The following is a 72089-nucleotide window of genomic DNA, read 5'->3' as shown; positions in this document are numbered from 1 at the left end:
TGAACATGATGGAAGAAAACAGATAGAAACTGAATATTATGTAGTCAGTACAAATGTCTAATGCAAAAGAAAATGACAAGGGACCTTAATTCTAGATGCATAGCATGCACTGAAGTGGTTGGTAGCAGGAGCAGCTATAAACTACTCCTCACAAACAAAGCAGTAAAGATTTTTTTCCCCTATAGAGAGTGTATCTAGTAAAAAAAATTATTGGCTGGAATATAAATAATCTGACACATGCATGAAAAAAACCCCTGCTAACTCTGTGAGCAACAAAAGACATTTCTGCACTATATGTGGTGTAAGAAATATGATGGTGTATGCTAGTGAAATATATGTGGTGGATGTGTAATACTTACTGCTACTAAATAGAAATGGACATATGTCCCATTGGATAAATGATATTAACTTGTAAGGAAAACTGATTGCATGAGAGTTGAGAAAGTGACTGGGCATGTCTAACATTAACGAAATATGAGCTGAGAAAATCCACCATGACAATATATACAACTTTTTGTCTTGATATAAATTGTGTCTATATATATATATATATTAAATATATATATATATTGTTGTATTTTGGGGATGGTCATGTTGCCAGTTTAGCCAATGAAAACACACGCACTTTATATTTGGTGTTCACTTGCTTCAGCCTTATTTTATATTAGTTGAATTTCAACCAGAGTTCTTTCATCACACTTCTGTGACTTCATCAGTGGTCCTTTGCTTTCTTCTTTCTTTACTAACGATCTACCATTTTGTATTCCTATTGTATGTGTCTTTATTTGCGCATGCATATATCCCTATGAGTGTTTGTGTTTAGTGGGGGTGGGGGAGAAATGTGCCTGCATTATCATTATCCCCTGTTTATATACTTTATTTTAATTTACTTTTATTTATTTTATTCATTTGTTTATATCTACTTACTTTTCTTTTCTTTCTTTTTTGTATTAATTTAATTTATTTTGTTTATGTATATAGTTATTTAATTCCATTTATTTATCTGTGTATTGTATTATATTCATATTATCAGTTTACGGGGATCTTATTCTGTCATAGGTTGTGGTGTGTTGGGGGTGTGTGCTAGTGTTCCATTCTAGCTTTCTATTCAGGCTAGGTTTATCTTCTATTATGTGTGTAGCTTCTGTAACTTGTCTAAGCGTTGCATCTGTTCTATGTGTGGACAAGATTTTAACTTCTCTGTTGTTGAGTGAACCCTCGTGTACCTCCTTGGCATGCTGGTACAGAACTGATGGGCTCTTCTCTTCCTTAAGTTCCCTCCCATGCTCATTTACCCGCTCTCTTATGCTCTGTGCTGTCTCCCCTACATACGTCATTGTCTGGTTACTGCACTGTCCCTCTGTACATCTTATACTATAGACTACCTTCCTAGCTTTACAGTTTGTTTGTGGGCTAAATCTACATACAATACAGTTCCTATCAGTACAGGGGATTCTACTAAAAGGATAGGTTCTACCAATTAGGGATTTGATAGGGTTACCTGGCCTTTCTACAACCTTAATTCTTAGCTTAAGTTTGTCTAGGGCCCTTCTCAAGCAGTATGCCAGTTCACCTCTAGGTGTCAACGAACATGACACTCTGATATTTGTAGCTCTCATACCATGAGTTGGCCTTCCCTATTTTCTTCTTATTCCTTTCAATGGTGTTCCATGACTTGCTCCTATAGAGTGATAGTTTCAAATTTCCTCATGGTTCCTTTATATACTCTGATCCTTTCTCTATGGTTGTATCCTGAGAACTGCATGTGGTGAACGAAATGTTGTATGTGTCTCTTTAACTCTGTAGGGTCACACATGTGGGACACATTTCTCATTACTCTGCACAGAATAAATATATGTTTTTTATCTGATAAAATATTTACATAGTCAACTGGTTTTGCTTTTGCTAATCATGAATAAGTAATTAGTGAAAATATTACAATTTTATGGTATCTTAGTCATGATTAGTAAAAACGGAACTGGTTTATATATATGTATATATATATATATATATATATATATATATATATATATATATATATATATATATACCATATATATATATATATATATATATATATATATATATATAGATACCATATATATATATATATATATATATATATATATATATATATATATATATATATATATATATATATATATATATATATATATATATATATATATATATATATATATATATATATATATATATATATATATATATATATATATATATATATATATATATATATATATATATATATATATATATATATATATATATATATATATATATATATGTATATATATTTATCATTATTATTATTTTGTTAGGGCAGTGGATTGGCAGAATTATCAAAGCTAGAAAAAATGCTTTGCAGTATTTGTTGTAGCTCTTGGCCTTATAAGTTCAAATCCCATTGTCAACTTTCATTCTTCTGGGGCCAATAAAAGAAAGCAGCAGTCAAGTGCTAAGGATGATGCCTGAAATTACTAGCTTTGAGTCAAAGCTTGAAACAAGAACTATTATTATTATTATTATTATTACTATTATTATTATTATTATTATTATTATTATTATTATTATTTAGACAGTGAGCTGGCAGAATCATTAGAACGCCAAGCTAAAAGATTAGCAGTATTTCGTCTGTCTTCATGTTCTGTGTTAAAATTCCACTGTGGTCAGCTTTGCCTTTCATTCTTTCAGGATCGATAAAATAAGTACCAGTTGAGTACTGGGGGTCAATGTAATCAACTTATCTCCTCCCCCAAATTTCAGGCCTTGAGGATTATTGTTATTATTTTTATTTTTATTTTTATAGCAGATACCACAGGAAATATGCATTCAGATCTGTAAGATGTATATAATAAAAATGTAAGGAAAATTTTAAGTTCATAAAATATAAATTTAAAATATATAGATCTATAAAGATAGATAAAAATATAAATTCACAAAATTTTAAACAGTAATTTAAGATATAAATTATTAAATATAAATTAAAATATAAATTTATAAAATATAAGTTTATAAAGATATATAGAAATATGAATTTGTAAAATTTTAAGATAAAAATTTATAAAATATTACTTAAACTATAAATTTAGAAAATAGAAATTTATAAAGATATATAGAAATATAAATTCATAAAATTTTCAAAGGAATAAAAATTGGTTTTTGAAACGGATTGGAAATGAAATGGACTGAAAAGTGAAGATAATATAAAACAAAATTGATTAAAAATGAATTTAAAATGACCTAAGATGAAGCAAAGTGAATCTGAAGAATGTAAAAGGAATTAACATTACTAGATCATTGATTTGGTAGTCAAAACTGTATGAAGTAAGCAAAAAGAATATTGCTTGAATGGATGTACAGAGCAACCCAAGTGACAACAGTTCATCAGAACAGAGTTTATAGATGCCCGCATAAACATGTGGAGTGTTGTTAAGAAGTTCATTTTGCAACCAGTGTTTCCAGGTTCAGTTCCACAGCAAAACAATTGAGCAAGTGTCTTCTTCTGTCGCCTTAGCCACGTGTGAGGAAATTGGTGAGCTCAAACTGTGTAGAATCCAAACATGAATGTACATGTGTGCCTGTATGTATGTGTGTGTATCTTTGCGTGTGTTTATATCTATGTGTGTGTGTGTATCTATGCGCGTGTGTGTATATATATATATGTTTATATATATATATATATGTATATATATATATATATTATATATATATGTGTGTATATATATATGTATATATATTTATATATATGTTTGTATAATGTGTGTGTATGTATGTGTGAGTATGTATGTGTGAGTATGTATGTGTGTATGTATATGTGTATGTCTTATTTACGTATGCATGCACAGATGTGTGCATCTATGTATGTACATATATATATGATCGAATGCCACGCATCCTTTTCCAAGTAAGTTTTATCTTAATAATTACGATGCGCACCCTTCTTCTATCTCTACTATCTCTTTTCTGTCTATATCTCTCCCTCTCTTGTTCTTCATCCTTTCTGTTTTTCTCTCCCATCCTTTCCCTATTCTTCTCCTCTCCCCTTCACTGTTCCCTCTCTCTCTCACTCTTCCTCCTTGGCTCTCTCGTCGCTGACATGTGACGAAAGGGGATCTATCTTTCTGTCTATTTCTTTCCTAAAGACAAGACGTGCCTTTGCCTGTCTCCTCTCATGGCTCATCCTCCTTGCGTTCATAATAATTATTCTATCATCTTGGCTCAACAGCCCTCACTGTTTGTTTTTACTGTCTTGTTCTCACTGTCCTGTTCTTGTTACCACTTTCACCCTCCGCAAAAAATCCCAAATTTTATTTAATTTGCTTTGCGGGAAGGACTGTTTCAACGAAGTCGCATATTGTCCTTACCTTCGAAACGCGAAGTAGATGGAACAGGGACAACTGATGAAGGGGTATATTCTTTATGTTGCATGTCTCATTTTTCTGTTTGTTTTTTTCATTGTTCGAAAAATGTTCATTTTCTATCTTTTCGTTTTTATGTTTTCATTTCTCATTGTGTTTAACATTTTTTTGCTGTCCTGTATATACATATATATGTATATATACATATATATAGATATGTAGATATGTACATATATGTATGTATGTATATATGCATATATTTATATATTATTTATATCATATATATATATATATATATATAGATATATATACATAGATACACACACACACACACACACACACACACACACACACATATATATATAGAAGAAAGGGAAATAAAAAGAAGAAAAATGCACAGAATGTATACATTTTTCATGAGATGAAATATATACATATATAAAACCAGTTCCGTTTTTACTAATCATGACTAAGATACCATAAAATTGTAATATTTTCACTATAATTTCTTATTCATGATTAGCAAAAGCAAAACCAGTTGACTGTAAATATTTTATCGGATCAAAAATATATATTTATTGTGTGCATTTCCCTTCTTTTCATTTCAGCTTTTTCTCCAACTTACATGTGGGAAAAAATCTCTCCAATGAAGCTTTTCACTAAATATTTAGTAAAAAGCTTGAAAAGATTTTTCCCCAATGTGGTTCAATAGTATATATATATATATATATATATATATATTCAATGCTCAAAATGAGGAGTTGATAGACAGCCAACAGCTGATAAAGGGTCATTCTTTGTATTACTTGTCCTGTTTCCCATTTGTTTCTCTCATTGTTTGCATATTGAAGTCATTTGTTTTCGTATTTCATGTTTACTGTTGGTGGCATCCTGTACCCATATATGCATATGTGTATGTGTGTGCATGCATGCATGTGTGTGTGTACATACAGGGTGCAGTGAATAAGCTGTCATCAAAATTATGCAAAAATTAAAATATCTCTGATATCACATTTTAACAGATATATTTACCAAAATTACATAAAAATATCTTGAAATACTAAAGAGTAAATTTATTCAATAAAATCGCCATCAAAATCGCCATCAGCTTCAACCACAGCCTCCAGACAACTTCAGAATCTTTTGCAACTCTTCCAGATGGTCTCCTTATTTATTTAAGTTGGTGAATGCTGCTATAATCCTTGCCTCCAGTTCATCTTTGGTGTTACAAGGAGTTTTGTTGGTCTCTCACTCAACTGCACCCCACACATAATAATCAAGGTTGGGTGCAGTCTAGGGAGTTAGGTGGCTAGATGTTAGGGGTGATGTAGTCGCAGAAATTGTCTGACAGCCATGACTGGGTTCTTCTGCTTGTGTGGCATGGTGCAGAGTCCTGTTGCCAGACATAGGGTCTTCCAGCAGCCCCCCTCTTGACCCAGAGCAGCACTACCTCCTCCAGGCACTTGATGAAGGCCTCCATGTGGAGTCTCGGGCCATGTGGGAAGATGAATGGAGGCATAACATCAACATCATGGTGATGACTGGGTGTTTGAATTTTATCACTCTCGGTACATGTCCTCAGATTGACACCCAAACACTCTGAAATGTTCTTATTGGAACTTCCAGAGCGAAAGCCAAGCAGTACAGCATGTTGTTTCAAAATTTCTGGTAGAGTGAAATGTGTCATGGTGCTGTTTTTCTCACAGAGAGTGCCCAGTGACCCTACTATACTATATAGTCAACAAAATCAAAAAACAAACAATGCACATACGTGAAATTAAAAATATAAAATGGCATCAATTTATCCATCTCAACCTCTGTGTGTGTGTGTCAGCCCACTTATGCGTACCTCTCCTTCATTGGACACTAAACTCTGTTTGCGAAGACCTGTTGTGGCAAATGAAATCGATCCAAATTCGACAACTGGCACCCATACCAACCTCTCCTTCATTGGACACTAAACTTGGCTTGCGTTGACCTGTTGGGGCAATTGAAATCGAAATCGTGATTGAACCAAATTTGATGACTGGCACCTGTGCCAGTGGAGTGCTAAGAGCACCGTTTGAGCATGAACATTGCCAGAGCAGCTGTCTGGCTTCCATGCCAGTGGCACGTAAATAGCACCATTTGAGCGTGATTGTTGCCAGTGCCGCTGGACTGGCTCCTGTGCAGGTGGCACATAAAATACACCATTTTGAGTGTGGTTGCTGCCAGTACCGCCTGACTGGCCCTCGTGCCAGTGGCATGTAAAAGCACCCACTACACTCTCAAAGTGGTTGGTTTTAGGAAGGGCATCCAGCTGTAGAAACTCTGCCAGATCAGATTGGAGCCTGGTGCAGCCTTCTGGTTCACCAGTCCTCAGTCAAATCGTACAACCCATGCTAGCATGGAAGGCAGACGTTAAACGATGATGATGATTATGATATATATAATATATACATATTATAAATATGTAATGTGTGTATATATATATATATATATATATATATATATATATAGTTTCATATACATATTTTTCTATCCTGCATGAGCACACATGAAATGACTGGTGTATTTATTGAAGCAATTGTTAATTTACATTTGGATAGCCTTCATACTGTTGACCACCCAACCATGACATAAGAGTAGAAACTTTATTTTGTCTGCTTTTTATCCAAGCAGTGTAGAAGAAAAGAAAATTAGAGTTCAAAGAAACTAGTAGCAGTTAAAAAGTTAAAAAGAGTTCTACACCCTCCTCTAAGAAATGCCATATCTAAAGCGTTATACATAAGTGTTTTTGTATTGTATATATCTGTGTGTGTGTGTGTGTGTGTGTGTGTGTGTGTGTGTGTGTGTGTCTGTCTGTCTGTCTGTCTGTCTGTGTGTGTGTATAGGTACAGTGTGGACAAATGATCAAAAGTTCGCTTCACAGCCATCAGGTATCAGATTTAATCTCACTGCATGAGGTCTTGGTCAAAGGTTATTTTCTATAGCCTCAGATCAACCCATGTCTTATGAGGGAAATTTATTAGACAGAAAGTGCAGAGAAAACCCTTCAAGTGGATTGTACCAGATGGAATTCAAAGGCACAGCCTTGTGTGTCACACTGTCACACTAATTATGCTAAGATTACATCTGACAGTGGAATACTCACCTACCTACACACTGACTTAATTTTCAGAAAATTCAAACAACTGAATTCTTATTGATGACACCTCTGTAGAACCATACTTCCATCAATCTATTTATCTATGTATATATATAGTGATATATAGATATGTGTGTGTATGTGTGTTATTTCTTTACTACCTACAAGGGGCTACACACAGAGGGGACAAACAAGGACAGACAAACGGATTAAGTCGATTATATAGGCCCCAGTGCATAACTATTACTTATTTAATTGACCCCGAAAGGGTGAAAGACTAAGTCGACCTCGACGGAATTTGAACTCAGAATGTAGCGGCAGACGAAATACCGCTAAGCATTTCGCCCGGCATGCTAACGTTTCTGCTAGCTCGCCACCTTGAGTGTGTATGTGTGTGTGTGTGTTATTTAATGAACAGTATTCGTGGTCTGATCAGTAAGTATCCGGACTGTTGCCATAGGAACAAAGCTAAAGCATGCTGCAAAAAGCTGCTTGACACAGACTGATCTTGAACTCTGCTGTGCATATGCACTAAGTTTTAACGTTCTAGCTCACTTTCACTCTTTACAGCAATGATTGGAAGGAACATGTGTAGTGTGTGATGGTTACATTGACCATGACAGAGAAAGTTGAGCAGAGAATCTGCATCAAATTTTGCTAAAAGCTTGGCGATACCTGTTCAGAGGCCTATGCAAAGTTTTCAAAGAGTTTTCATTGTTCTCAACACAATCAAGGAGATCTTGTCCAAGTGTCTTTTTGGTCAGCTAAAAGAAGTTTTGGCACAAACTTGGCAGACATGCATCTCATACCCAAATCTTCAGTTATAATGGACTGAACCTGAACTGGTCCATAACTAGTCTGCACATCCTCTGATAGCCCACAGATGGTAATTCAACAATTTCCTCTCACAGCTGCACACTCATCTGTGATGTTTTTCTCAATTCTGCTGGTTGTAGGTCTCCCAGGACGTTTGTCAATATCGACATATTTTCAGCCATCTTGGAAACGTCTGAACCACTCGTAAACTTGTGTGCGACTCATACACTCCTCTCCATACACTTTCTGCAACTTTGCATTAGCCTCTGAGCAGGTATCACCATGACAATTTTCTCTGTCATTTCTCTGCGTGTAGCATGTGATCATAACATTGATCATGTAGAAGCAATAATATTTGAACTGATGGCCATATACAATAAATGTATGTAGAAGCCTGGCAGGTAAGTAAGTTATTTTTTTATATTACAATACATACATTCACATATTATTCTTTTACTCTTTTACTTGTTTCAGTCATTTGACTGTGGCCATGCTAGAGCACCACCTTTAGTCGAACAAATCAACCCCAGGACTTATTCTTTGGAAGCCTAGTACTTATTCTATCGGTCTCTTTTGCCGAACCGCTAAGTTATGGGGACGTAAACACACCACCATCGGTTGTCAAGCGATGGTGGGGGGGACAAACACAAACACACAAACATACACACACACACACACACACACATATATATGTATGTATGTATATATATATATATATATATATATATATATGACAGGCTTCTTTCAGTTTCCGTCTACCAAATTCACTCACAAGGCTTTGGTCGGCCCGAGGTTATAGTAGAAGACACTTGCCCAAGATGCCACGCAGTGGGAATGAACCCCGAACCATGTGGTTGGTAAGCAAGCTACTGCATTTCATAAATATTTGCCATAAAGGCATTACAAAGAGGGGACGAACAAGGACAGACAAACATAAAAGGGGTGAAGTAGCTGTATCGATTAAATATTTACAATTTTAAATATACAATAAAAATTGGATTATATTTACAATGTTCAATTAAAGCATTGCTCATTACAGATGCAATTTGTAATGGCATTCCTGAAGGATAGGCATCTGACCACCAGGGTAGACCCCTTGCCTTTTCTTTCCCTTGTTTTTGGCTCCCACTTACCTGGTGCCAAACACTCCCAGCTTCCTCGCCACAGGCTTCCATCTTCTCATGAATCTGTCTTGTGACAGATACCTCTTCTCCAGCCTGATCTTACTACTGAGGTGGTAACAAAAAAAGTTAACTAACCCCTGGCCAGATACAAAGGTATCTGTCACTATGCTTCTTACATGTGTCTTCCATACTGTTTCTTTCAGTATGGCTACTAAGCAGGAAAAGCAAGCCTGCCTGTTACACATATGTCATATACATTACATATAATATTATAAATTATGTATATTCACAGTCATCAAATATATAAAGAATGTTGCTGGGTAAATTAGGAATGTTCTTATCTTATCTCAACTTTAAACTTTAATATATTCTACTTGGCACTCCATTGTCTTGGCCACCTACAGTGATTTAGTCTCTTTACAAGAATTTTTAATACATACATACACACACACATATATGTATATTATATATTATATATTTACATGTATGTATATACACACACACACACACACATATGCATACACACACTCATAAATAGAACAGAAGATTATTTTGTTAGTAAATCTTTTCTCATCTCACTGATGACATTGATTTAATAGATGCCTTCTAAGGTTTGAGAACAAGTAATTTATTGTGTATGTATATGTATGCATTCGTGATGTATGTATGTATGTATGTATGTATGTATGTATGTATGTATGTACGTATGTATGAGTGTATAGATAGATACACATTACACATTCACCTACAGGTCAAGTTTTCTTCTTGTCCCATCCCTAATACTACTATTCCATTTACTCCCTACTCACATTCTTTACATACCTAAGTAATTCATAATGCTACATGGATTACTGACCATGATAGACAACTCCTACAATTAACCACCACCCAACTTCTTCCAAATCCTTCCTTATCACAGTCATACATGCACACAGGTATCTTTTACATCTTTTACTTGTTTCAGTCATTAGACTGTGGCCATGATGGGGCACTGCCTATATAAATATATATACATATAAACCCTACACTTCCCTTATTGCAATGCTCTTAGATGAATTCTAAGAAGAATAAAACATGACCAATCTTGTTAGAGCCATTGTCTTGGTGTGGTTGAGTCTTCCTCTCAACAAGGTTTTGTCATTAGCCATGGTCCTTTGTGGTTCTTCATAAGGTTCAAACTCTTGAGATCAATCTTCACCACTTCATCCCATCTTTTTCTCAGTCTCTCTTGTCACAGTTTCTATCCAGCTGGAATGATTGTTACTTCCTTACACAACTAATAACCTCTAACTGTATCAAATGATCATACGAGCAGTCTTCACTCTTACATATTGCTACTATGCTTTCAGAACATCTGCCTTCCCTGTTGAGTCAATCATTTTGGCAACAAAAGCTTTCAACTACTTCAAAGTAGATGTCTGAATATTTGAAAGAATCTATTTCGTGTTTCTTCTTACAACTAACTGTTCCACTTCATCTACCATATATAAAGTCTACTTTTAATATCAGCCTACCTTTGATCCCATAACACCTCTTGCATATCCATATTTACACTTACATGTTATGAAAATCCTGATATTTCCTTTCCTGCATATTGAGCATGGCCACTACCCCTTCCAATTTTGTAATTTCTCCAGTAAATATTTGACAGCTTCAACTGTGAGAACTTGGTCTTCAACATATAGGAGTTACTACAAACAGCTGGTCTTAAATTCCTTTTATGGCTTGGAGAATTATAGTAAACACAAGGGAGCAAAGAGCTAAGTTTTGATGGATGCCAACCTGTCTTCAACATTTGTTGCAGAACTCATTTGCTAACTCACACCTTGTTGAAGATACTTCTGTACATGGCTTGCACGCCTTCACAAGTCATTCATCTCTTATTTTCATTTGCAACCACCAGGCTACAGAGCATAGAACCCTATCAAAGACCTTCTCCAGTTCAAAAAATGCTATTTAGAGTGGATTACATCTAGCTAATTACTTTTGCAGTTGTTACTCCAGGAACAAGGCACCATAGTACTTTTTCCTAGCACAAAGCCAACTATATCAAGTAGCTAGAAGAAGTGTTAGGCACAGACGTGACTGTGTGGTAAGAAGCTTGCTTTCCAACCATATGGTTCTGGGTTCAGTCCCACTGTGTGGCACTTTGGGCAAGTGTCTTCTACTATAGCCTCAGGCCAAACAAAGCTTTGAGTGAATTTGGTAGGAGGAAATGGAAAGAAGCCTGTAATGTGTGTGTGTGTGTGTGTGTGTGTGTATTTCTATATATTTATCTATGTGTGCATGTCTGTGTTTGTCCTCCACCTGACAAAATCTGAAAGTAAGAGATTTACTAATGTGATGAGAAGATCAGAGGTCAATTATTTTCCTAATCAGTTATGTTATATAACTCTTAGAGTAACTTTCATAATCTGGTCCATCGACTTGATGTCTCTGGAACTTCTTCTTTCTGGTGCATCTCCTTTCCTGTTGTAGTTGATGATAATCTGTTAGGCCAGTTACAGGACAAGATGCCTGTACTACTTATGAGACTGACCAGCATGTATTTTCAACCTCTCAGTTGCTATACCTAAGGTTCAGTTCCCTTCCCTGCTTTTATATCTCTAATTGTACCTTCAACCATACAACTGTCAACTTCACTAACAGGCTCCTTTGTTGAAGTATTTTATCTCCCAGGCATTCTCCTCATTCAACACCCTCAAGTAGTAACATTTCCATGCTTCTTTCTTTTCAGCATCAGTGAAGGCAAGTGTGTCATTCTCATTCCAAATACTCTTTTCTCTGAATGATGTTTTGTTTCACAACGACCCACTGCTTTACCATCCAGAACACCTTACTCCTCTGATCTTCTCATCACATTAGTAAATCTCTTACTTTCAGCTTTTGTCAAGCAGTGGTGGAGGACAAACACAGACATGCACACACAGAGATAAGTATATAGCAATATACACACACACATTACAGGCTTCTTTCCATTTCCTCCTATCAATTTCACTCATAAAGCTTTTGTTGGCCTGAGGCTATAGTAGAAAACACTTTCCCAAAGTGCCACACAATGGGACTGAACCCAGAACCATACAATTGGAAAGCAAGCTTCTTACCACACTGTCACGTCTGTGCCTAACACTTCTTCGAGCTACTTGATACTGTTCCTTTTCTTATCCATCTTCGAATCTCTCCAGCCATTACTACACCTTATCACTTTCCAAATATCTGCAACCTTGCACCAACTACAGATCTGGTCTGTCGTTCAAAATAGGCTGTCTCACAGAAATTCCCAGTTGCCCCTCAGTGTTATCAATCCCCACCTTCTTTCTTTTGTCATATACATCAGCTAGTACTTCTCTAAACCTGTCTGGTTGAAGGGGTCTTGCAGCTTCCATATCTGTCTTCTCCAGATTATCATGTCATTCACTCTGCCTAGCTCTTAAGTCACTTGATCAATAACCTATATTTGATAGTATTTTCTTCACTGAGGAAAGCCCCTCATTGTCCACAAACTTGTTTTGCTTCCTGGTCAGTATGTAATCTAGTTGCTATGCAAGTCAACTTCATTCATAGATAATCAGGTGACTGACCAGTTTCCTGTAGTACTGCAAATAGTCATTTACATCTCAGAATGCCAAGAACCTGATACCTACTCATTCTTCACACTATGTCTGTAGTTTCCAGAGTAACTATCATGGTGTTGCTTAACATATCCATTAAAGTTACTAGCCAAGATAATTAAATTATAGTAATTTGTTATTGAGATAACAATGAAAGGTTTCATAAAAAAACTGTCTCTTCATTCATCTGTCAGTTCAGTTTGTGACAATCGTTCAGAGATCACTGTTGCTGTCATATTGCCTAATTACTTTCTTTATTCTTTTCTATGCCAATGATATGTCTAGTATTTCACGGCATTGCTGCTACTCACCCAGAAAGATTCATACCTGTGTTCAAACACAAGCATGACTGTGTAGTTAAGAAGTTTGCTTCCCAGCCACATGGTTTCAGGTTCAGTCTCATTGCATGGCATCTTGGCCAAGTGACTTCTTCTATAACCCCTAGCTGACCAAAGCCTTGTAAGTAGACAGAAATTATAAAGAAATCCATCACATATATATATATATATATATATATATATATATATATAATGAGGGTGGAGTGCGAGCGTTTGTGTCTCCTTTGATGTCATATGATTTCTATAAATGGAAGTCATTTATAAAACATGTTTAGCCATGGGGAAATATGACCTTCCTTAAAAACAGGTGAGGGTTGAAAGCAGGAAGGGCATCCAGCTGTAGAAAATCTGCTCCAATGCTTTGTTTATTTCCTGCATCTGAAAGGAAGAGTTCATACATTTTTTCATTTAAATTTTGGAATAGAAAATGTGAAGCTTTTCAGTGAGGCAGAAGTTGCAGTATTTTTAACAATTCTTCAATGCCTATGCATCATCTGGTTTTTGTACGTGTATGCTTATAACCACATTTTGTTGGCACTTTTGTCAGTAAACCCTGTTTGCCAACCTTGTACTACCACTTTACAACACTTGTATCACCATCATCATCATCATCATTTAATGTCTGTTTTCCATACTGGCAAGGCTTAATTAGTTTGACAGGATCCAGTGAGCCACAAGACTGCATTGAGATCCACTGTCAGCTTTAGAATGGCTTCAACAGGTGGGTATCCTTCCTAATGCCAACCACTTTACTGTGTATACTAGATGCTTGAATCATGCCACAGGTAGAGAGGTTGTCAAGTAACTTGCAAGACAAGGAATAAAAAGGAAATATTCCCTCAAATAAATGGGGGCAGGTATTCGTGAGAGGGAGAGGTAGCTTTAAGCCAGGTGTTGAAGGACTAAAGTTAGGACAGAGGTTCAAGCACAGGTGTATAGCTATAGAGAGAATACACAGCCACCCATCATTATATAAGGGTAGATGGAAGTAGCTCAACAGAAAATAAATATGTTGGCTCAACAGAAAATAAATAAGATGGCGAGCTGGCAGAAACATTAATGCGACGTGCAAAATGCTTAGTGGTATTTCGTCTGCCACTACGTTCTGAGTTCGAATTCAGCCGAGGTCAACTTTGCCTTTCATCCTTTCGGGGTCGATTAAATAAGTGCCAGTTACGCACTGGAGTTGATATAATCGACTTAATCCATTTGATTGTCCTTGTTTGTCTCCTTGTGGGCAGTAAAGAAATAAGAAAATAAATATGTTGGAGATGGAGTGCCAGAGTGACCCCTCAAGGTTCAATAAGATAATAATGAGAGAATATAGACAATGTATTAAGGGAGCAAAAAGAGCCAGTAATTTCATAAGAGTCTAGGAGGAGAGTAACAGATTGTTAAAAATGAGCAAAGAGGTGAATGTAGTGAGTGATGAACAAGGGTGAAGGTGTGGCTGAGAGAAAATATCAGTATGGAGGGAGGTTAAGGTAAGAGAGATAAAAGTGGCCTGAGAAAGAGGAGGTGACAAGTGGAAACCTGCAGATAGATCAGAAAGGAGGCGGATGAGGTGCAGGGAGTAAGAAGAATGGGGGAGGGGGAGATATCCAGTGAAAGAGATGGTGGTCAGAGGATCATGAGAGTGATTAGAGCAACAATAGTAGGGGATATCGATGGTGGATGTGGGAAGACATTGAGAATGATAGCAAATACGAAAGTTGTTAAAGATGAGGTACGGCAGACGAAAGTTGTTAAAGATGTAACTCAGAAAGGGAGAATCAATTCTGCCCACAAGTGATAACACCAGCCATGTAGTGCAATAGAAGAGTGATGGCGAGACAGATGTCCAGAAGATGAGAGATGAGATGTGATTGATGGAACAGACTGGATGCAGGGGCAGGGCCCAGCATGTATAGGCTTTTAGGACCTCGTTTTCACAGTGACAGATGTGTTTTCTCAAGCACAGCTAATTACCAATCATCTTGAGCATTTGTCATCTCCTCTTCATGAAGCTCAACATCTTGAGATCAGCCTTCATCCCATGTCTTCCTCGATCTCCTTCTTCTCTTTCCTTGCATAAAAAAGCTAAATATTTTCAACAAATTGAACAATGTAAAAAACTATCACTTTATTCAAGTAATATGTACATATGTCAAGTAAAAAACATTGTTAGAAAGTATGGATGGTCTCATTAGAAATTCTAAAAACAACGACTTATTACAGATTCTCTGTAATAACAGCAATACCTTGTCCTCCACCAATGCATGCTGAACCAAGGGCCAGTTTTCCACCTGTACGTCTGAAATAGAAAATGTATTAAATAATTCAATCACAAATTTTAGTTAATTGAAGAGCAATAATTTCAACCTAATAAAGAGTTAAACAACTTGGCCTCTTTCAACAGCAATACTTACTTAGATCTGTCTTGAACCATAGGACATATAAGGTCAGAGCTTAACTCAGATACTATGGAATATAAGAGACTGAGATTACAACTCCAGCAAACCCCTACAACAGGATGTCAGTCATTGCAGAGTTAACTTCACAGCTATTGCTGAAATTTATTTACAGCTGAGTGGACAGAGGCAACATGAAATGAAGTGTTTTGCTAGATAGAGAACCAAAATCACAAGCTGATGATCATGAGTGCAACACTAACTACTGGGCCATAATAGATACATATATCAAAGAAGTAAGTTTGTACCTCATCTCTCTTTATAAACATTAAACAACTAAAACCTTTAAAGTTACAACAAATGCTAAGTTTCACAACCTCTGATTGTGACATTACATTTATAACATGGCAAAACTTTATAGCAAAGACTGATTCTTCTTTAGGAACAAAAGATACTTCAGCTCTGATCCCTTGTTAAGGTCCTTTAACTATGTTAAGCAATTTGTTCATTACTGAATCACAAGGATACATGGGACTGACTGTTGTACATCCAGTTTCCTATAGTGTTAAGCAGATGGGAGTTATATCGCCCCTGGATTAGGCTCTAAATTCAAAATTATCACTGAAGTAAACTGGCCAAGTGAAGCCAACTGACCAACTATTTGCAACAGTGAACTATGCAATAGACTACAACTTAGTAGATCAAATATGTCTTGACTAGGCTGGCTGTTGATCAAATATAGCTCAATTAGTCTGGCTGTCAGTCAAATATGGCTCGACTAGTCTGGCTGTCAGTCAAATATGACTCAACTAGTCTGGCTGTCAGTCAAATATGGCTCGACTAGTCCGGCTGTCAGTCAAATATGGCTCGACTAGTCTGGCTGTCGGTCAAATATAGCTCAACTAGTCTGGCTGTCGGTCAAATATGGCTCGACTAGTCTGATTGTCGATCAAATATGACTCGACTAGTCTGGCTTGACTAGTTTGAATGCTGATAAAATATGGCTCAACTAGTTTGAGTGCTGATAAAATATGCCTCGACTAGTTCAAATGCTGATCAAATGTGGCTCAACTAGTTCGAATGCTGATCAAATTTCTCTCGACTAGCAAGGCTGTTGATCAAATCTCTCTCAACTAGTGCGTCTGTTGATTAAATCTCTCTCAACTAGTCTGGTTGTTGGTCAAATCTCTCTTAACTAGTGTGGCTGTTGATCAAATCACTCAACTAGTCTGGTTGTTGACCAAATCTCTCTCAACTAGTCTGGTTAGTGATCAAATCTGTCTAGTTAATGATCAAATCTGTCAGATTGTTGATCAAATCTGTCTCTATTAGTCCAGCTGTTGATCAAATCTGACTTAACTAACCTGGTATCTGACATTCAGTCAAGACAACACCAGTATTGAAGAGGGTAACCTTGCTGATTAATAGTTTAGCTTCATTAGCCTAAACTTATAAACACATCAAAGCAAACAAGCCAAAAGCTTGTACAAAGAGACCCAGGAGATTACTCTCTTCTTCATAAAGAACCCAAAAGGTTCAACTAGAGCATGAATTTGATGCCTGGGAAAAAATAGAAACATATCAACAAAGGAGCTTCTACATAATTGCTTCACCTGCTAGTAATAGTAACCAAAATTCACTTAAGTCATACATTAGTGCCTTAAAAGAGGAAGAATACATTGGATAATGTTATCCAGCAGACATACTGCTAGAAAAAAAAGAAAGAGGGAATGGCCACAGCTTGAGTAATTTGTCATGATCCAGCTACATGAGGATTGACCTAGGGCTAAACAGCAACATTTGTAATGTCATCCCATGATGCAGAAGAAAACCTAATCCCACTCCCCATCTCAGCATTCCCCACCATCACCTCCATCCAGTATTGCACTTGAATGGGAACAAATGGGAAACTTATAATCAATGAAATCACCTTCACCCCATCTGGTTTCCATCCACTGACAGCCAAAGTGGTATGAAAAGGAAAGATGACCCACAAGTCATAAATAGGAAGAAGCAAATTAGATTCTATAAAACATTTTGTACAGCATTCTATCATCTGCACCAATTCACCACCTATAAAAATCAAATGAGCATAATATGAGTATAGGGGTGTGTCTACATTAACACCACTACCATTATTTCATATCTACTTTCCATTTAGATGTGGGTGTGTGTTTGCAGCTTCATATATATATATATATATATATATATATATATATATATATATATATATATATATATATATACACACATACATGTAATTTCTTCAAAGCAACCTTCCCAAGTTATTATTTGTCCTAAAATACTTGGGTTTTTTTTTTACTTGTCCAGACTTCAGTCCTATCTACCTTTATATCTGCTTCCTTTTATTCTCTGCTTTATTGATAACTATTGTCTTTGTTTATTTTTTATATTTTTCATATTCATATTTAGGCCTTTTGTGTCACTTAGCTCTTTTACAAAATCAACAATTTCTTGCAATTTTTCATTGCTGCCTACCAATAACTATCTATCACCAGCATATCGTATATTGTGTATATATTAGTGACAGAGGCACTATTAATACCAAGGGGTAATATTTGTCCCCACTTAAATATGGATGTTCTGTAAGAACAAAATACATTGTGGTAGTAAATACCACGAGAGAAACTTTTATATTGGCTTTTAGTGCAAAATGCTATATTGTTTATATTGTTATCAGAGAGATATTATGTTCATGCCATTGATTGTAAGTTCTTTGACCTCATTTGATTCTTTGGATGCATAACACGGTTAATGCCAGTGCTGCCTGACTGGTCCCATGCTGGTGGCATGTAAAAAGCCCCGTTCAAGCGTGGTCATTGTCAATACCGCCTGACTGGCTTCCGTGCTGGTGGCACATAAAAAGCACCATTCAAGTGTGGTCGATGCCAGTGCCGCCTAACTGGCCCTAATGCTGGTGGCATGTAGAAAGCACTACACTCTCGGAGTGGTTGGCACAAGTGCCAGTAAGGCGACGCTGGTAACAATCACGCTCAAATGGTGCTATTTATGTGCCACTGGCACGGAAGCCACACAGCTGCTCTGCCAATGATCATGCTCGGATGGTGCTATTAGCACTCTACTGGCATGGGTGCCAGTCATCGAATTTGGTTCAATCACGATTTCGATTTCACTTGCCCCAACAGGTCTACACAAGCCGAGTTTAGTGTCCAATGAAGGATATATATATATATATATATATATATATATATATATATAAAAGAATAATAATAAATGGAGTAAAATGCATATAATCAATAAGTTCCTTTAATTCCTACACATGTTACAAAAATTATATGCACTCTACTCCAAGGGGATGAGAGATGCTAGTTTATACATATAATTTTATCATCAGGGAACCATTTTACAAATGCAAGACTTATGCTGAATGCTAAGATTACGTACAAGGAGTGTTATTCCTCGTACATAATCTTAGCATTTAGCACAAGTCTTGCATTTGTAAAATGGTTCCCTGATGATAAAATTATATGTATAAACTAGCATCTCTCATTCCTTTGGAGTAGAGTGCATATAATTTTTGTAACATGTGTAGGAATTAAAGGAACTTATTGATTATATATGTTTTGCTCCATTTATTATTATTCTTTTATATCAACTCAAAATACATCACTTTAACATGGAATTTCTACCCCTTAACCAGGTATAATATCCCAGTTTTCTGTGAGATTTTTGCTAGCCTGGTAACTATTAACATATTTGCATTATCGAAGTTTTTCAACCAAGATAATATTAATATATACATAAATATATACATAAATATATACATAAATATATATATATATATATATATATATATCTTTTGTAGAAAACATAAATCCGACAAAGAAGCACACTCTAAGATGTAGAGCAGTATAATTTTTTTTTTTGGGGGGGGGGGGGGGAACCTGTTTATGGGATTACCCTAGGTTTTCCTGTCCATAAATTGTTTAACTTTATGGCATATCGTCAGACCCCAAAACCTGTTAACCTAAGACCTCTTCAAATTATGGAGGCGGAAAGACATTGTTACAAATGTAAACAAGAGGATTATCTCCCTTTACTATTGGCCATCGATTATCGACTCCTAAATGACTCACTCGAGCCAGGGAGTATCCATTACCTTTATAACGGAGATCTTCGGGATAGGTTTGCATTTAAGGAAATTTCTGTTAGTGACTTGGAATTCACAAGATGGCGGCACAGCCGGAAGTTGATAGCCAGTGGTAAAGGGAGATAACCCCCTATTGTATACCTTAGTAGCTTTTTAAGAAACACAAGATGACAGCACAGCCATGAGTCGGCAGTCGATGGTCAATGGCAAAGGGACATAATCCACTTGTTTACATTCGTAACAAGGTCTTTCCTTCCCCAAAATTTTGAAGAGGTCTTAGACCAACAGGTTTTGGGGTCTGACGATATGCTATAAAGTTAAACCCTTTCAGGGTAATCCCATAAACCGGTCTTCCCAAGCAGTGACGGGGGCAAACACAAATGCACACACACACACACATATGTCATCACGATATATATTTGTGTATATGTGTCTGCGTCTGTCCCCCACCACTGCTTGTCAACTGATGTTGGTGTGTTTGCGTCTCCATAATTTGGCAGTTCGGCAAAGAAAACCAATAGAATAAGTTCCAGCCTTAAAAAATTGGTGCTGGGGTCAATTAATTCGACTAAAAATTGAAGGCAGTGCCCCAACATGGCCACTGTCTAATGACTGAAACAAGTAAAAGATAAAAGATTATATATATATAATCTTTTACCTGTATCAGTCAGATTATGGCCATGCTGGAGTATTGCCTTGAAGAAATTTTAGTTGAATGAATTGACCCCAGTACTTTTTTTTAAAGCCTGGTACAAATTCTATCAGTCCTCTATGCTGAACTGCTAAGTTATGGGGAGGTAAACACACTAGCACTGGTTGTCAGTAGTAGTGGAGGACAAACACACACACACATGTACATGCACACATAAATATATATTGTGAATATAGTGTTCTAGGTATGATTGTCCCAAAGAAACAGAGAACCCAGCACATTTGTAGAGTAGCAATTATACTGTGAGTGTTTGAAAGATCAGTGCCTCACAACAATGGTTAATGGTTTTATCCCAGGTGGTAATCTTATGACTAAGAATTTTAGTCACTGGGAAGTCTATAATTTTCCAATGCTTATAACAGAATATCCTATCCTTTCCTCCCTGCTCATGTCTTTGCTGCAAGTGTTGACTGGGACTAGTTCAAGAGGAAATTTAACTGCATCAATTCACTAATTTTGCAAAAGCTATGGGCACTGCCCCTTCCACCACTAATTAATAGAAGAGGGGAAAAGATTCACTATACATTGGAAAGTGTCTAGACAGATTGCAGTGTTGATTTCAACACTTCTTCCTTCATCAGAAGAAGGGTAAGGTATGTAACCAGCAAACTACCATTAAAAACACATAATAGTTAAGTTACAGCTAACACATTTAATGAAGTGAACATCAAAAATCTAATTAGAAATAATTATCTGATGAGCATAAGACATCAGCTCAATAACTTATATTTTTAAATCATCAAGTAAGGAAGACAACTCCACACGTGTCAGTCATATCAGCCCTTTTCAGCAAAAACAGACAACATTATAATTAGCATATTTTAAATTAGCATAATAAAAAAATGATTCATTGAAATTTATTTACTGAGATACTAAAAATATAAAAAACATTAATTTGTCATATTTAATAGGGAAAAAAACACCCGGAGTTATTTTCCATACTTGCCAAAATGATTAAAATTTGTTAATCAATGAGTTGTCATTTCCTCATCACATAAACATTTCTAATTGTATTTTTAGTCTTCACTTTATTATGTTAACAGTAATGCTAACATGTTAACACTAATAAATTAGAAGTGTGTGTACTGTGAGGTGTTTAGTGAGAGAAAAGAAGAATGAAGAAACTAGTACATCTAATCTAACAATATTTTGTATTCTTCACTCACTTTCTCTTTGGCCATTATAATATTAGATATTAACCTTTTAAGTGAGACACTAACAGTCCTTAATGACTATTTGAATATCCTTCTTGTGAAAGATATTCAAGAAGTCATTCTTCCCATCTTTGTTCTGCTTCTCCCCATCTGTGATCTGCATTTCACCAGAAGCTTCCATACTAAATTTTATATGTAGTCTTTCCAGTCCAGAAACTTCTTAACTGAAGAAACCCCTTCCTTGAAGAGCTCCATCTATGTCACCCAACAAAACATTTACCTGAACTCCTCAAAGTCCATATCAATCCTGATGCCAATTACACATAGCGATGACCCCACCTTCTAAATATCTAAGCAGGGTCCTTAACTCTTGCCACCAACTTGCTTGAGACTACTTCAGGTTCTATAGTACAAAATTCATATTTTAAAATGATGTAAGTTAAAAAGTTCCATTAAAATTTTGTTGGTAATTTCTTCCAAGTACCAGCTTAACACTGACAAAATTATTTTACTAAATTCTTCATTATTTTTTAGAAATAAATGAAATCAAGTCAAAAATATGACGACAAAAAAATGAAAGAATAGGAACAACAGTTGTCTTTCTCAGGCACAGCAACATAATACAGAAATTAAAAAATAGGAAAAGAAATCATTGGTTTTGTTGAGGAACTTACTTAATTTCATGGACAAGATGTCCAGTTATTCTAGCTCCAGAAGCAGCCAGTGGATGTCCAAGAGCAATAGCACCACCATTTGTGTTTGTCTTGGCAGGGTCAAGTCCAAGTTCTTTTTCCACAGCTAAATATTGAGCTCCAAAAGCTTCGTTAACCTAAAATCAAATTTAATATCATTATACCAAACATTGCTGTAGTTGTTACTATTATTGTTGATATTCCCAGTTATGTTGTATTTAGGGTAAATTCTGTAGCATTGATATTACATTATAGGTGAAACTTTTTAAGTTACAGAGTACTCAAACATCTCATGGTAGATTCAAACATAAATATAATTTACAGAAAAGCAATGAAGTTACCACAAAGTTTCCATTTCTCTGGAAGAATGTAAGCTCATACGTTACTTTTCTCACAACTTATCTCACTGAATTTGGTTTTATGCAGCTAATCCAATATGAAAAGATTAAGAAGCTACAGTGATATTTCAACAAAAGATGATTGTTTTTCACTAACAATGCTACAATTGGAATAACTGGTGTGTTTCCATTGCCACAAGTCTCATTGATACAGAATAAAGTGCCAATCATAAGAATATTTTTTGTTACAATATATTTTGTTTCTATGGGTATTTTTTTAATGAAGTACATATTTTTTAAAGTTAATTTTCAGCAATTTTCATAGCTTCTACTTCTTTTGTATCACCTTGTAAATTTATATATATATATATATATATATATATATATATATATATATATATATATATATCATCATCATCATCATCATCGTTTAACGTCCGCTTTCCATGCTAGCATGGGTTGGACGATTTGACTGAGGACTGGTGAAACCGGATGGCAACACCAGGCTCCAATCTAATTTGGCAGAGTTTCTACAGCTGGATGCCCTTCCTAACGCCAACCACTCAGAGTGTAGTGGGTGCTTTTACGTGTCACCCGCACGAAAACGGCCACGCTCGAAATGGTGTCTTTTATGTGCCACCCGCACAAGCCAGTCCAGGGGCACTGGCAACGATCTCACTCGAAAATCTTACGGGAGCCAGTCAGGCGGTACTGGCAACGGCCACGCTCAAAATGGTGCATCTCATGTGCCACCCGCACAAGAGCCAGTCCAGGGGCACTGGCAACGATCTTACTTGGCATATATATATATGAAACTTTCTTCATAAATACACAATTTAATCTGCATAGAAATGGCTGCTTTTTAAGTTATGATAAACAGTTCAGTTTTACTTCATGGTAAAATAGTGTAAGAATTTTATAACTAATAACATCTATGAAGGGACCAGAAAGGGAAGTTAGGTTCAAAAGTGGTACATAAACAACAAAAAATGGTGAGAACCACTGACCAAAAATATACTTACTTCTATAAGGTCCATATCTTGCATATTTTTCCCAGCAACTTTCAGTGCAGCTTGTGCAGCAGGAGCTGGACCTATACCCATTATTGATGGATCACAACCTGGAAGAGATTTCTGAATGTCAACTACAAATGAACCTAGAAGTTCTGAGTTCAATCCTAGTCAAGACACTAAGGTGAATCACAAGACACCTAAAGAAGGCTGGAGCATAGACACCAGTCTGACTTAAGTAAACAGTCTACATAATATAATTCCTCATCTCAGAAATATAGAATTGTATTATCTAATCAATACAGAGCCAACATAAGACATCAATGGGAGTTTATAAGCCTTAAAAATTCACTCTGTCACTACCTATCTTATAGTGTTGTGGGTAAAGGCGTTGGTTAAAGTGCAGTCACTTAGAGGTCCTGAGTTCAATCTCAGGCAAGGCACTAAGGTGAAGAAGGTTGGAGCATACAACAGCTGAAGCATAGTGAAAGCAACAATCAAGATGAGGAAACAGTGTACACAAAATATATTCATCTCGGAAATATAGAATTGTATTACAATTGAAAAGTATGTAACTTTACATTATAGCTGTATCAATAAAGTAGAACCTAAAGCTATGGGCAAAAGTGAGTTCCTGATCCAGATATGATTGGGTTTGTAGCTATTTCACATACACACAGGAAAGATATGAAATGCCACAACAATCATTCTTTCATCAGTAAATGGTAAATGGACCAGGATTGCTTTCACCAATGAATATTCAATCATTTGATCAACCATACTATTTAAAAGTATGACAGAGTGTGACAAAGAAGACCTATTGAATTAATGGTGTAGTCCAACTGACAAGCTTCCCATAGTTTCCATCAGCCCAATTTTACTTCTAAGACACATACAGGACATCATCACTAAAGGGAGAAAGAGATTCAAAATGGAGATGGACTTGTTTATGAATGTTTCTATTGACTAAAAATTGTTTAAAGGTGATAATGATACACAAATATATAGCATTGTCACAGAGATTTCTTTGTCTTGGAAATGGGACACAGTTCTGTGAAACCTATCTTGGAGAGTAATTACTCACATATAGAGAGGTAATTTTGAAAACTTACCAGCAATACCATAGGAGACTACTCGAGCCAATGGGGTAAGGTTGTGCTTCTTTACAGCTTTCTCACTGGCCAAAATCAAACAACTGGCACCATCACAAATTCCCTTTAGTTTTTTTTTGTTTGAAAGAAAAAAGTATTATATAAAAAATCCAAAAATCATATGACTTTGAAAAAAAAGAACAAAATAACTGCATTCATATACTTTTAAGGGCAACACAAAAGACATTGTTTTAAACCCATTGATGAGTTTGAGGACATTGTTAGGTTTATAGGCACAAGCATGACTGAAAAATATGTCCACTTCCCAGCTTAGTGGTTTCGGGTTCAGTCACACAACATGGCACCTAGGGCATGTGTCATCTTCTATAGCTTTTTGTATGGGACAATCAATCTTGGGATAGGATTTGGTAGGTGGAAACTGAAAGACCACCATCATTTAATGTCTATTTTTCCTCCCAGCATGCATTGTACAGTTTGACAGAGGACTACATTGGTCTCCAATGCTCATTTTGGCGTGATTTCTGTGGCTGGATGCCCTTCTTAACACCCACCATATGTAAGAGAGAGAGAGAGAGAGAGAGAGAGAGAGAGAGAGAAAGAGAGAGAGAGAGACAGTGAGTGTGTGCGTGTGTGTGTGTGTGAACAAATCCTCTCACTTTTACCAAAGTTGTCATGTACAAGTTATGATGCTGTCATTTTTCCTGTCAACAAATCATCCATTTGCTTTGTGCTTTTGAAGACATGTGAAATAAGAGATCCTTTGAAATCCAAGAAAGGGTTAACAAGAACAAGGGCATCCAGCTATGAAACAATGCCTCAGCATCATATTCATCTAACCCATGCAAACATAGGAAAACAAATGCATAAAACTAGCTCTCAATTTTTTTTTAAACAAAAGTTTATTTTACTCCATATCTTTGAAGGCACAAAACCAATAGATGATTTTTTGACAGGAAGAACGATAACATCACTGCTTATAGCTCAACAATTTTCAGAGAAACACAAATGTGCACACACACACACACACACACACACAGACAAAATGGTCTTCTTTCAATTTCCTCTACCATATCCACTCAAAAGGTGTTGGTAGGCCTGGGACTAGAATAGAAAACACTTGCCCAAGATGAGGTGCAGTGGGACTGAATCTGACATCATGTAGTTGGGAAATAAACTTCTAAACTACAGGGACATGTAATTCTAAAGCTAAAATCGAGTAGACCACAGTTCAATAAAGAAAGAGACCAACAGTTGTGAAGAGGATGAAGGAGAAATAACAATAAAGTAACAGTAATGACTGAGTCTTTGCTTAAGAACAGTTGAGAGTATTATGCATGTTTTACCATGTGGGTTAGACAAATATGATGTTGAGGCACTGTTTTACAATTGGATGCCCTTGTTCTTATTAACCCTAACTTGGTTTTCAAGGGATCTCTTATTTCACATGTCTTCAAAGGTACAAAGTAAATGGATGATTTGTTGACAGGAAAAATTACATCACGACTTTGATAAAAGTGAGTGCAGATGTAAACAAAGACAGGCACGCATGTGCAAACACACACACACACACACACACACACACACACACACACACATATACACACTTACATTTGGTGGATATTAAGAAAGCATCCAGCCCTTCTCTCTGCAGAACCAGAAATTACTAACCCGACTACAAAGTTTCTGTGAGATTAACAATGGAAAAGTGTTTCCAAATCATGGATGGTGCTGCTATTTCACATACAGTGAGCCTAAACCAAATATCAAATTTGAAGAAAGGCCACATGACTGACTGGTGCAAAGTGCCTAATCAACATATTCCAACATCAGATTCACAGACATACTGTCTCCTCTCTCTACCTATTTTGCTACTTCTCTTTCACAATTAAGCTTCTCAACATCTGCTACAAAGCCACCTTCCTCAATATTGTGCTTCTTCTCTTTCAATGGGTTTTGTCTTGTGAGTTACTTGATGACTTCACTAATGCTGGTACCATGATAAAGGAACCCAGTACACTTTATAAAGTGGTTAGCATTAGGAAGGGAATCCAGCAATAGAAACCATGCTAAAGCTGATATCAGAAACCAATGCAGCCCTTACACCAGCTGAATCTTGTTGAATCATCCAACTCATGCCAACTTTGAATACAGATATTAAATGATGATGATGACTACAGTGACCCCTACTCTTCATAACTGGCTAATCTTGTCCTACTTCCATTTCAGCACTCCTGACTAACATTTTTCTCCTCTTCCCACCACCTATATTTTCTCCCCACCACCACCACCATGTTCTTCACTAACCATGACACCCAGTTCTTCTTCCCCAGAATGTGAATCCTCTTAAATTTCCTTCTTACACATGGCTGTCCTGCAGCTATCAACGTGAAATTGTGTAAAAAATATGTTAACAGCTTGGATTTCACTGATTTTGGAGGGTGTGTGAAGGCATTGGGCTGCAGAATCTTTTCCTGCAGACCCTAATAAATATTTTAAAATAAAGCAATTTAAACAAGAAAAACCTAAGCTGAAACCAGAGTTACAAAATGTCATACTAATACTTTGGCAAAAATGTCCCTAAAATTTATAAGTAAAGAGTAATTAATAATTACTGAAGCATTTCCTGCAGTAACAACACCATTTTTCTTAAAAACAGGTGCTAATTTGGCCAAAGATTCTTTGGTAGTAGGTCTTGGATGTTCATCAACTTCAAAAGTTTCGGCACCTGTAATAAAAGAATTAAAACAAAACATCAGCTCTGAAATATCTTACTGCATCAAAGATGATGATAAAATAGTTGTTACCCTATTGTCTAAAAATATTTATTGCTTAATGTTTATAACGCAGTACAAGATAAACTTGGCATGAAAATATTTGAGAGATGGTCATGGTTAGGTTGGCTTTGATCCTATAAATCTGCTCAATCGGCATCAACTAGAGGCTAAACAACACAACAATGACTACACTATCACTGCTGGATAGTGATGCTCATGTAGATGTGCAGAGTTATATGCTCATCCACATGGAGTAGAGAGAGCTGACATAATGAGTGCATAAGGTAATATTAAGGTTGTAGTAACGCCGTGCGCATGCGTAGTCTCACGCATGCATGGAATTAAACAAGCAAGCGTTCCCGCTTAAATCTTTCTCTTTTTTACGGTCGGCCGACCATGAGCACGGATGTGTCAAGAGTGTCTCTAATACTCCAACCCGGAGACAGCCTCTTTACGGGTTAAGCTGTCTCTCTACATCTTTCGGACTTACACTCGACAGCTCGCTTACAACTACAGAACAACGTCTCAACAACTATGCTCATACACAACAGAAGCTGTAACAACAAGAATTAAAGGTGTATATATTTACCACCTGAATAAAGTGTTGTTTAAGTTGATAGTCTGGAGTTCAGCGTTCCGTTATATTCTAAGTTTATAGTAGGAAAGTCAGGTATACGTCTAAAGATGTATAACCCACTTTCAACTAAAAGGTTTAAGCATGCCACTTACTGCATTCTATGGTGAATAAATATTCCAACATCTAACCACCACAGCCACTGAGCTTCATTTCAGTTATTTTAAGATTTGTTCATAAACTAGTTGCTTTTTTTATTTGGCTCAGTCAATTAGGGAGCAAATATTTAAGAAAAAGTGGAAGTGGATTGGTAGCACAATTAGAAAAGACACCAAATGTAGCGAAAATGCTTTACAGTGGAATCCAGATGGATATAGAAAGAGGGGTAGGCCTAAGAACTCGTAGCGTAGATCAACACAAAGGGAACTAGAGAAAGGGGGACATTCATGGCAGAGTATAAGTACAGAAGCGAAAAATTATGCAACATGTAATTCAATTATAAGTGGCCTATACTCCGCGTTGGAAGGTTAAAGGCAAGAAAGAAGAAGAAAGACAAAGGAAGAAGGGTGGTATTTGCACCTCTTCATAGAGTTTCTAAGAACTGACAAAAGGAAGAGATGAACCCTCAAATAACAAACGGGACCCAAATGCTTGCAACAGAGTAGTTCCACTAAATGCACACAAGGTCCAAGTGGTCATGTTAAAGTCAGCAATAGATTAACACCCAAGGAACAATTACAATTCATCCAACAGACTTCCATTTACCAAATTTCACTCACAAGGTTTGCATTGACCAGAACCTACAATATACCGTATAGGGCACTTACCTATAATGTTGCACCATGAGACAACTCAGAATTACACGACTACAAAGGGAACTACTTAACCACAAAATATATAAATATCAGTGTTGTCTTTTGTACAACACATTTTGTTTTTATTAAAAACATTGACACCTCATCACGACCAGCTTTATCTCACTTTTCAGATACTATCAACCACCCTTATATAATGCAAGGTAGCCATGTATCTCCTCTACAGCAAAACACTTATGCATATTCTTCTATAATTCTTTAGCTTCTTAACACCTGGCACAAAAAAAAAAATTTGCCCTCTCCCATCCACCGGAGTCCCACTCACTTGGGGTTTATTTTCTTGCAAGTTACTTGGCAACCTCACTAGTGTTGATGACACTAAAAAGCACCCAGTTCACTCTGTAATGTGGCCAAAGTAGATACTGGAGCTAAACTGAGTCCTCTAACCTATCAGACCCTGTTGAACAGTACAGGGAAAACAAATGTTAAATGCATTTCTTTTTGTCACATATCACATGCACCTTCCCATATATATATATATATATATATATATATATATATATATATATATATTGGCTAAACTGGCAATATGACCATCCCCAAGTACAACAACATATATATATATATATATATATATATATATATATATATATTTGTGGCACTCCGTCGGTTATGATGATGAGGGTTCCAGCTGATCTGATCAACAGAACAGCCTGCTCATGAAATTAATTAATTTGCAAGTGGCTGAGCACTCCACAGACATGCAGACCCTTAATGTAGATCTCAGGGAGATTCAGTGTGACAGAATGTGACAAGGTTGGCCCTTTGAAATACAGGTACCACTCATTTTTGCCAGCTGAGTGGACTGAAGCAATGTGAAATAAAGTTTCTTGATCAAGGAGAACATGCTGCCGGTAATCAAATTACCAACATTACAATTGAGAGCTAAATACCCATAACCATTAAGCCACATGCCTTCACTACATATCATCATCATCATCATCATCATCATTTAACGTCCATTTTCTATGCTGACATGAGCTGCATAGGTTGACAGAAGTTGGCCAGCCAGGGAGCTGTCTAGACTTTAATTGTCTGTTTTGGCTTAGTGAATAGGGCTGGATGCTCTTCCTAACACCAACCATTTTACAGACTGTGCCAGATGCTTTTTACATGCAACTGGCACATAAAATATTTATATATTTATGCACACATGACACACCATCTTGTAAACTGCCCTCAAATTGATAAAATGGAAATTGATCTCTATTTAGTTATTATAAAATTTCTTAAGTAATTTGTTGTTACACCAGCACCACCACCACTACTACTACCAACGCCACCATCACTACACACTGACAGATTTCCCTTCACAATGATCTACTTCAAAACATATCACTTGTCTGCCTAGAATGATAAGCAAAATTTGTAAAACAAGATTAGTTTATGTGTCATGAATAACAAAAGGTGAAATATTAGAACACTTCACATGACACATTAACTTATCTAGTTTTATTAAATGATTACTACTACAGGCATGAGTTGTCATTTCTTTCCCTGAACTTTACTGCTTTACCATGGACTGCTCTAAAGTTCCAGTTAATAATAATTAATGTAATGAATTCAAGGTTCATTAAAAAGATAATTATGAGGAAAGAAAAAGAGTAAACAAGATTTCAATCAATGGTGAATATTTTCATTTCTCTGGTCAAGCAAAGGAAGACAATACAGGACATGTTTCAACCATCTTATTGCCTCATCAGTGAAACATACACTTCACCATATTTCTGAAGTACCAATGAAAACAAAACATTAAATAAATGTACAATACTGTCTGTTACAACAGTACAATATTATACATTTATTATTGTTGTCATAAAATATAACTGTTTAGTGACTAAAAAATTTCAAAAAGCCATCAGGATGAAAAACAGTAGCTTGTGCCAACATATTTAATGTAGGGAGCATCAAAAAGTTAAATAGAAATAATTACAAGGTGAGGAGAATACACAATTAACAATTAAGAGTTTAATCTGTTAGAAAAATTAAGCAAAAGAAAAAAACGTGAAAGCAAATTGTAAAAATTAATCACCTTTTTTGCCTTTTACAGTTAAAGGAGCAATTTCTGCCTTGAAATGTCCACCATCTTGTGCTGGAAAACAAAACAATTTGTTGAAGAAAAATTTATTTTGTTGTTTCAGACACACAATCATCATTATTATTATTATCATCATCATCATCATTATGATTACCACTTTTACATACTTGCATGAGGTAGACAGAGTTCATTGAGGTACATTTCCAGATGCTCTTCCTGTTACCAACCCTGTTTCCAAGCAAAGTGATATTTCCCTATGACCAAACATGTTTTTTCAAAAAATTGAAAATGAATGACACTGCTTGTACAACAGTGAAACTCTTCTACAGTTTTCATGTGATGTCAATGAGACACAAACATATACACATTCACCCACACATACATCTATATATATGATGGTCTTCTTTCAGGTTCCATCCACCAGATTCCAGATTCACATACAAGGTTCTGGTCAACCCAAGGCTATAGTAAGAGAAACTTGCCCAAGCAGTGAGATGGAACTCAAAACCATGTAGGTGGGAAAGAAATTGTCAACCACCTAGCCACACATGTACCTATATTATGGCTATTTTTTCATTTTTGTTATCTACTGACATCATTAAAATTTAAATAATAAACTGGTTTTTCATAGAATATTATATTTCTTCTTCATTCTTTTTTGTGTGAGAGATACTTGTATTAGAGATATTTTCTTCATTCACTTAGAATTTAGCGAATTCTGGATTGCCTTCATAATGCTGTGTTAGCATATATTTTTTAATATATCAATTTGACTGGTATTTTATGTAATTTTCTGTATCTAAATATGCTGGCACAACAGAAATGATCGTCAGTAATGTATAATGTAATGACCAATAAAAGATGTGATTTTCTCCATTCTTATTCTTGATTTACATCCATGTATATATATATATATATATATATATATATATATACACACACACATACATATATATATATGAATATATATATATGCAGATATACATATATATACAGAACGTTAGAACCTTTTAAATGTCAGTGAGTAACTTCAGTTTCATAGTTATAAAGCAAATGGGAGTTAATTATTCTTTATTCCCCTGCAAAGGATGTCAGTCTATCACATGTGACATTAGTAAATGATCTGCTGTTTAATACTATTGACAGCTCTGGTGGACTGTGACAATGAATAATAAAATATTGTGCCTAAAAACAATGAAATTTATTGAGCTGTTCACTAGATAGAGCACAATCTGTGCAAGTTCATGAGATAAACTCCAGTCTGACCATGTCCACTACAGAGGCTCATCTGCACATAGCCACTAAACAGACCACTGTTCACATATGTTCACTAGACAGACTATCATCTGCACATGTTCAGTAGAGAGACCATCATCTACACATGTTCAGTAGACAGACCTCTGTTCCCACATGTTCACCAGACAGGCCACTGTCCCCACATGTTCACCAGACAGATCACCATCTGCACATATTCACTAGAAAGACCATAGTCTGCACATGTACCAAATGCGGTCAATCAAGGGAACATGTTCATTAGCTGGGCCACCATCTGTACACGTCCACAAGCTAGACCATTGTCAGTAAATGTTGACTAGATACACCACAATCACTACATTTTGACTAGATAAACCACTATGTGCACCTGTTAACTACATACAGCACCTCAACCCCAGCCAGTTGACTAATCAGCCTCTAAGTGTCAATTCAATAAAACTTAATCTGTTGACATTATCATATAACATCGATGTTAGTGAAACAAAACACAGAATAAAAGATGTCAGTTAATTAAACTGACACAATAACACATTAACAAAGTAATTACCAGCTCTCCATCTAGTCTGTGACCTTAGAGCAATTTCATCAACCTCCTCACGGCTGATACCATATTTCACAGCTAAGTTCTCTGCAGTAATTGCCATTGGTAGCTTGACATGAAGGTCAGTCAAACCAGCCATCAAAGTGTCTTCCATCTATTAAATAAAAAACATACATACATTATATATATATATATATATATATATATATATATATATATATATATCTCATCATCATCATTTAACATCTGTTTTCCATGCTGACATGGGTTAGACAATTTAACCAGAGCTGGTAAACCAGAGAACTGCACCAGGCTCTAGTCATGTTTTGGCTTGGTTTCTACAGCAGGATACCCTTCCTAATGCCAATGCCAACCATTTTACAAAGTGTATTGGATGTCTTTCATGTGTCACTGGCACAGGTGCCTTTTTATATATATATAACGCACACATATATTATCTAATAAATTAGGGGTAAATCGGGGGGGGGGGGGCTTTCAATCTTCTTATTTTAATATGAGTGAAGTAGTATTGCTGAACTACAAACTACTTAGTCATTAGTTCAAATCATACAACTATAGTAATTGTTAAGCCCTTAACCAAGGTACACACACACACACACACACACAACATAATTTTCCAGTTTCTGTCAAACGAATCCTCTCACAAAGCTTGGTGTTATAGTAGAAACCCTATCCCCAAACTGCCATTTAGAAGGACTGAACCTGAAACCATACATTTGAAAAGCACACTTCTTAGCCACACAGCCAAGCAAGCCTGTACCGAACCATGCATAAATATAAATTTTGTGTCTTAGTCAGGAGGGGAAGGACAGTGCTCATAATTGATTTCAGTGCTTCTAAGAATCTAGTGGGTCAAAGGTATGAAACCATCTTGTTTTAATGTCCACTTTTCATACTTGCATAACTCAAACAGAATTCATTGATGCAAACTCTTTTATGGTTGGATGCCCTTCCTGTTGCCAACCTTCTTCACCTGTTTCCAAGCAAGATAATACTCCTTCATGAGTTGACGTTTTTCACAGGAGATTGGAAACTAACGACATCACTTGTATGAGGGTGATGCTTGTTAGCAACCATCATATGATGTCAAGACAAGGACACACACACACACACACACACAATAGGCTTCATTCAGTTTTCTTCAACCAAATCCACACTTGCACACAGTGGAAATGAACCAGAAACCATGTGGTTTGGAAGCAAGCATCTTAGCCACACAGCCAAGCCTGTGTCTAAAATTTCAATAAATTGTTAAAGTAACAGTAACTTGCTAATCAGACAAGTTATGTAAATGTGTTATATGTGTAAAATTGGGCTATTATCCAATTTACTTAAGCCCTTAATAATGATGGCTTTATAAGCAGTGTCTCGAACAGTTGAAGAAGGTACTCAGTCACTAATGGAATTTCAACATAGGGTTGAAACCAGCCTGGTTGATCCCTTTTTTTTCGTTCATGAAGATATTGTGTATACAATGTGTTTAGATCAGTCTATTGCATAGTCATCATCGTCATTATTTAACACCAGGCTTCCATGCATAGGCCTCTGGCATAGGTTGAACAGTCTGGCAAAGTCTGATGAGTTAGGGGACAGCATCATGTGCTGATGTCTACTTTAGCATGGTTTCTTCAGCAGGATGTCCTTACTAACACCAACCACTTCACAGATTGTAGAAGATGCTTTTATTGTGGTACTAGTATTAGTGATGATAACCTCGTAACTTGAATGGCTAAGGCCCTAAAGTGGTCTCTATAACTGAGGAAAAGCAAAAGAGAGCATGGACAATGATTCTAGGTGGGATGAAAGGATGCTAAGTAAGAGGGGAAGCTGGGGGAATATGGCATGGAACAGGAAAGGGTTTGATAGCAGGGCTGAAGACCTGTCCATAGTCTTTGGTATAGTTTAGCATTTCAGGATTTGGAAAAAGAGTGTCTTAAAGCAGAAGAGATGAATCAAATTTACCTTTAGGTCAATACCTAATGTTGTTCCAAACCTGATATTCCGTACAGAGTAAGGTGTCAGACTCATGTTGTCTGCACCACCACATAGGACAATGTCACTGTCTCCCAACATAATTTCCTACAAAGAAAAGAACAGTTATGTATCAACATCAGCATCATTATTCTCTTCATCATCGTCATTTTCATTATTGTTATCATTACCATGACCATCACTCAGACTGTCTTCCTTATTTTCATCATCACTATTTTCATCAACACCATCATCATCATTTCTAAGCCATCATTTGGACCATCTTCATTTTTTTAGTCATTCCTTTTCTCACCATCATCACCACCACCACCACCACCACAACCATCATCATCATACTTATTCCCATCATTATTTTTATCATTATCCTCTTTGTTATCATTGCTTTTATTCTTATCATCACCATCATTTTTGTTATCACAACCATTATCATCATCTCTACAATCATCATCATCACCAATATGATCACCATCAACAACATCATCACCATCTTCTACTCCACATTCATAGAGTGTAGCATAAAACGTTAGATATTTCTCCACATTTTAAACATATCAGTTCCTCTCTGTAATAAACCGTTTCTAATAATAAAACTGTAAAACCCTTCTTACACTAGATATTTCACCACAACCTCACAAACATATCTGTCCAATCACTCTCTATAATAAAATTGTAAAGCCTTTCTTACCTGACTGGCATTCACAATAGCTTGAAAACCTGAACCACACAACCTGTTCACTGTGTATGAAGGAACAGGAATAGGGACACCAACACGCAGCCCAACGTGACGGGCAATGTAAATGGAGTCGGCGGCACTCTGAAAGGAAATCAGACCAGAAATTTAGAGAACAATGTATTTGGTTTTTAATTCTTATTTCTTAGATTAATCACAAGAAGAGGGATTTGTAAAAACAGCAGGATGTTTCAGTTTTGGGCAGCCTCAATATATATGTTTGTACTTTGTCGTGATTTTATTACTGTTGGCAGATTAGCAAACACTCACTCCCCAACATATTATATATGTCTTGCCTTGGGCCCTTTAAACTGTCATACTATATGGTGTGTTTTTTTGGTGTTTTTAGATCTGGTGGAGACCATCTTTTTCTCCAGGTCTGACTAAACTGATTTCTTCTAGAAGAGAGCAAGACAAATAGACATAAAGAAAGAGTGAGTGAAAGTGAAGAATTTACTCCAGTATAGAACTGGTATTTTATTTATTAACCTCAAAAGGATGAAAAGCTAAAAGACAAAACTGACCTCAGCAGGATTTGAACTCAGAGCACAGAGATCTGGAACAATTACCACACAGTAATTTATCTTTATTTTCTAACAACTTTACCAACTGAGCCATAGAATATTGCCCCAAGAGTATTGTAATTTGCTTGAAGCACTGCAACATGTAAACAATTTGAATATATTTTATGAAGACTTTTAAGCAATGCAAGGGAGAAGTTAGATAAAATATGTAAGGTGATGTCAATAAAGACAAAGACAAGTTATTGTATTACTTTACATAGATTGCTTAATGCAAATAAGAGTACTCTTTTATTCCAATGTCTTGACCAGGTTAAATTTACAAATACTACTAGAAAATTATTCAGTCTTTTGGAGAAACATGCCAAAATCAGTCGCCAAATGAATTTCCTCTGCAGCTTATAACACACCACATGGTTTGTTGCTACTGATACTATCTAACTTATAGTTCAGCTTTTGTCCAACGACCTTTCCCACTAGCCCTTTGCACACCCACAATAACTACTTGCTAGGACATCTACAACTGCTGCTTATGACACCATGTCACCTGCTATTACTGATACTATCCATCTTCACCAGTCATAACTATCAATACAGTAATCCATCAATGCTTTCCATCACAACAAACTAGAATGGCCTGTCAGTAATAATAATTTTTCTCCAAACTCCTGGATTATTTTCTAACTTATATCTGATAAAGGGAAGTTTTCTCAAAAGATAATAAAAGCATTAAACAACCAACATAAAGTGATACTTTATCCTTGTCTTTAATGGCATCACCTAACATGTTTTACTCAATTTCTCACTTGTTGACAAACCAGCCACCCCCACCAAACTTTCTCAGTGAGGCAGGTGATTTTGGACACCCTACAGGATGAAAACCAGGAGCTGCCAAAGGGTAGAGGAATCCAAGAAGTCAACAGCCACTCAATGTAGTCAAAGGTAGATGGGGCTCACCAGTTGTAGTGAAGACAATCGACTTAGAAGGAAATCTCTGAAATATAAATCATTCTGTGATGACATGCAACTAGCTAATATGTGTGTGCATGTGTGTAACTACCTTCTTTCAGTTTCTGGCAACCATATTCAGCCACAGGGCTTTGGCTGACAATGAGAAATAGTAAGAAAAGACTTGCCCAACTTGTCCAAGGTGCTGCACAATAAGAATGTTGGTATAGCTGTCATATGTGACTGAGAAGTAAACTGCTTAACCACACAACCATTCCTGTACCTCAGTTCTATATTTAAGAGATGAGGAATTATGTACATTATTTACATTTGATGGATATTTGTCCTCATCTTGTTTGTTGTTAACACAACGTTTCAGCTGATATACCCTCCAGCCTTCATCAGGTGTCTTGGGGAAATTTCAAACCTGGATTCTCATTCCTAAGGTATTTTTCTATGTTATTATTATTATTATTATTATTAAGCAACAACTACCCCGCAAAAAATATTATCTACTTCAATTATGAAGAAAAGAAAGGATGAAACCAATAAACTGTCTACAGTCTGTCTACCCTATGTGAAAGGCCTCTCCAAAAAGATACAAAAAATATGCAGCCCATATGACATCAGGAGAGTATTCAAGAGTAATACAGCACATTGCAAATATCTCCTTTCGGTAAAACCAACAATAGGTTAACTTTGCTGCCACTGTCAGAAACATTGCTGGTGCTGTTGCTGGTATTGCTGCTAGTCTGTGATCCTGGTGCTGCAGTTGCCACCAGCAAGGTTAACTTTGCTGCCACTGTCGGAAACATTGCTGTTGTTGCTCTTGTAGCTGCTGGTATTGCCATTGTAGCTGCCACTGCTACTTGGCATGCTGCTAGTGTGACTGCCACTGTTGCCACCATTGCAAGTGCTATCGCTCAAACAAACTGACCCAGTTTGGCTTCTTTAATGTCATTGCTACCCAAAAAGAACTGACAGGAACCTCTTCACTAAGTGTCTAGTATCTACAATCCTATGAAGTCACAGACATCTACATTATCAAAGGCTCCCATCACCACATCAGAGAGGTATGCTGGCAAGTGAGTCTTTAATAATTAGTCAGATAGCAAAAGGTTTTAGTGTGTTGGTCAGTTTGTCAGCCAGAATAAGTCATTAGAAATATATTTTTTCCTTACATACTCACAAAAAAGATATAGAGTTAAAATAAAAAAGACAATTTACCTGGATAACATTTCCAATTATGACAGAATTAATCATTTCAGGTTTCACGTTAGCCGATGCTAAAGCTGCTTTGGCAGCAACTTCAGCCAGGTCAGTTGGAGACTTCATTTTCAGCTTACCTCCAAAAGTACCAAAAGCTGTTCTCTTGGCAGCAATAATGAAGACATCTTTTACAGCTGAAAATGAACAAATCATAAATAATAAATGAATAAATTGGTTAATTAATAATAATAATAATAATAATAATGATAATAATAATAATAATAATAATAATAATAATAATGGTTTCAAATTTTGGTACAATACAGGAAGACCATATGACTTTAGGACATCGAATGTCTCCCCCACCATCACTACTACCACCACATCTAGATGTGCCCAAGTCTGTGTAGCAGCCCCCACTCCCTTGTACAAGTTTTAATATGGAGAAGTTTTGGTTCTAAGTCAGAAGATGAAGCCATTGGGATGGGAGGACCAATGAAGAGAGAGAAGGTATCTATGACATGTTGAATGCTGAAATATACTAATATATTTATTATATACAGTGAAACCAGGAAGTTGGATGGGGGAGAAAAAGTGTGTAAGGTTAATTCCACTACTCATAAAAGCAGAAAATAAAAACATAATGGGGAAAAATGTAAGGTAGTTGTTTATCAAGAATTTTCATTTGGCAGCTAATTTGCTATCACCACTAATTTGTTAACTGATTATTCCACCTTTTGTCCATATTTTCCTCACTATTTTGCCCAAATTTAAGTGGACAGTTCTCCCACCCCTACTGCCCTGGTTCATATGCTTCTCCGCCCATGCTTGCATGTGTGTATGTGTTATAGATTCCACATATAAATTTTGAAGTGTTCAACACACACTTTTTGCCAAATGTTAAGATAGAAACTTATGTGTATAAATAGGCAAATATACTTTTAACAGTTGTCACCTATTTTTGTATCAGACTGAAATAGACAAGATTTACAATTCTTGTAGCAGCCATAAACAGAAACTAAGTAAATTTTGTTGTTCTTTTGTCAAGTAGAACCAGTTACAAAGTTTTACCTTCATTTCAGTCAGATATGAAAATAGGAAACAACCACATACCTCACTCATGGTTCCAACCATCAACAACACACAACTAAACTTACAATCACTTCAAATGCAAGGCTACACTATCACTGGACATAACAGCTACTGTATCCAAGTCCTATAGTTTCCTTTTAAAAATAAATTTTGTTTGTATTATACACATTCCTGTTAAATATTATGAGGGCAAACGTTTAATTTGCTAGAAATAGCAGTCAAATCCCCTTCAAATCACGCCCTGCAGTGTGTTTTAGAAATGAATGACACATTAGAGAATGTAATCCCAAACACATTATCAGAGAGAGAGAGAGAGAGAGAGTGAGAGGCAGGACAAAGTCCAAATCTATCCAGAATGTAGGGCTTCAGAAAAGCCATACTAATGCTTGTCAGGTCTTAAAAAACGTGCTGTTCATAATTTCGTCATACACAGATAGGGGTTAATTAAACAAAATAAGCAAAAATTTTCTGCATGTTTTTCTCAGAATTTTGAGCTTTAGAACGTTGTTATTGTTTTTAACTTTCCATAAGAATTGTGCCAATAGTGTGTGTGTGTGTGTGTGTGTGTGTAAGAAGTCACAATGAATAGGAAACACTGGCCAACTCTCAAGAGAGTTCGACTTTGACAGTTTGATTTGGCCAAATCATATTAACTGAAGCTAAAATTTTCGCTTGGTGTCCTGTAGCTTGAGTGATAGCAAAATTTACTCAAGTACAAATTCACTAACTTGTGACTGTGTATGGATGTGTCATTCCTCTCCTTATGATATAAATTTCTAACATAGGCATAGCAAGATGGATTTAACCTGTTTGATCGATCCAGTACATTAAATGACACTTATTTTATCGATTCCAAGAAGATGAAAGACACAGTTGACCTCGATGAGATATTAAATTCACAGCGTAAAGGCCACTACTATAATATTAATTTCATTTTTGTGATCCTGTGACAATGACCAAACATTTTACGTGTATGTTGGTGACTGGGGTTGACGGACGTATCAAATACGCAATCCATCGCTTTCCGTTTCGCCTGCTAGCGACTACCAACTAAACCAACTCTAAAATACGATTCTTTTGAGGTTACTTCTTCCAGGGGACTTTGGCTCTGGATTCGTTTATATTTAGGCTACATTTAAACAAACATTTAAATAAACGTAGATAAAAAAGGATGAGAAAAATAAAAGGTTTCCTGCCTACTAAGGAGAACATGATTAATAGTCGTTAAAGTAATTTTAACTATAATTTTCATCATTGGTTTCCAACGAATGTAAAGGTGTTTTAAATATAAAACGTTCTATCAAGTATGTAAAAGAAAAACTTACTCCGGGCAATGACCATGATGAACGGGTTTAGCTGAAGCTTACGCGAAAAGTAGTTTTGTGCGATTGCTGTCAAGTGCTCTACTAACGTGTAAACAAAATTAAGACCAAGAAATGAGAGTTATCTCCCCCTTAATGAACTTTATCCTTTGAATGAGTTGTATAAGATTATTGTATTATAAAACATTAAGAAACTTTCTTCGGTTGAAATAAGGTCCTTAGATATTCTTTTCGTGGATTTTTATAGCATTTAGACATTCCTTAAAAAGAATATCATTTTCGTTTTATACTCCATGTTTTACAATTTGTTAGGACGTGACGTCCTACTTTTTAACCTTGATTACATTCTTTACTTAACGCAGCGAGGGAGATTAAAGAAACTATGCAAAATATTGCTGTAATCGACGTCAAAGTTCAACTCGGTTTATGAGTGTACCAGATAAAAAAACATATTATCGCTGCTGTTGTAAATGCTTATATTCTTGTTGTTTAGCCCCTGGTGAACCCTGATGAAATCGACCTATGATTGAAGGCTTCTCTAGCCTTGCAAATCCCTTTGTAGTACAAATAGGACTACATTACAAAGCATTTCACCCTTTTTATATAACGGCTTGGTGTTATCTATGCATTTTTTTTTATTTGTGGCGTAAGCAGTAAGTCATTGGGTCATTACCTTCTACATGCACATGCGCTCAAACGCTTTCTTTAATAATTCTCAAACACTACATCAGTGTCCTTAATGTACTATAAAATTAATGGTAACCTCCAGTCATACGCAGTGCCATCTTAAGCTATAATCATACTAGGTAGTTTCCCGGTATCCCTACGGTTCTTGGGACTAATGCTAATCTATGCATGCTAAGCTTTACTGTTAGAAAATAAATATAGGGCTCTGTTGTATTGCTTTGCCCGTGGCTCTATAATATGCTAAGACGTCCCTGATCACACATAAACACACAGATGGAATGGATAATGTTGTTGCTTAGCCTTAAGTCAGCCTTGAACACAAAGATATGATGAAGGGCTTCCAAGCTAAGACAATCACCTTTTGAATTACTAAAACTACATTATCCTATAGAAATATTAATATTTTTAAGTCTCTCTAAAGGAGACTACGGCAGCGGTACTGGATATTAATAGTTATCGCCAAGCCAACATGGCAGTTCAAAAAATAGGACGAATGCTGCCGTTGATTAGCTCCAAGAGGCCATCGCCTCTAGCTAGCTGTATGACACACGAACCCGTGTCCATAATAACCTTCGAACAAGGGAGGTCAGCCGCTTCCCCTTGCTGGTCTGGCATCTACAGACTAGTTTCAGGGTATTTGCCCCTTATCAACGTAGAACAGCTGAACCCAACAGCCGTCGCTACTGATCGTCTGTACGAAGGATTATTTACCTAAATTCAGTGGAATACATCCACTGATTTTCAAAATTAGAAATATCCTATATTTTTCTTTTTCTCCCTTTCTTTTAAGGGAGGTAGGGTAGAGTTAGAGTGAGACTAAGCTGTCTATTTCTTGAAAGATGAGAATCTTTCATTGGCTTGTGTGGATACTGTTAGTGTACCAGAAAAAGAAGTAAAAGATTCCTAAGTAGTGAAGTGTTTTATGAAAAGAAAGGAGAAAGTCATGATGAAAGATTTCAAATGTAAATAATGAGAGGAAGGTCAGGATTACAAGAGAAGGAAACGGGAATATTTGTGTGACTAAGTGTTTTGAGACTTTATTCTTTTTTATTTTTTTACTTTTTGAGTCATTGGATTGTGGCCATACTGGGGCACCACCTTGACGGGTTTAATCAATCAATTCGCCTCCAGTACTCGTTTTTTTAAAATTTGATACTTGACCTTTTATGTTCAACGCAATAAGTCCAGTTTTATCGAAAATCTCAAAACTACATATTTTATCCCTTACTAGTTTCAGTAACTGGATTGCGGTAATGCTGGTGTACCGCCTGTCCAACGAATCGAACCGGAGTACTTTTTTTAAGCCTGGTATTTATTCTATCTCTTTGCCGAACCGCTAATTTAAAAGGGCGTAAGCAAACCAACACCGGTTGTCAAAAGGTGGTGAAGGACATACACAAACACTTAGATATATACATAATTCGTACGACGGGCTTTTTTTTTTTTTCTTTCTATTTCCGTTTACCAAATCCATTAACAAGGTTTTGATAAACCTTGACTATAGTAGAAGACACTTGTCTCGAGTGCCATGCTGTGGTACTGGACCGAAACCATGGGATTGGGAAGCAAACGACAGCACCTATGTAGAAATCTTTAATGAAATAGGACACTGTACGATGTACGTGTGTGCCTGCATGGTGTATGCTTATCATTGTGTATCTGAATATGTAAGTTAATCTCTATATCTAAACCTTTGTGTGTACATGTCCGCATTTTATAAGTGTCTGAATGCATACTTGTGACTTTAGTGTCCAAAGTTTCCGATCATTTTAGAATTATCACCCCTGCATGTTTTCTTCTATTTTTAAAAATTTTTTTACAAACACCAATAGGTGGAGATTTTATATACTAACTGTTTATATCGTTTTTGTTTCTGTGTATCTATTGGAAAGTCTGTGTTAACGTATTCGCTGGAACTGCTTGATATACGTTGTATTCATGTGTATTTGTATGAATGTATCTGTGAGCCTTACTAAGCTGTGTAGGTATGGCCATTTTTATGTCTGTTAGGACAATATAGTGGTGCTTACAATGTGAATTTATTTAGGAAAAGTTTGCTTTGTAAGTTTAAAACTCGCTGTATTATATCTGTAAAGCTTCATAGATTGTGTATTTATTACGCAAAACGCTCCCCAAAGGTAATTTTCCCTGGTCATACAACAGCATTTCTCACAACGGATGGGACAGTTCCCCTCCCTGAAAGGGGCAGTGAGGATTGAAGGAGGGACAGATAACTTGCCAGGTTTTAATAAAATTAAGATAGTTTTTTAAACTTTCCTATAATTGTTTGACAATATATATATATATATATATATATATATATATATATATATATATATACATAAATATATATACAAACTTGTATATATATATACATAGCGAAACTAATAGAAATGAAACGATTAGTGACACCATCTTGGAAATCTCCAGCACGCATGCACTGGGTTGGAGTCTTCCGGAAGACCTGCCGGAAGTTCCCTCATGCGCATGCGCAGAAAACTGGCAGAGGCGAAATTCTCTTGTATATCCCCTTTTGACGCAGGGAGCTGAACGATACGGACGTGTCTCCAGCAGCTACCTCGTGGCGCATCCCCGCTATGCATGAACGGGCAGAATTGATTCACTCCACTCGACTACTGCTGATAAGCTCCTCGGTTGCCGATTCGCCCAGAGGAAGGAACTGTTTTATATTGCGAATCAAAGAATAAATATTTATACTGTTGAAGTTAACGAAAAATCTTGACTCTTTCTACAGTTAATATTTAATGTGAAGGATGCGAGCAGCACCCATCCAGTGCGGGAATCTCTCATCCTGTTACACCCTTCAAGGTGGTGCCCCAGCATGGCCGCACTCCAGTAATGGAAACCCAGCTTCGTCATATCACTAGCGTTCAATATCCCATCGCGTTTGGCCCTACGGCTTTTCAATGTTATTTTCACTGTCTAATTTTTCCTATCTTGGTTTGTGTTTGCTACCTTGGAATCCTCTATTTAGTGGGTTAATCCACTACTCAGGAAGAAACTATTCTAAGAGTGCGTCCTGCCTTATCCTCGATACGCCTAGTTTTAGAATAGAGGCAGCTGATGAAGGAATAATTCCATAAGTGGCTTGTTTGTTTTCCTATGTATTCGTTCTGTTGTCTGTAAACAAAGTCCGTTTTTTTATGTTCTCGTTCATTTTTCTAACGTCCTGTACCCGAATATGCATCTATATATACATGCAGATGTAGGTATGTACATATATGTATGTATACATGCATATGCTTATATATCATTTGTATTATCTATATATATATATATATATATATATATACAGGGTATTTCAAAAATTCTGATATCATTTGAGATGTAAATATCACAGAAACTACATAGTTAAAGCAAATGAAACTAAAACAGGCTTAATGTTGAGTATAAGATTTATTCCTCCAAATCTGAATGAGAAATTCAAAGGTATGTGGATTCCATGAATGATTTCACAAATGTTCAATATGCGCACCACCTGAGACACAGCACACGTCAAGTCGGTAGTCTAGCTCCTCCCAAACACGCTGCAGCATGTCATGGTAATGGTCTCCAGTGCGGTAGTGATTCTCTGCTCAAGTTCCTCTTGGTTTGCAGGAAGAAGTGGGGACATAGACCAGGCCCTTCACATAGCCCCATGTTGGGGCTTTTGTTTGTCATCTGCCGTTATGGCTTGAACGAGCTGCAGCTTGTTGGGTTTTATTAACAAGTATTTCCTCAGGACGCTGTCAAACTGTTGCTGGAAGAATCTGGGTTTCCAGATTTGTTCTTCTGGACTTCTTGGGGCTTCGCAAGAGTTTTTGGTAAACTCACTCGACTGTCTCTTCTGATGTTAGTGGTCATCCAAATCCTTTTGCCCTACACAAACAGCCTTTCTCTTTGAATTTTTTGTGCCATGTCCAAATCTGCATTGCCATTGGTGACTTTTTGGAGAACTCTCTCACAAATGCACGCTGCACAGTCTTGTTCGACTGTGTTCGAGCATACTCCAACACACAAAACGCCTTTTCTCTTCCAATAAATGCCATTTCTATACCTGAAAAGATAAACATATCAAACATTAAAGATAAAATTTTGACCTGTTTCTTCACATGCTGTTAAAATTTAAAGTCATTTGAACAAGAACTGGCAAAGTTATTAGAATGCAAAATGATATCAAATTTTTTTAAAACACCTCCCATGAATGTGTGTGTGTGCGTGCGTAGACAAAAGAATGAAGATAATGGTACTACATTCTGTAATCAATCAAGATGATGGTTATACATACAAATTATTTTTCTGTCCTTTACAAAGTTAATAAATTATTCCTAAGCCGAGTTAAATTAACCAACTGGTGAGAAACAACGTCTGTTGATTCTCATAAGTTGCCTATTGAAGGCAATATTTACTCAATCTGCATCGTTATTTCCCCAAATTTTGGATTAGTTGATATTTCCCTTGGTTTACATTTTGAATACTCCAACCACTTAAAGTGTTTGAAATTTTCACCAGATCGAAGTTCTCAACTATAACTATATTACATACGAAACACAGCGCTAACTACAAGACTTAATTTCATAATATTCGAAGTATACCGCCATAATTATCTCCCTTGTCTTACACCGTTCTTTTGCCTCGCGGATAAATCAAATTTGTGTTTTGCTGGTTTGTGGTGTCCGTTTGTTGGATCTCAACATGAAAATTGACACGTACAAGAAAATCGTTGCAAAATTGAAAAATGTTCGACGCCGGGATGAATTACCAGAATTATGTAGTGAATTTCCAAATGTGAGTATTGCTACTATGGGTAGTATATATTCACAAGAGAACCAGAAGAAACTACGGCGTACTCACCACTATCATTACAGTCCCAAACAGACAGCAGTATACTACAAGAAGTTTCTGGCTGCTCGTGATAAACAGGAAAAACATATCTTATATCGAATGTCAGAAGAAGCAGATTTTTCACCATCGCAATTAGCTAGAATTGTTTTGGAAGAGCATCTCATGGTAACTCTTGACAAGGACCATATTCCAAAAGTAACTCTTTCTAAATATTTGAAATCTCCTTTGACAATTGATGATCACGTATTGTCAGCTGAAGTATTGGAATGTATAGCCGTCGACGATCACTACGGTCCCTTTACTGATTGTATCAAACATGCTATTGGCTACGAATACGAATTCGAGTTGAAAAAAACCTTAGAATCACTCGCTCTACCTTACATCGGCGAGGAGGTGATGAGAGAGAAAGGTTATGATAAAACACCTGACATTAAGTTAGAGATACCTATTGCAGTGGACGGATATATTGTTAACTGGATCGAAAGTAAAGCATCATTTGGTGATGAGTTTAACCATGAGATATATCTACGAGAACAGTACTGGAGCTACTGGAACCGATTTGGAGCTGGTATGGTTATTTATTGGTTTGGTTTTATTGACGAACTTGATGTAAATAAGGAAAAGGGAATCATTCTTAAAGATAGCTTCCCACAAAATATTGTTTTCTTCGATCCCACTGGTGACTAACGAAGTACAATGCTAAAACAAATGAAGTTTGTGTACAAAACAAGGGCATGCAGTGTACAAAGTCTGCTGCATGTTGAACTATTCATGTACAGTATATTGTCTAGCTCCCTCTACACTTTGAGATCAATCCCCTGCGCAGATAGCTTTACCTCCCATCCCATTTCAATAAGTTCCGTCTATTTTATAATTAGCCTTGCATATATGCAAGAAACCATACCGTGCGTGTATGTACATATATATATAGGCGGACAATCCCCGTGAAAACGGAGAAATTCTAACTTGGTGCTTCCTAAGTCCGACGTCCACCCATATACATATATATGTGTATGAGTGTACATTGTACAGTGGGGAGGTCGGTACTTTTTCGTCTTTAAGGCCCCTAAAAGTGAAACAGTTTTATCACCTTCATTAGCTGGCTTATAAAATGAAAGTTTTCTGAACTGGAGGATCACTTGAATTAATTTATTCTCTCCTCTTTCCTGTCAGTTTTATTATCCACAGTTTTACTTTCAATACACATTTATGCGTGTCCTGCTAGAGACCTACAGCAAAATAAAAAAAATGTTTTTCTCACTTTGAAAAAACAACCGGACCTACGACTAAATGATTGTTCTCTCTTAACGATAAAGCGATCTCACGGGAAAAGAAAAATAATAAATGAAACTATCTGAGACAAGTACTTAGTAAAATAGCAAACAGGATCTCTGATTGGACCTGCACGACTGAATGAATGATGAAAACATACTGTGGATAAAACAGGCAAGTAAATGAGGAATTAATTATTTCATAATAAAGGTTTCCTACATTTGCACAAAATTACAAAATTGTAGGAGAAAATGAACCACCCAAGTATATTAAAATGAGAGATTGACAGCATACAGGGATAATTACTTTTTTTTTTTTTTTTTTTTATAATTGTTTCATTTTCAGGAAATCCTGGAAACGAAATAGCCCTTCCTATTCTATGAATTAAAAAACTTTTTTCAGAAAACAGAACAATATAATCTCCCGACAATCTCTGTATGAAGAAAGAAAAAATTGTAGAAAAAGCAAAACTTGATATTTAAAAAAAAAAATAACATTATTAAAACATATTTAAACAAAAATTGCTGTGGTATTTTTTAAATTTACCATTTAACTATTTGCTAACAATCAAATAGTTTGTTGCGTCGTCTACAATCAAAGGTATTCCAGCGGTAATCTCCTTGATTTCTTTAGGGGGTGGGGGAGGGGGTTCTTTTCAGATGTGGTGTGTTTAGAACATCAGTTAATGTGGCCTTTTAAGAAAAAAAAAAGATAGTAGTATGATTTGAATGAGATTTGTCTGATATTTCTAACAAGTCGAATGACCACGTAAAACCCTCCTCGTTGGTTACTTTAAATATTGCTTGATCCAGGAATGATTAAAAACATTCCTGCCAGACAGCCTCTCTCCTTTTCTGGTACACCCAGTATCACATCTAAAATGCCCTCTTTTTTTAAAGGTTTGTGGGAGATGTAGCTGCTAATTCTAGTTGGTCTACCTACCACATACCGTTTCATCCTTCCATAGCGTGTTCCAGTGTCTTGTTATTGTTTAGTCTCAAATCGACACTAATTAAGCAGACCTGTGATCAAAAGCATTACAACTGAGATCATTCAATCTTATGGTACACCTCCACTGTTAGCGTCCAGAGAAAAAATCGAGGGGAAGTAATCACGGTTAAACATTTTTTCAAAGCTATCGGAATCAGATATTTTCTTCACTCATCTCTAAGCTTGGAAACAATAGAAGAAAAAAATAGTTTACATACATAAATCATAAATGTTTATTCAATTCTATTGGATACCAATTAAAAAATATAGTTACATAAATTGATTCTAGCATCATGTTTCTGTCCACCTCACATAAATTTATCTGACTTGATAAAGTATTGTTCACACATCTAGTTATCAATCAAGTCTGTTTTATTCAAGCATAAACCAATGTCTCACTCACGTCTATTCATCCCGTTGACCACACAAGGTCTGGACTGATTAAGAACAAATCCAAAGAATTCCACAGTTCAATTGCACTGATTCCACTAGTAATATGCCCCAAGTAATCAGAAAAATCTGCTCAGCTTAATGATTTTGTCATGTTATTTACACCCACATCATCTAGTCAATCTCTTTCACCATCATTGCATTCTGGAGGAGATAGCTTTGCACGTCTTTAATTCCTCTTCATCTACAGCACTTACAGGTAGAAATAAGGTTCATGACCCCTGCTAATCTCCAATCTGTATCAACTGTCACCTTATTCACTTTTTGTTATTCTCCACCTGACTTTTTTTTCAACTGAGTTTGTATCCTCCTCAGCCTCTATGAATGTTAATTCACTGCTTCATTGTGGCCTCTGTAGTGGAGGCCCAGTGGTTAGGGCAGTGGACTCGCGGTTTCGATTCCCAGACTGGGCGTTGTGAGTGTTTATTGAGCGAAAACACCTAAAGCTCCACGAGGTTCCGGCAGCGGGTCGTGGTGAGCCCTGCTGTACTCTTTCACCACAACTTTCTCTCACTCTTACTTCTTGTTTCTGTTGTGCCTGTAATTCAAAGGGTCAGCCTTGTCACGCTGAATATCCCTGAGAACTATGTTAAGGGTACACGTGTCTGTGGAGTGCTCAGCCACTTGCACGTTAATTTCATGAGCAGGCTGTTCCGTTGATCGGATCAACTGGAACCCTCGACGGAGTGCCAACAACAACAACATGTGGCCTCTGTACTTATACAAACAGCATTTGAAGTAAGTAAAATGCCACTTGCATCACAGGAACTGTGATTTTGCCTGCACAAAAGAACTATCATTAATCACTAATTATATAAAAATAATTGGAAAAAAAACCCAAAGTTCTACAAAGATAATTAATATAAAAAATGAAATAATTAAAAAATAGGAAAAATATACCCACTTAGAAAAACAAGCTATTAAAAAAATATTAAATTGTCAGTTACCAAACAGATCGCAAGTTTTGGTCAAATTATACTCTCTCTGTCTATCTGATTCATAAAGATTGTTCTTTTCTTGCTTGTCTCTTTTCACATATATGACAATGAAGCTAGTACACTCATGTTTACTAAGAAACAACAATTTGAATTAGTCAAAACATAACCAACAATTTTCAAGTCTAGGGCAAACCTGCAAGAAATCAATGAATGCCAAATTCAGTGAATATGACATAACAAACAGATGCAGTCTGTCTTCTCTCTACTTTTGTCCTGTGTCGTGTTGAGTCCTCCAATCAGAAAGGTAATCACTTTCTTTCCAGTGGAGTCTGGTCCTGGAAGTGATGGTCTTTACTCCCAACATCTTAAAGATGGCATCTCCCTTATCCACTGGTGACTGGACTTCAACGTTTGGAATGTAACATGCAGTTCATGAACAAATTTGCTCCTGAGAGTTATCTCCCCTATATACATACCCCTGTTATGGTTCATAGCCACGTGTTCTTGAAATAGATGTTTCTGCTTTTAAAAAACGAAATATTCCCAGCTACATTAAACAGATTCTCTTGAACAAACTACATTATGAGGAAAACTGGGTCACATTACATTGTTGATTGGCAAATATTTGAGTTATAAGCCAACGGTTAAATAGGGTAAAATTCTGAAAACAAGGAAACTGGTGATTCACATGAACAGTAATGAGTCTATATGAGAGTTTGGTCAAAATTTCATTGATTGTGAGGAGGAGATAATCTAAATAATGGACCCTTGTTTTTGTTAACAACAGTTAAATGGTTAGTGCATCCCAAAATTTCATTGATTGTGAGGAGGGGATAATCTAAATAATGGACCCTTGTTTTTGTTAACAACAGTTAAATGGTTAGTGCATCCAGATTTTTATAACCAACAACAAATTAGTACTCTCTCTTACTCTTTTACTTGTTTCAGTCATTTGACTGCGGCCATGCTGGAGCACCGCCTTGTAGTCGAGCAAATCGACCCCAGGACTTATTCTTTGGAAGCTTAGTACTTATTCTATCCATCTCTTTTGCCGAACTGCTAAGTTACGGGGACGTAAACACATCACCATTGGTTGTCAAGCAATGCTGGGGGGACAAACACAGACACACAAACATACACACACATATATATATACATATACACGACGGGCTTCTTTCAGTTTCCATCTACCAAATCCACTCACAAGGCTTTGGTCGCCCAAGGCTATAGTAGAAGACACTTGCCCAAGGTGCCACGCAGTGGGAATGAACACGGAACCATGTGGTTGGTAAGCAAGCTACTTACCACACAGCCACTCCTGTGCCTAGTAATATATTTTAATTGTAAACCAATGATAATGTGGTGTATAAAGGTCATAACTTTGTTAATGATATATTCTGTCAAATTCTGCCGAGGTCGACTCTGTCTTTTATTCTTTCGGGGTCGATAAATTAAGTACCAGTTGCATATTAGGGTCGATCTAATCGACTGCCCCCTCCCTCCCCAAAAATTTCGGGTTTTGAGCCTAGAGTAGAAAAGGATATATTCTAACTGTAAACCAAAGATGATACAGAGAGCTTGTTTAGTAAATAGAAAAACACATTGACTCATATAAGAACTCAACAATAAATTTATTGGCCTCTTCTGAAAGACATTTTCTTTCAAAGTTGCTTTTCAACATACATGAAAGAAAACCCCAACATTTTTAGTTCTTTACTTGAGGAACCAAGAGAGTAGCATCGCAGAACAGTGACATATTTGAAGTTATTCTCAATAAAGTTTGAATTGGTAGAAACAATTTTAAAAATTTCAATACAAACATTTACATTAACTTATAATGAATTTTGTCTACACAGAAGACCTATCGTTATCACTAATTACATAAAAATAACAGAAAAAAAAACAGTTCTAAAAATATGATTAGTTATCATAAAAAGTACCCCACTTAAAAAAAAAACTTTAAAAAATGAAATTGCCAGTTACCAAACTGATCACAAGTTTAGGTCAAATTGTATTCCATAAAGAACAACATATTTGGAAATTTCCAGTTCTTTTATGAACCAGTTTTGTCCCCTTTACAGGTATTGATGTAACAATAACAACAAAAATACCTTTGTATTTCATCTTGTAGTTTTTTACCCTCAGATAAAAAAAAAATGATTTAGTTTATTATTGTTTTTAAATAACCAAATTATAGTTTGTTTTTTTAAGAAAATAAATATTTTTTTAGTTAATAAACAGACTGAGATTGTGAGTGTGAAGAGAGAAAGATAAACCAAAAATGTGCCTTGTTTTCTGAGATTTTTTTTTTTTTTTTCTTTCTCACTTAATACATTGCCATAAAATTATCTCCAGAATACAATACTGTCACAACCATTGTGACACCCCTGTTTTGTGAAAAAAAAAAAGTGATGCTTTGCAAAGTTGCAAAACTCTATTCCACCATTTGATAGCAAATGAACTCCCTTAAAGTTAAGGATTGAAAATGTAAAAAAAAACAAAACAAATAAATGAGAATTTCCTTCTTTCCTTAACTTATTTGATTTATTCCTTATTAATAAAACACCCCTCAGATTGATACCAGTCATACCCTGGGTATAATCAATCTACAACGTACTTTTATATATTTCCTTCAGAATGGTAGTATTCTTCCCAGACAACTTTATTGTGGAGACTTGACTGGAAGAGGGGGTAGAGCAAGACAAAAAGGAGTGAAATTTCAAGAAGCTGGCTTAGGGGTTAGTGCTGACGAAGATGATGATGGATTTGGGTTTGTCATGGCTATTCTCGCCTCTTCACAAAGTGCTGACAGTTGAGTGAATCCATGCAGTGTTTTACTATCAAAACCAAACGATTCCACCTGAAATGAAAATGTTTGGAATATCTTATTGTAATATGTGGTTAGGAAAAGTGTGACAGTAATATGGTTAGTAATGTGGTTAGAAAATTGTGTTACAGTAATATGATGGTTAGAATATCATGTAAGTGTAGCATGTAGTCTAGAAAAATGTGACAGTGAGATCATCATCATCATCATCGTTTAACGTCCGCTTCCCATGCTAGCATGGGTTGGACGATTTGACTGAGGGCTGGCAAGCCAGAAAGCTGCACCAGGCTCCAATCTGATCTGGCAGAGTTTCTACAGCTGCTGGATGCCCTTCCTCACGCCAACCACTCCGAAGGATAATTGTATTACAAAGTAAAACGTTGAAGCCTATCTGAAGTGTTTTGGTATCAACACTACAATAGCAGTGAGTCTTACACAATATGGTACAATGGCATCACAGGGCGTTCTGCCTTAACATGTTAAAGGAGCTAAATGAGGTCATTTGACCTGCTAAAAACAACAGCCAATGACTAATGATGACAGAGTGGTGGTGCTGCTGTTGCAGTTGATGTAGTAATTTCATACTGGAATTTGTACAGATGAGAGATATAGTAAACTGAATCAATCTCAGTATATTATTGGTATTTTATCAATGGCACAAGGATAAAAAACAAAATCAACACTATTAAGATTTGAACTCAAAACAAACACCACTAAATATCTGAAAAGGCTCTCAGTCCACCACTTTACTGCTATGATTCCCACAAGCTCAGAGTAATCACTCCAACTGAAGTAAAAACTGCTATTTGACTGGGTTAATATTAATGGTGTAATAAGGGGAGGCTTCACCCTACCATGATGCAATCATGAAAGGCTCCAAATGCAAAAACAGAAACTAAAGCCATTTGCATACTGTACCAGAAATACAGGTAAGTACAAACCATAAGTATTATTTTTATTAGTCTGGAGGGAAAGCATTACCCATGATTTTTTACAAGGTCTCGAAGATTGGTGGGAAGAAGAGAGGAATGTATCCTCAAACCTGACATCTGACCAAAATGCTCACAATAAGGCAGACTTTGTTAAAGGCACTTTAAGTGCAAGGTGGTGATGTTTAACTGAGTAACTGGTTATATCTATGACAAATTTAAGACTTGACAGAATTTCAATTCAGAATGCAAAGTCCTGGAATAAATTAAGAAAGGTACCTGGTTCCATCAGTAAACTGCTCTGGGTTGATGCTTTTTTTTTTTATATACTGCATTTGTTTCAGTTAATTTTGAAAATTATGAAGAATTTAGTAAATTGACTTTGTCATAATTAAGCTGATGTTTGGGACATAATGTGAAATTTTAGTGGAATGTTTTAATTTAGGTAACATTAAAAAAAAAGGAACAAAGAACAGTCTCAGGTAGTTTGATATCAAAAAGGTTAAACAGATGGCAGAACAATCTTCACAAGGGATTTGGTTAATAACCAGATCCATTTTACACATTATAACAGTTAAGATTAATTTCTTTTGAATGGGTACAAGGCCAAACATTTAGGGAAAATAATGAGGTTCATTAAATTATTCTGTATTTTATGGCATTTTATATCATTGTCCCTAGAGAAATTAGAGGATGAGTTAACTGTGACAAGAGTTGAACTCCTAACTGAGAAGTATACATATAACCCAATACACTGCTGTCACAGCCAGTTCTCACATCCAAACAATAATGATTTCTCATATCAGCACAACACCACCAATTTGCAGAAGGGGCTTTAGTTAATTGTTTTTTGTTTAATATATAAAGCAGGGAAGGCAGCATTCATTGCCTTTTTTATGGCTTCTGAGACTGATACCACAACTCCTGATTTGCTGCAGTAGGAAGCAATGCATCAAGGTAGCCTCCTCAGACTGGGAGTTTGGTCTAAATTCTTGCAATATACACGGTTCCACTAAAGTTACCCAAGTGATGGTGTTGAAACAGACAAATGTTTAAATCTAGCATGAAGTAAACAATTAGTCTTTTTTTATTTTGTTACCTCTTCATTCAACCATAGAGGGATCAAAATCAAGACTTAAACGTCCATCCTACCCCCACCCAATAAAACAACAACAACAAAAAGTAAAATTTACCTGTTGTGCATAGTGTTCAATGTCGATGATCAACTGCTGACGAATCTTGTCATCATCTGTCATACCTGGGAGACCAGTGCTCACACCTGTCCCACGAGCTTTCTTTAATCGCTTCAGGCTGTCTTCCATTTTCTTCACTGACGTCAACACATCTGATGTTGATGTGTAATACCTACAGGGAAAATTAATTACCAAGAAGTATTCAGTTAGTAACATCATTTGATGATGAATATGGATGAGAAATAGCTATAGAGCAGGGGCTCTAAACCATTTTTTATCTATGGACCCTTTGATTACTATTTTATTCTGGTAGATCCCCATAGCCATTCGATGTTTAAAAACTAGCTTTATAGAAACTTGTGTAGGTTGAACTATGGAAAATGCTAGAGAAAGAAACCTAGCTGTTTCTTGCAGTACATACCAATACATACATCTAAAGCAAAATTTTTTCAGGGGCCCTAAAAATACTATTGTGGATCTCCAATTTACTATTTTGTTGCATGGACCCCCAAAAATCTTATATGGACCGCAGTTGAGAATCACTGCTATAGAGGAATAATCAAGCAATTTTGATAACATGGTATCACCTTCAGTTTCACTGTGCAGCACTTAGAGCAAATTATTTCTCCTAGAGCCATGAACCAACCTGTTGCATGCATATATGTTATCATCATCATTTTAACATCCATATTTCCATGCTTGCATGGTTCATACATAATCACTGAGGCAGGTTTTCTATGGCTTGATGCCCTTCCTAAGCAAGATAACATTTCCCCATGGCCAGACAAAGGATGCTGCTTTTATGATGATAACATTCATTTGTAATCATTGCATGATATCAAGACGAAGAGACACACATACATGCATGTGCACACACACACACACACACACACACGAATCCAATTCACATCAATCTTGCAGTCAGAGGCACACAGAGTTAAGCTTTGAGCTACAAGTGAGGAAACATTACCAAAATCTGAGTAATAATGGTTGCTTTTGATCAGGTACAAAGTTAATTTTTATAAAGCAGAGGCACAACATAGTAGTGTTTTCTACTGTAACCCCAGGCCAAATAAACTTTGTAATAGATTTGTTAGAAAGAAGTTGATCTTATAAACGTGTGTGTTTCTCTCCTTGTATTGACATCACATGATAGTTGTAAATAAGTGTCACTGTCATACAAGCAATGTCATTCATTTCCTATCTTCTATGTAAACATGCCTGGCTATGGATGGATATGAGGGAACAGGTGACAGCTGGCAACAGGATAGGCATCTGACCACAGAAAATCTGCCTTGATGAATTCTATTTGACCCATGTAAGCATGGGAAAATAGATATTAATATGATGAGGATTATAATGATGAAGATATTCTAACTCTGGAGCAAGATCCTGAATTTTGTTAGGAGAATACAGCCAATAAAATCAAGTCCAGCACTTGACTAGTGTTTATTTCATCTTCTTTTTTTCATTTATTTTATTTTATCTTTGTCAGACAAATGGAAGCCACAGTAAAATAATAATAATTTTTTTCCAGGGGTTGTTGAAATAAACATAATTAATATCATCTTTTTGAGTTTGTAGTCATTCATTATTGAAGATCACCAAGCTCAAATTGGCATATATGCCTGCTCTGGTTTTGCCTGGTCTTTGGGGTCTAGAAGTGATTTATAAGGCTTTTCTGGTTCAGGAATCCTTTACTATGTATAAAATATGTATAGGAAGGTGCAGCACTTAGGATGCTTTGTGGAGTGAATGAAATAGTGACATAAAAGGTTTGATGCAACTGACTACATGCCAACTTTACATATGTGTGGTAATGTTCCTATGTATTATATAATCATCGTCATTTTTATGAAATAAATGGAATTGATCCAATCAAACATATAACTGCTTTCCTTTGTACAAGAAAATGACTTTTTGCTTGAGAAATTAATCAATAAATAAGATCATACTTGAGAAAACAATATTGAGTATAAGGAGAAAGTAATGAACAGCAAATGAACTATTAAAACAAAGAAATTTAACATACTGTTGAGCAAGATTCTCCAAGACTTGCTTAGCTATGGCTTGCTTCCTGCTTTCACTTAGTATAGCTTTATGTTCACTAAAAAACATGTTGAGTGGCTTAAACAAACCAGTGGTGTATGAAGATGTTTTGGTCGGGACCTAGAAAGGTAAGAAAATTTTTTTAAATTTAAAAAGTAGATGTCTTTTAATCACTTGGAGTAGTTGCATTAACAGGATATTGCAACAACTAGCCCTGATTCAATGGTTGAAATCAATGTCATTTATACCATATTGTGTCCATAGCCAAAAAACTGAGGCAACCAGCTGAGAATTTGATGGTTTATATCAATATCACTTATATTGTGTCCATAACCAAGAAACTTAACAATAATAACTAGTTCTGCAGTAATTCATCTCTGATCACTCTAGCAAACATCATGGTTCAATTTCTGTCCTCCTATCTTAAGAGTATTTTTTAGCTAGGATTTTATTAGTGTTAACTCATTATTCCATAACCAGTATTAATGTTTTATTCATAAATCCATGTACTACCCATTCATAAGAGAGATGACTGAATGTATAACAATTAATCTCAGACTGGCAAGTAGACAAAGTCTCAAATATATCTCTCATCACTGTGTTTTTAAGTATATCTTTCTGCATGGTGTTGTTTAGATTTTAAGACCAAGGTTACTAGTCTTAACTCTTCTTTTCATGACAAAACTCACTGTCCTCTAAATCCATCATAACAGATCACTCTTTGACAAAATCCTTATCTCTGTGATTTTATTATCATAAAAATACTTCCTTAGATTATTTCAGTGTCACAGCTCTCTACACTGTTCTATAGATTTTAACATCATTGATAGATTACAACCTAAAGAAATAAGGAATTTTTATACAGTTAATTAAAAAGTTAAAAAGTCACATTATGAGGAGCCTTCGTTAACCAAGGACTCACTGTATCATACCAATAAAAAATAAACTTCCTTTACCTCTCTGTTTGTCCGCCGAAACAAACGAGGAATATCTGCCACTTGCTTCAGGTGAACACTACACTGACAGGTTAATTCTTGAATAACGGAGTTTTGAAACTTTGGCACGTTACACAACACATTTGTCTGAGAGTCATTAAATGCATCTGCAAGACAAAACAGAAGTCAGGATGATCAGGTACAAAATCTAAAGACAGTTTTTAAAGGTTACAAACAAAAGTCAAATTAAAAGTGTCCTTCTCTCCCTTCCACACTCATTTATTACCAGATGCAAAGACAAAGTACACAAATATATGGTGATTCTACAAGTACCTTTAGTATTTCAAGGATTTATAAAAATCCTTTTCTTTCTCTTATTGTTACAATTTACTTTTCATATATTTTTGATATTATCTGCTGCTGGTGTCAGTGTGTTTTGTATATTTAGAAAAATGTCCAAATTAAAGGATGAAAAATGTTCATTATTTTAAAAGTGATACTATATTGTATGTAGTATGCATATATATATAAATATATACACACAGACATGCAGGAAGTAAATAGACACCTTTAATTTTCAAAATCTTTTATTTAATATGCAAAGCAAACAATTGAAATGCAATCGATAAGTAGGACTACATACTTTGGTATTTAGTTTGCAGTTTTTAATTAAGAAACTCTTTTTGGCATTGAACTGATGAGCTTTGTGATTGTCTCTTGTGGAATTTCTGCCCACTTTTCATGCAACAATCGAAGCAATTCATCTTTAGATTTAGGTTTCTGTTGAGTTTTTGGTATAGCTCTATCTAGTATGTTCCAAAGATTTTCAATTGGGCTCAGGTCAGGAGATTAGCTCAGCCAAGGAAGCTTTTTGATCCCATTTTCAGTCAGCCATTGTTGATTCCTTTTCGCTGTGTGGCATGGAGCCCCATCTTCCATGAATAAAAACTCATTTTTCATTATGTCATCATGTGAATACATCAGAAGTAGTCCTTGCTTAAGTATTTCAATGTATTTTTCAGAGTTTATGGTTCCAACACATTCGATCAGCTCAGAACGACCATTGCTGGTGACAGCTCCCCATACCATTACAGAGATACAGCCATGTTTCACAGTTGGTTGGAGTCGTTTCAAATCGAATTCTTGATTAGGAAGCCTCCAGACCCAAACATGTCCACTGTCTGAAAATAATGCAAATCTGGATCCATCTGAGAAAATCACTCGATCCCAAAATAAACAGGATTTTTCTGGCATCTCGTTAGCCCATTTCTTTCTTTTCATGATATTAATTGGTTGAAGGAGAGGTTTTCTTCTAGCTTCTCGTCCACAATACCCAAGCTTATGCAGATATGTAACACACGTTCTTGGACTAACTGCTAGCTGTTTTGCAATGTCAGAAGCCTTCGAACAGGGTTCGTTTTCCACAGTTCTCTTTAAACAGCGAAGCTTCCTTTCTGAGGGCCCAGGTTGGCCGGGACAAGAATCTGTTGATTCTTTTCCTTGGTTTTTGAATTGCACTATAATTCTATTAACAGTAGCAAGAGGAATTTGAAGATTTTTGGCAATTTTTCGCTAGCTAAGACCAGCCTCAGATTGCCCAACAATACAACCTCTTGGAAAATCTGACAGTTCTGCTGAATTTTTTGTGCATGGCATGGTTACTCTTCACAAATGTAAAATATAATGGCACCTGGGAAGAAAAAGAATAATTACATTGTAAATTCTATACTGCTGAAAACATATTAAGACACTTAGATCAGAAATTTTGAAAATTCAAGGTGTCGATTTACTTCCTGCATGTCTATGTATGTGTGTGTGTGTGTATGTATATATATATATACTCTTTACTCTTTTATTTGTTTCAGTCATTTGACTGCGGCCATGCTGGAGCACCGCCTTTAGTCGAGCAAATCGACCCCAGGACTTATTCTTTGTAAGCCTAGTACTTATTCTATCGGTCTCTTTTCACCGAACCACTAAGTTACGGAGACATAAACACACCAGCATCGGTTGTGAAGCGATGGTGGGGGGACAAACACAGACACACATATATATATATACATATATATATATATATATATATATACATATATACGACACGCTTCTTTCAGTTTCCGTCTACCAAATCCACTCACAAGGCTTTGGTCGGCCCAAGGCTATAATAGAAGACACTTGCCCAAGATACCACGCAGTGGGATTGAAACCTGGAACCATGTGGTTGGTAAGCAAGCTACTTACCACACAGCCACTCCTACGCTTATATAGATTTATATATGTAAGGGTGTGGATTCTACCAATCCACAGCCTGTGAGTTCTACTAATCTACTGCCTAGTATATCAATATATTGATAACAGATACTATACCAGAGGACATAAATATTTACTCTCATTTAATAATCATTAACTGTACTGAGTTATACATTTACCTTTTATTAAATCTATATTTTGATACCCAATGGATTCCAATTTTGGTCTGATATCTTTCTCAAACATAGGGAAAATCTGAAAGGATAACATAAGTAAAACTGTATAAGATTATAAATAACAAAATTTATGAATTAGGTTCACTTATGTATGAAGGGCAATGTTGTAGATCAGCATATCATGGCCACTGAATGCAGAATGTGTGTGTGGGCTGAATATAAATGAGGCAAGCTTGCTCTACTGGACTGTAAACTTAATGTGTATGAATGATGGAACACAAATGAGGATAAGAGAAATCAGATGTAATGTGCAAAAGAGAAGACTGAGGTAGTATGGATCTGTGTAGAGCAGGGGTTTTCAAACTTTTTGACTTGCGGACCCCTTTATATTTCAGGCTTTACCTTAGGGACCCCCTTATAAACGCTTATGAAATTTATACATAAATATCTGCTTAAAATAACATATATTTTTGCATTTATTTATTTAACAGCATTTAACAAATAGGTTTATTGTCAATTAAAAGATTTCGATTAAAAAACATATATAAAATCAAATTGCCCATAAAAAGTATTTGCTGTCCACGGACCACAGTTTGAAAACCCCTGGTGTAGAGAATGACAGTTGGATAAAGAAATGCCATATGATCTTAATAAAGAAACCTGTGAAAGAAGAAAAAGTGCATGAAAAACATAGGAAGAAGTAGTGGATGCTGATCTGAAGATGCTGAACATCAGAAAGGACATTTTAAAGTGGTGGTGGTGGTGGTGGTGGCGGTGATGGTTGGTAATGGTGGTGACGGGGATAATAATGGTGATAAATAAAATTCTTTACTCGTTCTGAAGTTTTCTCAGCATCAGCTAAGAGGCAAAGTATTTGCCCCAGTGTTATAGGTTCTGACTCATTGGAGGTCAATGTTTGGTTGTTCTGTTCCAAACCATTCTGTTTAGTGTTCGAACTAGAGTTATTATTACTAGCTGGTGTTGAAGCCCTTTCATTCTTGAGAAGATTTGTGTTACTGGCTCTCTGGTTCTGAAAATATGTAAAAAAAAAAAAAAAAAAAAAAAAAGGAAAGAAAAGAAATATATTGAAGAATTTTTCTACAGAGTGAATTGATATATAAACATAATAAAATACACCCAGAGTATTTAGAGTTCAATTAACAATATATTGTCAAACTCCAATCCATCATTACAATACAGCAAACCCTGGTGCACGTATGCACAAAATCAGCAAAAAAGATAGTCAATAGTAACAAATTTAGAATAAATAGCAGAAAAACATAAATTTCACCAACACAGCTGTAGAACACAAATTATGAATTATATGTGAAATTTATGCTTTTCTGCTTTTTAGTATAAATATTTAAAAATTTATAAATCATCATCATCATCGTTTAACGTCCCCCTTTCATGCTAGCATGGGTTGGACGATTTGACTGAGGACTGGTGGACCAGATGGCTACACCAGGCTCCAATCTGATTCGGCAGAGTTTCTACAGCTGGATGCCCTTCCTAACGCCAACCACTCCGAGAGTGTAGTGGGTGCTTTTACGTGCCACCGGCATGAAGGCCAGTCAGGCGGTACTGGCAACGGCCACGCTCGAAATGGTGTATTTTACGTGCCACCTGCACAGAAGCCAGTCCAGTGGCACTGGCAATGATCTCGCTCGAATGTCTTTTCACGTGCCACTGGCACAAGTGCCAGGAAGGTGACGTTGGTAACGATCATGCTCAAATGGTGCTATTTACGTGCATGAATAATAATATTGATTTCTTTTTACTGGTGGGGTGGTCATGATTGGAACATCTTTGAATATAGCTCTGCTAGATCAGGACTGACTAACAACAAATAATAATTTCTTTTTGACTCAGTACACAACCAATATATGTGGCTCCTGTGCAGGTGACACGTAAAATACACCATTTTGAGCGTGGCCGTTGCCAGTACCGCCTGACTAGCCTTCATGCCGGTGGCACGTAAAAGCACCTACTACACTCTCTGAGTGGTTGGCGTTAGGAAGGGCATCCAGCTGTAGAAACTCTGCCAAATCAGATTGGAGCCTGGTGTAGCCATCTGGTTCACCAGTCCTCAGTCAAATCGTCCAGCCCATGCTAGCATGGAAAGCGGACGTTAAACGACGATGATGATGATGATGAAAGATGGTACATAAGATAAAGTAGTCCCAGATATATTATGTCTGCGATGGTCACAGCTGGAACAACTTTGATCATAGGTTTTGCTGGATCAGGCTGAGCAGGGTCTAAACAACATTGTCACAGGAATAAAAATGCAATGTTGACCCTAGCAAAAAAAGACAGAAATAAATACTACAAGATATTTAACCCAACTCATCACACTATATATATATATCTATGTGTGTGAGTGTCATTGTGTCTGTGTTTATCCCCCACCACCACCACCACTTGACAACCAGTGTTGGTGTGTTTATGTCCCTGTAACTTTACAGTTCAGTAAAAAAAGACAGATAGAATAAGTACCAGGATTAAAAAGGAAATAAGTACTGGGGTCAACTAGTTTGACTAAAAATTACTCAAGGTGGTGTCCCAGCATGGCCATAGCCCAATAACTGAAACAAGTAAAAGATAAAAAAAAAAAGCTATTTATTTATAGGTGCAGGAGTGGCTATGTGGTAAGTAGCTTGCTTACCAGCCACATGGTCTCGGGTTCAGTCCCACTGCGTGGCACCTTGGGCAAGTGTCTTCTACTATAGCCTCAGGCCGACCAAAGCCTTGTGAGTGGATTTGGTAGACAGAAACTGAAAGAAGCCCATCGTATATCTATATATATAAAAATGAGAATGTGTGTCTGTCTGTGTGAATCCCTAAAACTCGAGAACTACGCAACCAATTTCATTCAAATTTTACACATGCTTTACTTAGGGTTCCAGTTGTGTTTTAGTCAAAAAAAATTATTAACTTCTTGCAGAGTTCGAGCACACGGCAACATAATATCTCCTCCACTATTTAAGTATTACGTGTCAAAAGTGAAACAAAAACACTCATGTCAAATACTTTCACTTTAAAAATGAAACTATTCCACTAACTGAAACAATCACATTTCGATACTGTAGTGACAGATACTTTCACAGAGAGAGAAAGAGAGAGACAGAAAGAAAGAGAGAGAGAGATGTATATGTATACATATACATGTATATGTACACCATTTCAATACTGTAATGACAGATACTTTCAGAGAGAGAGAGAGAGAGAAAGAGAGAGAGAGAAAGATAGAGAGAGAGAGAGAGAGATGTATATGTATACATATAGATGTACACGTATATGTATATATATATAGATCTATACATACATGTATATGTATACATATGTGTAGATGTATACATATATATATATAGATGTACATGTAATATGTACACATATATACATATATACATGCATACAGATATCTATACATATATACACCCATCACATACACATGCACACAAACACACACATTAGTCATTTGTTTTCTTATCCAAAACTATGTCAAAAGTACTGAATGGATCTTTATGAAATTTGGAAATTATATTTTTTGCATAACGGCCATAACTCCCATGAAAATTCATATATTTTTGATGTTGATGAAATTTTAACCCGAACATAACAGATGAGCATTATTTAGAAAATGATGTCACACGTTATCGAGGCTACCATTCTTTCTGGATGTGCAAAAGGGGATGACGTCTTTATTCCAAGAATTCCTCTTACTCCATCAGGAGCAGACATTCCTTTTACATTCAGAAGACTACAATTCCCCCTTCGTGTGACTTTTGCCATGTCCATAAACAAATATCAGGGTCAAACACTGTCTGTAGCTGGTCTTCTCTTGGAAGAGCCCTGCTTCTCACATGGACAACTGTATGTTGGCTGCTCAAGAGTGGGCAGCAACAAAAAACCTATTTGTATATGCTCCACAAGGGAAAACAAGGAACATAGTTTACAATGAGGTGTTATAATCACAACAGCAAGAAAGTATGTACATGATCACCTTCTTTTACGAAACTTCATTGACTTTCATATATTTATATTGATATACATATATATACGTGTGTTTGGGTGCGTGTGTGTATATACATCTCTATATATAAAGATGATGCGTAGTCTAGACGGCGTTTTTAGATTTCATTATTCGCTTTAACCCGGGCAACGCCGGGTATTTCTGCTAGTATGTATATATATATATATATGTATGTGTGTGTATATGTTTGTGTGTCTGTGTTTGTCCCTCCAACATCGCTTGACAACCGATGCTGGTGTATTTAGGTCCCTGTAACTTAGCGGTTCGGCAAAAGAGACCGATAGAATAAGTACTAGGCTTACAAAGAATAAGTCCTGGGGTCGATTTGATTCGATTAAAGGCGGTGCTCCAGCATGGCCGCAGTCAAATGATTGAAACAAGTAAAAGAGTAAAGAGAGATACATATTATACACAAACCTCTTTTTGGTAAATTTCCTCAATCCAAGAACTGTAACGTGACAACAGCTGAAGATTCAGTTTGAGGAATCTGTGCATTAATGTAGGCAGATAGACATCTGGCTGCCAACAATGGCAGATTGACTCCCACAAATGGAAACTAGCATGGAGATACATATCGCTTCCATCTGAAAAACAAGGAACAAAGCTAAAATTCTCAGTAATGGACATAAATAAATGTGTAAGACAATTACATGAATATGTATGTATGTATGTATGTATACATATATATATATATATATACTGTGACAAGTCTTCATTAAAGACCTGTGATATGCAGGACACTGATTGGGAGAACAATGCCTGTCATCGCCACGGATGGAGGAAGCAGGTTAAGGAGGGGATCGACATTTTTGAGAGAGCACGTATCCAGCGTGAAGAACTTAAGCGAGCTGCACAAAAGCGCACAGCTCATATAGTGAATGGGGAAAGCTTAGTCTGCAATGTTTGCAGCCATGTATGCTTGTCAAGAGCAGTGCTCATTAGCCACCAACAGAGCCACAAATGCAAAATATAAGTTAGTCCTAGAGCGCACAATGTTCCTGAAGGTCGGCAATGGTCTTCCTCGGTCACGAATGGACGGCCATCATATATATATACTAAATATGTGGAAAATCGGTGTGTGTTTGTTTGTGGTGTTGTTAGCTAACTCCTCCTACATCGTTTTATTGATTTTGATGAAACACATTTATAAAGAGGTCTTACAGCTGTTTCTGGGATATTTTATATATCCCTCCATGAGACAGTGCGAGAAAATGGTTAAGCAATAGTTATTATAGAGAAGATATGAAATATAGAGTGAAGTGGAAGAAGGAAAACAGATGTAAGATACGTAAGGATATTGGATCTGCAGTTCCATTATTTGAGCAGAATGGTGTATATATAAGTTTCCTGTACCTTGTGTGTGGGTTCCAATGTTGCTTATAACTGGTCATTCCAAGCATAGAGTGTTGTAAAAGGTGTTAGTTAATGGAGGGGTTTTTTGAAGTGACTTAAAAGCTGGGAATGTATTTGTAAGGTCAAATTGAAAACAGGAAGAGAGAAGAAAAAAAGGAAAAAAGGAAGAGAGAAAAAAAAAAGGAAAAAAGGAAGAGAGAAAAAAAATTGGGGAGAGAGATAATAAAGAAATGAAGAGACGTGGTCAGTCAGGATAATATGATAGAAGGAAGAGAGAGATGAGGGTGAGAGAGAGAGAAAGAGATGAGAGGGTAAAGAGTAAAGGAGTGTGAGGTATGTTGTGATAGAGCCTAAGTGAAGAGCAGACAGAGTGGGGTAAGGATAGTAAAATGGTGGAATAAAGAATTTGGGAATATAGGTTAGGTTGCTTAAATGGACAGGTCAGTGATGAGTAGTAGAAGAATGTATATTTGTGGAGATGTATACACATGTATATATTCAAACATGTATATAGACATTTACACACATCAACACATAGATACACATGCAAAACTCTTGTATGTTATATGCATTCACGTATATACATGCTCATTTGTATCTAATTTTTGTATATCTTTTAAATTCATTTATGGTAATGTTAAGTGTATGCAAATAAAGCTCCTATTTCATTAAGCTGGCTACTGTCTAATGATACTGACTAATGGGTCAGTTTTTTGGGGTCGCATCATGGTTATACCAATATTATTATTATTATATACATGCACACACACAAACATGCATTTAGGATATATGCTCAGAAACATACTTATATAAAACATATACACAAACATACATAACACACAACAGCTTCACAATGCTGTACTACCAGCCAATACTCTCTCTTTTGGGGTCACCTCTACTGTCACCCCACACCTACATTTACATCATCACCCACCCTTACCTTCATTCTACTGACTCTGCTCCCAAATATCATGCCCTTTCCACCATCTCACCCACTGTGCTACTCTTTTTCCTATCCGCTTCCTAGATTACCTGAATAAATGTATATCTTTTATCTTGTACTTGTTTCACTCATTAGACCGCAGCCATGCTGTCTACTTACTATGACTTTTGGTTTTTGCTAGGTTAACTCTAAAGCCCTTTGATTCTAGACCTTACTTCCATACCTGGAACTTCTTCTCCAGTTCAAATAGTGATTCAGCTATAAGAGCAAGGTCATCAGCAGAGAGGAACTCCCAGGAGCAGCCTGTCTTGAATTCCTCTGTTATTACTTGGAGGACTATGATGAACAAGAAGGGGCTGAGCACCAATCCTTGGTGAACCTCTACTTGTACCCTGAATTCTTTGTTGTACTTGTTGCCCACCCTCACCTTACTGGTAGCATCCTTGAACAAGGCTTGTGCAGCTCTCACCAACCACTCATCTATCCCTAGTTTCCATATCGACCACCAGATAACAGATCGGGGAACTCTGTCAAAAGCTTTCTCCATGTCAACGAAAGCCAGGTACAGAATTTTATCCTTGGCTAGGTATTTCTCCTGCAGTTACCTTACCAGAAATATAGCATCAGTGGTGCTTCTATCTGGCACAAACCCAAACTGCATCTCATCTAGACTAACTCTCTCCCTAATTAGTTGGGCTATGACTCTCTCCGCAACTTTCATCACCTGATTCAACAATTTGATACCTCTGTAATTATTTCCATCTAAGGCATTACCTTTACTTTTGTAGCAGTTGACTATGGTGCTGCTACACTAGTCATTGGGTATGACTCCTTTGTGAACCACCTGATTTACAATACAGGTGACTAGACCATAACCTACACCACCAGATATTTTAAGCATGTCAGCAGTGATTCTTGATGGGCCAGGGGCTTTCCGTGTCTTCATATCCCTAATTGCTTTATCTACCAGGGTACTGTCAATTCGGATAGCTGGTCCCTCAGTGGGTCAACATTTGGCAGACTCTCCTTCTCCCATTCATTCTCTACATTCAGCAGTCTTTCATAATGGCATATCCAAGCCTGTTTCTTTGTAGACTGATTCAAAGAACGCATGGCGCAGCATCTTTTGTTGGATCTCCCAAGACTGATAGATGAAAGAGGAGAAGGAAGCACACTCACATGTAGACATTTAAAAATAAGTAGCAAATTTATATGAACAAAATCAGAAACATGCACACATAGAAACATCTAATAAGGAATCCTTGGTGGATAGATGTGTTTTCTTTTCAACTACGTGTCTTGAACATTCAACTAGTAGCAAATCATAATTCAACGATGTTATGTGCCACTCTACATAGCATTCATCCCTAATTCTAGCCAGTTCAAATTTAAAACTTCAAAACCTTCATAAATACTGTAAAATTCAGGAGTCACCCAACCACCTAACAGTGTGTTAATAATGACATACCTGGAGCATTATTTAACCCAGACAAAAGTGAATTCTCAAAAGCTCCGGCTATTTCTTGAAACCTGCAAGAAAAAAGATAAAAAGTAAGTATAGAGATTACTTCAAAATTAAAATTTTAAAAATTTCTATAAAAAACTACTTTTCACCATCACTACTGTTATTATGTCCACAACCAGCAAAATGACTATTACACAACCATCACTAGAGTAATTACTACATGTACAACAGCACAACAATTATTATAATACACTAACTCTATAGACCATAACAACGTTACATGTCTATCTAACATGTAAAACTTTGTTTGCCTATGAAACAAATGTTATAGTGAATAAATAATAACAAAAAATTTCATTACTTACCTGATTTGGAAATAGACAGGTAAACTCCAGCGAGACATGAAAACTTGGTAGCTAGAATGTTCTCTTAACCGCCTCACACTTGCCTGTGAACCACACTGCTGCTCAAACTTACTCATGAAGTCCATGCTGATTGTGTATTTCTGTGAAGGAAATAAAATTTCAATGAATTAAAAGCTAAAATTTGGATGAAATTGCAGCCATTTTAAAAAGGAACTTGTTATTTTCACAGAATTTTTATTTAGTTATGTATTTTTTTAAATTTTATTTTAATCTACAAGCTCTACTTCCAATGAAAGGCAGGCTCAAAAGAAAAATCAACAAATATTATTGCCAGAAATATGGCAGAAAGTAATCCAAAGGCCTAATCTTCAGCAAGCAACTGCATTGCTTTCATTATGAATAATACTAAAGAGGGGTGAATTGAATCATTAGAGCATCAGACAAAATGCCTTGTGGTATTTATTCTGGCTCTTACATTCTGAGCTCAAATCTCACCCAAGTGAACTGTGCTTTACAACCTTCAAGAGTCAATGAATTAGGCTCCAGATCAACTAGAGTGTAATCAGGTACATTAGTGTATGCACAGATAGATTGGAGTTCAAAAGGGTAGAATGATGAACCAACAGCTCTGTGTAACAAAAAAAAACAAAAAAAAAAAAACATGGATAAACCCACAAGGGAACCTCTATGTCGTAAGTAGATTTTCTAAAAATAGCAATCAGAAACTTCTCAAATCACATCATAATATCTCAAAAAATTACATTGAATAATATTACTCAAGATATATAATGTTTGAAAATAAGACAAGGCAGCCATGGTTAGCAAACCTCTAACCAAAGTTCTACTTGGTCAGGGCTGATCTGAAGTTAAATAACAAGAAAGACTGAGTAGGAAATGATAATGTAATAAACATGTACTAACCTCATGAAATAGGTTTGGATTTCCCGGAGCAAATATGGAAGGAGTTCTTGCCTCTATATTACATACTATCTCAGGCAACACAGAATTCACAATAAAGTCATAACCCCGAACAACATCTCCACTGCAATAATACAACAGAACATGAAGCTTCTAATGAATTATAATTAGTTGAAGACAGAGATATTAACCTTTCTGTTGAAATATAATGACACACACACATACAAAAAAAAAAGGGGGAACTATTGTTTTTAAATCAAGAAATCTTTTATTAATTATACTTCTTAATTTTATTTTAGAAATTTACATGACAGGAGCAAGAGCAATAAGTTAACTATTCCATGACAGGGCAAATGATATAAGAAGATTGCTTCACATCTATGTCGTCCCAATTTGCACCAATGCACTGTTCTGTAATTCAGAACACCTCACACCTTTGATGCTGTCATTACAAAACACTGGAAAACTTCTACCTTTCAGTTTATCTCCTTACAAAGTAAACCAGAACACCTGATTTTTCTTCGAGCTAATCTAATATTTGTCCTTATTCCCTATATCCTTCCATTCTATCCAGGCATGTCTCTTAGCTTTCCAGTTTTTTTCTATTGTACATATAACATTCCACCTAGCTTGAACCTTGCTCCATCCACAGATTCATAAACAGCCATGAGATCTCTCAGCTTCAGTATCTTCCTCCTACCAATTACGTTGTGTCCCCGAGTCCTTGTTTTCACTCTTCATCAAGAAAAAACTTTAGTAATTACAACCAGCTGTCTATCCTATTTCCTGATCAAAATCCTTCTTCATTACTTGTACCATATCCATAGCCTCCATGTACATGTGTCTGTTAAAGTCACCAACAATGATAATACAGTCACCATCAACTATTAGTAAGGTTATATACAAAGGAACGCCATAGAACAGTTATTTTGCTCATTTTCCAGTCCTGACTATAAATCAGTGTTGCTGTTGTGTTCTCCATGAACTAGTCTAAGCTTGAATATTCTGTCACCTAATCTGACTACTTCAACTATTTAGTAATTATCAATGCATTTCTCTGCCAACAACATGTCTACTCACCCACTCCAGTGCTATCATCCATCTAGGGGAATTAATTCTTAACTATCTAACACCTGAAGAGGTTCAAATAAACTGCAGGATATCACACCTGTGTAATGATACAGAATAAAAGGTGGAGCGGGGGGGGGGGGGGGAAATAAGAAGGTAGTAACAAATCGTTTCTGTTCAAGATGAAAAGCTTCACTGAAATCTCAAGAACCGAAAGCATATCAGAATGTTAATGAGTAACATAGAATATTTTTGCATCAATGTCATACCTGAGGGAAGTGGGAGCAGGATACCAAAGCCATAATAAAACTTAAGTATCTGTTGGATTATATATTTATTTCTTTACTGCCCACAAGGGGCCACACACAGAGGGGACAAACAAGGACAGACAAACGGATTAAGTCGATTATATCGACCCCAGTGCGTAACTGGTACTTAATTTATCGACCCCGAAAGGATGAAAGGCAAAGTTGACCTCGGCGGAATTTGAACTCAGAACGTAACAGCAGAAGAAATACCGCTAAGCATTTCGCCCGACGTGCTAACGTTTCTGCCAGCTCGCCGCCTTGGATTATATATTGTCTTAATATTCATCTGGTAATTTGATATATAATTAATTATAATATGCAAATCTTCACAAAGACCTTAAATCAACATGGCTGATTGACTAAACAAGGCAATACCTTAACACTCACTAAATCCTGTGAATTTAATACATTACAAAGCATATTTTCACACAGGCGAACAAGAGGGCCCATATGTTGTCTCTCTACATGCTAGAAATAACAACCAGATCTCCATCAAATTACACCCAGGGACATATTAGATGATGTAGCCCAAAATACTTAAAGTCAGAGATTACAGGATAGTCAAGGCTGGAATGTGATTGATCATAGGTTTGGTCAATCTGGGTTAACTTGGAGCTAAATGACATTAACATGATGGATTTAAATACAAATTGTCTTACACTTACCTTGTACTAGAAGAAGTGATGTCTTTTAAAATATGACAATGTTTTGGAACAAATTCTAGAATTTTAATATACATTCCCTTAAGTCCCTGGTGGCTAGTTCGGAGAAAGTCTTCAGTGATAACCTAACAAATGAAACAGATGAGATTTAAGACATTTGTACATGATTGAATGTGTGTCTGTGTGTGTTATAATGGTCAATCGGTAGAGTCATTACATTATCATATCCAAAATTGAAACTAAGAGTAAGCACTCAATACATATAACAGAGTAAAATAAATATTCATTGTAGTATAGTAGTTGCAATTAACAAATGAATCTATGGCTTAAAGTATAATTTCTTTTACTGCAGACACAAAAGTTTCATCATACATAGAGCAAGTAAGTTAACTACAATTATCACACACACACACACACACACACATGCAAACATACTTAAGACTTACTTCCTCCATAAATGGTCTGGCAACATGCTTCCGGAATAATGCCTCAGCATCTTTTATTTTGTCAATCAAGGCATATGTTCGTAGACATTGTCGAAGAATATCAACATTGTTGTTGTCCAAACCTTCCAAGAAAGAACCTT

The 72089-nt window shown here is 36.2% G+C and overlaps 3 protein-coding genes across 4 annotated transcripts in view; 1 reads left to right on the top strand and 2 right to left on the bottom strand.

Moving 5' to 3' along the window:
- Positions 1-15497: 15497 nt before the first annotated feature.
- Positions 15498-40944, bottom strand: LOC106867910 (3-ketoacyl-CoA thiolase, mitochondrial). Of its 2 annotated transcripts, XM_014912979.3 has the most exons (11): positions 40851-40944; positions 38452-38627; positions 35711-35839; positions 34996-35112; positions 33019-33166; positions 31191-31250; positions 27548-27660; positions 24936-25038; positions 23836-23933; positions 22458-22612; positions 15498-15688 (listed from the first exon to the last, which is right to left on the bottom strand). In XM_014912979.3, the coding sequence occupies exons 1-11, from the start codon at positions 40864-40866 to the stop codon at positions 15607-15609; spliced, it is 1197 nt and encodes a 398-aa protein (XP_014768465.1). In that variant the 5' UTR covers positions 40867-40944; the 3' UTR covers positions 15498-15606. The 2 variants fall into 2 exon arrangements, with proteins under 2 accessions (XP_014768465.1, XP_089215818.1); XM_089359692.1 differs by lacking the exon at positions 40851-40944 and having other exon boundaries at positions 38452-38646.
- A 5189-nt stretch (positions 40945-46133) lies between these two features.
- On the top strand, positions 46134-48172 carry LOC106867924 (CDAN1-interacting nuclease 1). Its single transcript, XM_014912993.3, has one exon. It carries the CDS (start codon positions 46230-46232, stop codon positions 47064-47066), a length of 837 nt encoding a protein of 278 aa, XP_014768479.1. The 5' UTR covers positions 46134-46229; the 3' UTR covers positions 47067-48172.
- Positions 48173-51641: 3469 nt separating this feature from the next.
- LOC106867917 (conserved oligomeric Golgi complex subunit 2) overlaps positions 51642-72089 on the bottom strand; it is a 37491-nt gene continuing 17043 nt past the window's right edge. The window contains exons 7-18 of the mRNA XM_089359691.1: positions 71950-72089; positions 71507-71628; positions 69469-69589; positions 68548-68687; positions 68186-68247; positions 64839-65005; positions 61218-61415; positions 60389-60464; positions 57984-58129; positions 57011-57147; positions 54979-55150; positions 51642-52889 (exon numbers count right to left, since the gene is read on the bottom strand). The exon at positions 71950-72089 is cut by the window's right edge and continues 40 nt beyond it. Coding sequence (XP_089215817.1) covers positions 52749-52889; positions 54979-55150; positions 57011-57147; positions 57984-58129; positions 60389-60464; positions 61218-61415; positions 64839-65005; positions 68186-68247; positions 68548-68687; positions 69469-69589; positions 71507-71628; positions 71950-72089 — 1622 coding nt within the window. The 3' untranslated portion in view covers positions 51642-52748. The remainder of the gene's footprint in view (positions 52890-54978; positions 55151-57010; positions 57148-57983; positions 58130-60388; positions 60465-61217; positions 61416-64838; positions 65006-68185; positions 68248-68547; positions 68688-69468; positions 69590-71506; positions 71629-71949) is intronic.

Source organism: Octopus bimaculoides, chromosome 11 (assembly GCF_046866305.1).
Source record: "Octopus bimaculoides isolate indiv1 chromosome 11, ASM4686630v1, whole genome shotgun sequence".
NCBI classification, from domain to species: domain Eukaryota; kingdom Metazoa; phylum Mollusca; class Cephalopoda; order Octopoda; family Octopodidae; genus Octopus; species Octopus bimaculoides.
The sequence above is the reverse complement of the archived record's forward strand: the minus strand, read 5'-3'. Positions and strand labels throughout refer to the sequence as shown.

Bases quoted from the DNA above. Each gene is read 5' to 3' on its own strand.
- LOC106867924 (XM_014912993.3), top strand. From the start codon at position 46,230: ATGAAAATTGACACGTACAAGAAAATCGTTGCAAAATTGAAAAATGTT.
- LOC106867910 (XM_089359692.1), bottom strand. From the start codon at position 38,646: ATGATTTGTTCATTTTCAGCTGTAAAAGATGTCTTCATTATTGCTGCC. The intron at 35,840-38,451 runs GTAAATTGTCTT...ATTTCCTTTCAG, and splicing joins TAATTGGAAATGTTATCCAG to AGTGCCGCCGACTCCATTTA. The intron at 23,934-24,935 runs GTAAGTTTTCAA...AATCTCTTCCAG, and splicing joins AGTCTCCTATGGTATTGCTG to GTTGTGATCCATCAATAATG.